Genomic DNA, 70,685 nt, shown 5'->3' with positions numbered 1-70,685 from the left:
AGCATGAACCCATGCCTGGAAGTAAGGCCCTGCTTTGCCGTGCAGAAGCGGAGGCGTGGTGCAGTTTCCAGGAGGCGGTGGCCTCTGCTCTGCATACCTTTAACGGCAGCACAGCTTTCTGGACACCTGGGAGGCTAGCCGGGGCACCCTGTTCCCGGCAGGAACACTGAGTATCCCCAGGTGCACCTGGGTCTGCTAAGCAACAGCCAGGCCCGTAGCCCTTTAGAGCCCCTCTGTGCACGCCGAGCGTAGGGAAACACACTGCCCTCTCTTTTGGAGCAGCTTGGTTTCCTCAGCACTCGCACACGTTCACGAACACCGTTCTGGCACATGCCACATGGCGCGAAGGTCTTACGCATTGCCCTAGTCGGAGCTGCGCTCAGAGTAACCCTCGTCTTCGCATTCCATCCAGGACCTCCTGACTGAAGTCGCCGTGCCTCCTAGAGGACGGCGGCTTGGGTTCTTACTGCAATTCAACTCCTCTTCCTTCTGTGTCAGTGCAGGCAGCCCCAGGCCCAGAGGAGCAGCTACGGCGTTCCTTGGTGGAGACAGTTCGCTGGATGCGGGACTCCCTACTTCGATGAGTTGATTCAGGGAAGGAAACACAGGGTAACCGGTGTCTCTTGGGACTCGTTAGAAACCACAGGGATGTACGCTGAGTGTGCCCATGAAAACGGGGCCTGCTGGAACTAGTCCTGCTTTCCCACTTTGAGGGCGGCATTCATGCCTGCCTTGAAGCTACATGACATTCCCGGCACCCGACAGTCCGGTGAGCCCTGGAAGAATGCTTCGGGGAAAATTATGAGTTTGCTCTCCCTAAACCAGGGGCTTCCGTGGCCGCGGTGGCGGTCCGCATGACAGGCTCTAGAGCTAAAGGGAACCTCAACATGAGAACTCGCTTCCAGGTTAGGCCCTGAGTAGCCGTGCAGAAAGGGAGCCATGCAGCTGTTTCCAGGAGTTCTTAGTCACTTACGTGCTTTATTTGAAAGGAAGTACACGTCCGGGGAATCCTAGGCCCCACGGGTGTGCCTCATTTTCCGTCCAAGGTCACTGAGTGCCTCCAGACAACTGTGGGCCAGCTGAGCAACGTCGAGGTCCAGGGGTTGAGACCTCGGAGGACCTCTGTGTGTGCCGCGTGCTGGGCAACAACACACTGCGCATTCCTCGAGGAGCGGTTCACCTCCAGAGCCCTCGAGCACCCTGAGGACAACATGGCTGGCGAGTACGAAGTGCCCAGGAAGACTCTGTCATGGCCCTTGTGTGAGCTGCCATGAGAGAACGCTGTGCATGGAACACTGCGAGGCCCGTCCTCGTACCTGAAGTCACTCTGCTCGAGGAGAAAGTCAGCATCTTAGCATGCTGTGTCGCTACCGACACACCCAGCATGAACCCATGCCTGGAAGTAAGGCCCTGCTTTGCCGTGCAGAAGCGGAGGCATGGTGCAGTTTCCAGGAGGCGGTGGCCTCTGCTCTGCATACCTTTAACGGCAGCACAGCTTTCTGGACACCTGGGAGGCTAGCCGGGGCACCCTGTTCCCGGCAGGAACACTGAATATCCCCAGGTGCACCTGGGTCTGCTAAGCAACAGCCAGGCCCGTAGCCCTTTAGAGCCCCTCTGTGCACGCCGAGCGTAGGGAAACACACTGCCCTCTCTTTTGGAGCAGCTTGGTTTCCTCAGCACTCGCACACGTTCACGAACACCGTTCTGGCACATGCCACATGGCGCGAAGGTCTTACGCATTGCCCTAGTCGGAGCTGCGCTCAGAGTAACCCTTGTCTTCGCATTCCATCCAGGACCTCCTGACTGAAGTCACCGTGCCTCCTAGAGGGCGGCGGCTTGGTTTCTTAGTGCAATTCAACTCCTCTTCCTTCTGTGTCAGTGCAGGCAGCCCCAGGCCCAGAGGAGCAGCTACGGCGTTCCTTGGTGGAGACAGTTCGCTGGATGCGGGACTCCCTACTTCGATGAGTTGATTCAGGGAAGGAAACACAGGGTAACCGGTGTCTCTTGGGACTCGTTAGAAACCACAGGGATGTACGCTGAGTGTGCCCATGAAAACAGGGCCTGCTGGAACTAGTCCTGCTTTCCCACTTTGAGGGCGGCATTCATGCCTGCCTTGAAGCTACATGACATTCCCGGCACCCGACAGTCCGGTGAGCCCTGGAAGAATGCTTCGGGGAAAATTATGAGTTTGCTCTCCCTAAACCAGGGGCTTCCGTGGCCGCGGTGGCGGTCCGCATGACAGGCTCTAGAGCTAAAGGGAACCTCAACATGAGAACTCGCTTCCAGGTTAGGCCCTGAGTAGCCGTGCAGAAAGGGAGCCATGCAGCTGTTTCCAGGAGTTCTTAGTCACTTACGTGCTTTATTTGAAAGGAAGTACACGTCTGGGGAATCCTAGGCCCCACGGGTGTGCCTCATTTTCACTCCAAGGTCACTGAGTGCCTCCAGACAACTGTGGGCCAGCTGAGCAACGTCGAGGTCCAGGGGTTGAGACCTCGGAGGACCTCTGTGTGTGCCGCGTGCTGGGCAACAACACACTGCGCATTCCTCGAGGAGCGGTTCACCTCCAGAGCCCTCGAGCACCCTGAGGACAACATGGCTGGTGAGTACGAAGTGCCCAGGAAGACTCTGTCATGGCCCTTGTGTGAGCTGCCATGAGAGAACGCTGTGCATGGAACTCTGCGAGGCCCGTCCTCGTACCTGAAGTCACTCTGCTCGAGGAGAAAGTCAGCATCTTAGCATGCTGTGTCGCTACCGACACACCCAGCATGAACCCATGCCTGGAAGTAAGGCCCTGCTTTGCCGTGCAGAAGCGGAGGCATGGTGCAGTTTCCAGGAGGCGGTGGCCTCTGCTCTGCATAACTTTAACGGCAGCACAGCTTTCTGGACACCTGGGAGGCTAGCCGGGGCACCCTGTTCCCGGCAGGAACACTGAGTATCCCCAGGTGCACCTGGGTCTGCTAAGCAACAGCCAGGCCCGTAGACCTTTAGAGCCCCTCTGTGCACGCCGAGCGTAGGGAAACACACTGCCCTCTCTTTTGGAGCAGCTTGGTTTCCTCAGCACTCGCACACGTTCACGAACACCGTTCTGGCACATGCCACATGGCGCGAAGGTCTTACGCATGGCCCTATTCGGAGCTGCGCTCAGAGTAACCCTCGTCTTCGCATTCCATCCAGGACCTCCTGACTGAAGTCACCGTGCCTCCTAGAGGACGGCGGCTTGGGTTCTTACTGCAATTCAACTCCTCTTCCTTCTGTGTCAGTGCAGGCAGCCCCAGGCCCAGAGGAGCAGCTACGGCGTTCCTTGGTGGAGACAGTTCGCTGGATGCGGGACTCCCTACTTCGATGAGTTGATTCAGGGAAGGAAACACAGGGTAACCAGTGTCTCTTGGGACTCGTTAGAAACCACAGGGATGTACGCTGAGTGTGCCCATGAAAACGGGGCCTGCTGGAACTAGTCCTGCTTTCCCACTTTGAGGGCGGCATTCATGCCTGCCTTGAAGCTACATGACATTCCCGGCACCCGACAGTCCGGCGAGCCCTGGAAGAATGCTTCGGGGAAAATTATGTTTGCTCTCCCTAAACCAGGGGCTTCCGTGGCCGCGGTGGCGGTCCGCATGACAGGCTCTAGAGCTAAAGGGAACCTCAACATGAGAACTCGCTTCCAGGTTAGGCCCTGAGTAGCCGTGCAGAAAGGGAGCCATGCAGCTGTTTCCAGGAGTTCTTAGTCACTTACGTGCTTTATTTTAAAGGAAGTACACGTCCGGGGAATCCTAGGCCCCACGGGTGTGCCTCATTTTCCCTCCAAGGTCACTGAGTGCCTCCAGACAACTGTGGGCCAGCTGAGCAACGTCGAGGTCCAGGGGTTGAGACCTCGGAGGACCTCTGTGTGTGCCGCGTGCTGGGCAACAACACACTGCGCATTCCTCGAGGAGCGGTTCACCTCCAGAGCCCTCGAGCACCCTGAGGACAACATGGCTGGTGAGTACGAAGTGCCCAGGAAGACTCTGTCATGGCCCTTGTGTGAGCTGCCATGAGAGAACGCTGTGCATGGAACACTGCGAGGCCCGTCCTCGTACCTGAAGTCACTCTGCTCGAGGAGAAAGTCAGCATCTTAGCATGCTGTGTCGCTACCGACACACCCAGCATGAACCCATGCCTGGAAGTAAGGCCCTGCTTTGCCGTGCAGAAGCGGAGGCGTGGTGCAGTTTCCAGGAGGCGGTGGCCTCTGCTCTGCATACCTTTAACGGCAGCACAGCTTTCTGGACACCTGGGAGGCTAGCCGGGGCACCCTGTTCCCGGCAGGAACACTGAGTATCCCCAGGTGCACCTGGGTCTGCTAAGCAACAGCCAGGCCCGTAGCCCTTTAGAGCCCCTCTGTGCACGCCGAGCGTAGGGAAACACACTGCCCTCTCTTTTGGAGCAGCTTGGTTTCCTCAGCACTCGCACACGTTCACGAACACCGTTCTGGCACATGCCACATGGCGCGAAGGTCTTACGCATTGCCCTAGTCGGAGCTGCGCTCAGAGTAACCCTCGTCTTCGCATTCCATCCAGGACCTCCTGACTGAAGTCACCGTGCCTCCTAGAGGACGGCGGCTTGGGTTCTTACTGCAATTCAACTCCTCTTCCTTCTGTGTCAGTGCAGGCAGCCCCAGGCCCAGGGGAGCAGCTACGGCGTTCGTTGGTGGAGACAGTTCGCTGGATGCCGGACTCCCTACTTCCATGTGTTGATTCAGGGAAGGAAACACAGGGTAACCGGTGTCTCTTGGGACTCGTTAGAAACCACAGGGATGTACGCTGAGTGTGCCCATGAAAACGGGGCCTGCTGGAACTAGTCCTGCTTTCCCACTTTGAGGGCGGCATTCATGCCTGCCTTGAAGCTACATGACATTCCCGGCACCCGACAGTCCGGTGAGCCCTGGAAGAATGCTTCGGGGAAAATTATGAGTTTGCTCTCCCTAAACCAGGGGCTTCCGTGGCCGCGGTGGTGGTCCGCATGACAGGCTCTAGAGCTAAAGGGAACCTCAACATGAGGACTCGCTTCCAGGTTAGGCCCTGAGTAGCCGTGCAGAAAGGGAGCCATGCAGCTGTTTCCAGGAGTTCTTAGTCACTTACGTGCTTTATTTGAAAGGAAGTACACGTCCGGGGAATCCTAGGCCCCACGGGTGTGCCTCATTTTCCCTCCAAGGTCACTGAGTGCCTCCAGACAACTGTGGGCCAGCTGAGCAACGTCGAGGTCCAGGGATTGAGACCTCGGAGTACCTCTGTGTGTGCCGCGTGCTGGGCAACAACACACTGCGCATTCCTCGAGGAGCGGTTCACCTCCAGAGCCCTCGAGCACCCTGAGGACAACATGGCTGGTGAGTACGAAGTGCCCAGGAAGACTCTGTCATGGCCCTTGTGTGAGCTGCCATGAGAGAACGCTGTGCATGGAACACTGTGAGGCCCGTCCTCGTACCTGAAGTCACTCTGCTCGAGGAGAAAGTCAGCATCTTAGCATGCTGTGTCGCTACCGACACACCCAGCATGAACCCATGCCTGGAAGTAAGGCCCTGCTTTGCCGTGCAGAAGCGGAGGCGTGGTGCAGTTTCCAGGAGGCGGTGGCCTCTGCTCTGCATACCTTTAACGGCAGCACAGCTTTCTGGACACCTGGGAGGCTAGCCGGGGCACCCTGTTCCCGGCAGGAACACTGAGTATCCCCAGGTGCACCTGGGTCTGCTAAGCAACAGCCAGGCCCGTAGCCCTTTAAAGCCCCTCTGTGCACGCCGAGCATAGGGAAACACACTGCCCTCTCTTTTGGAGCAGCTTGGTTTCCTCAGCACTCGCACACGTTCACGAACACCGTTCTGGCACATGCCACATGGCGCAAAGGTCTTACGCATTGCCCTATTCGGAGCTGCGCTCAGAGTAACCCTCGTCTTCGCATTCCATCCAGGACCTCCTGACTGAAATCACCGTGCCTCCTAGAGGACGGCGGCTTGGGTTCTTACTGCAATTCAAGTCCTCTTCCTTCTGTGTCAGTGCAGGCAGCCCCAGGCCCAGGGGAGCAGCTACGGCGTTCCTTGGTGGAGACAGTTCGCTGGATGCGGGACTCCCTACTTCGATGAGTTGATTCAGGGAAGGAAACACAGGGTAACCGGTGTCTCTTGGGACTCGTTAGAAACCACAGGGATGTACGCTGAGTGTGCCCATGAAAACGGGGCCTGCTGGAACTAGTCCTGCTTTCCCACTTTGAGGGCGGCATTCATGCCTGCCTTGAAGCTACATGACATTCCCGGCACCCGACAGTCCGGTGAGCCCTGGAAGAATGCTTCGGGGAAAATTATGAGTTTGCTCTCCCTAAACCAGGGGCTTCTGTGGCCGCGGTGGCGGTCCGCATGACAGGCTCTAGAGCTAAAGGGAACCTCAACATGAGGACTCGCTTCCAGGTTAGGCCCTGAGTAGCCGTGCAGAAAGGGAGCCATGCAGCTGTTTCCAGGAGTTCTTAGTCACTTACGTGCTTTATTTGAAAGGAAGTACACGTCCGGGGAATCCTAGGCCCCACGGGTGTGCCTCATTTTCCCTCCAAGGTCACTGAGTGCCTCCAGACAACTGTGGGCCAGCTGAGCAACGTCGAGGTCCAGGGGTTGAGACCTCGGAGGACCTCTGTGTGTGCCGCGTGCTGGGCAACAACACACTGCCCATTCCTCGAAGAGCGGTTCACCTCCAGAGCCCTCGAGCACCCTGAGGACAACATGGCTGGTGAGTACGAAGTGCCCAGGAAGACTCTGTCATGGCCCTTGTGTGAGCTGCCATGAGAGAACGCTGTGCATGGAACACTGCGAGGCCCGTCCTCGTACCTGAAGTCACTCTGCTCGAGGAGAAAGTCAGCATCTTAGCATGCTGTGTCGCTACCGACACACCCAGCATGAACCCATGCCTGGAAGTAAGGCCCTGCTTTGCCGTGCAGAAGCGGAGGCGTGGTGCAGTTTCCAGGAGGCGGTGGCCTCTGCTCTGCATACCTTTAACGGCAGCACAGCTTTCTGGACACCTGGGAGGCTAGCCGGGGCACCCTGTTCCCGGCAGGAACACTGAGTATCCCCAGGTGCACCTGGGTCTGCTAAGCAACAGCCAGGCCCGTAGCCCTTTAGAGCCCCTCTGTGCACGCCGAGCGTAGGGAAACACACTGCCCTCTCTTTTGGAGCAGCTTGGTTTCCTCAGCACTCGCACACGTTCACGAACACCGTTCTGGCACATGCCACATGGCGCGAAGGTCTTACGCATTGCCCTAGTCGGAGCTGCGCTCAGAGTAACCCTCGTCTTCGCATTCCATCCAGGACCTCCTGACTGAAGTCACCGTGCCTCCTAGAGGACGGCGGCTTGGGTTCTTACTGCAATTCAACTCCTCTTCCTTCTGTGTCAGTGCAGGCAGCCCCAGGCCCAGGGGAGCAGCTACGGCGTTCGTTGGTGGAGACAGTTCGCTGGATGCGGGACTCCCTACTTCGATGAGTTGATTCAGGGAAGGAAACACAGGGTAACCGGTGTCTCTTGGGACTCGTTAGAAACCACAGGGATGTACGCTGAGTGTGCCCATGAAAACGGGGCCTGCTGGAACTAGTCCTGCTTTCCCACTTTGAGGGCGGCATTCATGCCTGCCTTGAAGCTACATGACATTCCCGGCACCCGACAGTCCGGTGAGCCCTGGAAGAATGCTTCGGGGAAAATTATGAGTTTGCTCTCCCTAAACCAGGGGCTTCCGTGGCCGCGGTGGCGGTCCGCATGACAGGCTCTAGAGCTAAAGGGAACCTCAACATGAGGACTCGCTTCCAGGTTAGGCCCTGAGTAGCCGTGCAGAAAGGGAGCCATGCAGCTGTTTCCAGGAGTTCTTAGTCACTTACGTGCTTTATTTGAAAGGAAGTACACGTCCGGGGAATCCTAGGCCCCACGGGTGTGCCTCATTTTCCCTCCAAGGTCACTGAGTGCCTCCAGACAACTGTGGGCCAGCTGAGCAACGTCGAGGTCCAGGGGTTGAGACCTCGGAGGACCTCTGTGTGTGCCGCGTGCTGGGCAACAACACACTGCCCATTCCTCGAAGAGCGGTTCACCTCCAGAGCCCTCGAGCACCCTGAGGACAACATGGCTGGTGAGTACGAAGTGCCCAGGAAGACTCTGTCATGGCCCTTGTGTGAGCTGCCATGAGAGAACGCTGTGCATGGAACACTGCGAGGCCCGTCCTCGTACCTGAAGTCACTCTGCTCGAGGAGAAAGTCAGCATCTTAGCATGCTGTGTCGCTACCGACACACCCAGCATGAACCCATGCCTGGAAGTAAGGCCCTGCTTTGCCGTGCAGAAGCGGAGGCGTGGTGCAGTTTCCAGGAGGCGGTGGCCTCTGCTCTGCATACCTTTAACGGCAGCACAGCTTTCTGGACACCTGGGAGGCTAGCCGGGGCACCCTGTTCCCGGCAGGAACACTGAGTATCCCCAGGTGCACCTGGGTCTGCTAAGCAACAGCCAGGCCCGTAGCCCTTTAGAGCCCCTCTGTGCACGCCGAGCGTAGGGAAACACACTGCCCTCTCTTTTGGAGCAGCTTGGTTTCCTCAGCACTCGCACACGTTCACGAACACCGTTCTGGCACATGCCACATGGCGCGAAGGTCTTACGCATTGCCCTAGTCGGAGCTGCGCTCAGAGTAACCCTCGTCTTCGCATTCCATCCAGGACCTCCTGACTGAAGTCACCGTGCCTCCTAGAGGACGGCGGCTTGGGTTCTTACTGCAATTCAACTCCTCTTCCTTCTGTGTCAGTGCAGGCAGCCCCAGGCCCAGAGGAGCAGCTACGGCGTTCCTTGGTGGAGACAGTTCGCTGGATGCGGGACTCCCTACTTCGATGAGTTGATTCAGGGAAGGAAACACAGGGTAACCGGTGTCTCTTGGGACTCGTTAGAAACCACAGGGATGTACGCTGAGTGTGCCCATGAAAACGGGGCCTGCTGGAACTAGTCCTGCTTTCCCACTTTGAGGGCGGCATTCATGCCTGCCTTGAAGCTACATGACATTCCCGGCACCCGACAGTCCGGTGAGCCCTGGAAGAATGCTTCGGGGAAAATTATGAGTTTGCTCTCCCTAAACCAGGGGCTTCCGTGGCCGCGGTGGCGGTCCGCATGACAGGCTCTAGAGCTAAAGGGAACCTCAACATGAGAACTCGCTTCCAGGTTAGGCCCTGAGTAGCCGTGCAGAAAGGGAGCCATGCAGCTATTTCCAGGAGTTCTTAGTCACTTACGTGCTTTATTTGAAAGGAAGTACACGTCCGGGGAATCCTTGGCCCCACGGGTGTGCCTCATTTTCCGTCCAAGGTCACTGAGTGCCTCCAGACAACTGTGGGCCAGCTGAGCAACGTCGAGGTCCAGGGGTTGAGACCTCGGAGGACCTCTGTGTGTGCCGCGTGCTGGGCAACAACACACTGCACATTCCTCGAGGAGCGGTACACCTCCAGAGCCCTCGAGCACCCTGAGGACAACATGGCTGGCGAGTACGAAGTGCCCAGGAAGACTCTGTCATGGCCCTTTTGTGAGCTGCCATGAGAGAACGCTGTGCATGGAACACTGCGAGGCCCGTCCTCGTACCTGAAGTCACTCTGCTCGAGGAGAAAGTCAGCATCTTAGCATGCTGTGTCGCTACCGACACACCCAGCATGAACCCATGCCTGGAAGTAAGGCCCTGCTTTGCCGTGCAGAAGCGGAGGCGTGGTGCAGTTTCCAGGAGGCGGTGGCCTCTGCTCTGCATACCTTTAACGGCAGCACAGCTTTCTGGACACCTGGGAGGCTAGCCGGGGCACCCTGTTCCCGGCAGGAACACTGAGTATCCCCAGGTGCATCTGGGTCTGCTAAGCAACAGCCAGGCCCGTAGCCCTTTAGAGCCCCTCTGTGCATGCCGAGCATAGGGAAACACACTGCCCTCTCTTTTGGAGCAGCTTGGTTTCCTCAGCACTCGCACACGTTCACGAACACCGTTCTGGCACAAGCCACATGGCGCGAAGGTCTTACGCATTGCCCTATTCGGAGCTGCGCTCAGAGTAACCCTCGTCTTCGCATTCCATCCAGGACCTACTGACTGAAGTCACCGTGCCTCCTAGAGGACGGCGGCTTGGGTTTTTACTGCAATTCAACTCCTCTTCCTTCTGTGTCAGTGCAGGCAGCCCCAGGCCCAGGGGAGCAGCATCGGCGTTCGTTGGTGGAGACAGTTCGCTGGATGCGGGACTCCCTACTTCGATGAGTTGATTCAGGGAAGGAAACACAGGGTAACCGGTGTCTCTTGGGACTCGTTAGAAACCACAGGGATGTACGCTGAGTGTGCCCATGAAAACGGGGCCTGCTGGAACTAGTCCTGCTTTCCCACTTTGAGGGCGGCATTCATGCCTGCCTTGAAGCTACATGACATTCCCGGCACCCGACAGTCCGGTGAGCCCTGGAAGAATGCTTCGGAGAAAATTATGAGTTTGCTCTCCCTAAACCAGGGGCTTCCGTGGCCGCGGTGGCGGTCCGCATGACAGGCTCTAGAGCTAAAGGGAACCTCAACATGAGAACTCGCTTCCAGGTTAGGCCCTGAGTAGCCGTGCAGAAAGGGAGCCATGCAGCTGTTTCCAGGAGTTCTTAGTCACTTACGTGCTTTATTTTAAAGGAAGTACACGTCTGGGGAATCCTAGGCCCCACGGGTGTGCCTCATTTTCCCTCCAAGGTCACTGAGTGCCTCCAGACAACTGTGGGCCAGCTGAGCAACGTCGAGGTCCAGGGGTTGAGACCTCGGAGGACCTCTGTGTGTGCCGCGTGCTGGGCAACAACACACTGCGCATTCCTCGAGGAGCGGTTCACCTCCAGAGCCCTCGAGCACCCTGAGGACAACATGGCTGGTGAGTACGAAGTGCCCAGGAAGACTCTGTCACGGCCCTTGTGTGAGCTGCCATGAGAGAACGCTGTGCATGGAACACTGCGAGGCCCGTCCTCGTACCTGAAGTCACTCTGCTCGAGGAGAAAGTCAGCATCTTAGCATGCTGTGTCGCTACCGACACACCCAGCATGAACCCATGCCTGGAAGTAAGGCCCTGCTTTGCCGTGCAGAAGCGGAGGCGTGGTGCAGTTTCCAGGAGGCGGTGGCCTCTGCTCTGCATACCTTTAACGGCAGCACAGCTTTCTGGACACCTGGGAGGCTAGCCGGGGCACCCTGTTCCCGGCAGGAACACTGAGTATCCCCAGGTGCACCTGGGTCTGCTAAGCAACAGCCAGGCCCGTAGCCCTTTAGAGCCCCTCTGTGCACGCCGAGCATAGGGAAACACACTGCCCTCTCTTTTGGAGCAGCTTGGTTTCCTCAGCACTCGCACACGTTCACGAACACCGTTCTGGCACAAGCCACATGGCGCGAAGGTCTTACGCATTGCCCTATTCGGAGCTGCGCTCAGAGTAACCCTCGTCTTCGCATTCCATCCAGGACCTACTGACTGAAGTCACCGTGCCTCCTAGAGGACGGCGGCTTGGGTTCTTACTGCAATTCAACTCCTCTTCCTTCTGTGTCAGTGCAGGCAGCCCCAGGACCAGGGGAGCAGCTACGGCGTTCGTTGGTGGAGACAGTTCGCTGGATGCGGGACTCCCTACTTCGATGAGTTGATTCAGGGAAGGAAACACAGGGTAACCGGTGTCTCTTGGGACTCGTTAGAAACCACAGGGATGTACGCTGAGTGTGCCCATGAAAACGGGGCCTGCTGGAACTAGTCCTGCTTTCCCACTTTGAGGGCGGCATTCATGCCTGCCTTGAAGCTACATGACATTCCCGGCACCCGACAGTCCGGTGAGCCCTGGAAGAATGCTTCGGAGAAAATTATGAGTTTGCTCTCCCTAAACCAGGGGCTTCCGTGGCCGCGGTGGCGGTCCGCATGACAGGCTCTAGAGCTAAAGGGAACCTCAACATGAGAACTCGCTTCCAGGTTAGGCCCTGAGTAGCCGTGCAGAAAGGGAGCCATGCAGCTGTTTCCAGGAGTTTTTAGTCACTTACGTGCTTTATTTTAAAGGAAGTACACGTCTGGGGAATCCTAGGCCCCACGGGTGTGCCTCATTTTCCCTCCAAGGTCACTGAGTGCCTCCAGACAACTGTGGGCCAGCTGAGCAACGTCGAGGTCCAGGGGTTGAGACCTCGGAGGACCTCTGTGTGTGCCGCGTGCTGGGCAACAACACACTGCGCATTCCTCGAGGAGCGGTTCACCTCCAGAGCCCTCGAGCACCCTGAGGACAACATGGCTGGTGAGTACGAAGTGCCCAGGAAGACTCTGTCACGGCCCTTGTGTGAGCTGCCATGAGAGAACGCTGTGCATGGAACACTGCGAGGCCCGTCCTCGTACCTGAAGTCACTCTGCTCGAGGAGAAAGTCAGCATCTTAGCATGCTGTGTCGCTACCGACACACCCAGCATGAACCCATGCCTGGAAGTAAGGCCCTGCTTTGCCGTGCAGAAGCGGAGGCGTGGTGCAGTTTCCAGGAGGCGGTGGCCTCTGCTCTGCATACCTTTAACGGCAGCACAGCTTTCTGGACACCTGGGAGGCTAGCCGGGGCACCCTGTTCCCGGCAGGAACACTGAGTATCCCCAGGTGCACCTGGGTCTGCTAAGCAACAGCCAGGCCCGTAGCCCTTTAGAGCCCCTCTGTGCACGCCGAGCGTAGGGAAACACACTGCCCTCTCTTTTGGAGCAGCTTGGTTTCCTCAGCACTCGCACACGTTCACGAACACCGTTCTGGCACATGCCACATGGCGCGAAGGTCTTACGCATTGCCCTAGTCGGAGCTGCGCTCAGAGTAACCCTCGTCTTCGCATTCCATCCAGGACCTCCTGACTGAAGTCACCGTGCCTCCTAGAGGACGGCGGCTTGGGTTCTTACTGCAATTCAAGTCCTCTTCCTTCTGTGTCAGTGCAGGCAGCCCCAGGCCCAGAGGAGCAGCTACGGCGTTCCTTGGTGGAGACAGTTCGCTGGATGCGGGACTCCCTACTTCGATGAGTTGATTCAGGGAAGGAAACACAGGGTAACCGGTGTCTCTTGGGACTCGTTAGAAACCACAGGGATGTACGCTGAGTGTGCCCATGAAAACGGGGCCTGCTGGAACTAGTCCTGCTTTCCCACTTTGAGGGCGGCATTCATGCCTGCCTTGAAGCTACATGACATTCCCGGCACCCGACAGTCCGGTGAGCCCTGGAAGAATGCTTCGGGGAAAATTATGAGTTTGCTCTCCCTAAACCAGGGGCTTCCGTGGCCGCGGTGGCGGTCCGCATGACAGGCTCTAGAGCTAAAGGGAACCTCAACATGAGGACTCGCTTCCAGGTTAGGCTCTGAGTAGCCGTGCAGAAAGGGAGCCATGCAGCTGTTTCCAGGTGTTCTTAGTCACTTACGTGCTTTATTTGAAAGGAAGTACACGTCCGGGGAATCCTAGGCCCCACGGGTGTGCCTCATTTTCCCTCCAAGGTCACTGAGTGCCTCCAGACAACTGTGGGCCAGCTGAGCAACGTCGAGGTCCAGGGGTTGAGACCTCGGAGGACCTCTGTGTGTGCCGCGTGCTGGGCAACAACACACTGCGCATTCCTCGAGGAGCGGTTCACCTCCAGAGCCCTCGAGCACCCTGAGGACAACATGGCTGGTGAGTACGAAGTGCCCAGGAAGACTCTGTCATGGCCCTTGTGTGAGCTGCCATGAGAGAACGCTGTGCATGGAACACTGCGAGGCCCGTCCTCGTACCTGAAGTCACTCTGCTCGAGGAGAAAGTCAGCATCTTAGCATGCTGTGTCGCTACCGACACACCCAGCATGAACCCATGCCTGGAAGTAAGGCCCTGCTTTGCCGTGCAGAAGCGGAGGCGTGGTGCAGTTTCCAGGAGGTGGTGGCCTCTGCTCTGCATACCTTTAACGGCAGCACAGCTTTCTGGACACCTGGGAGGCTAGCCGGGGCACCCTGTTCCCGGCAGGAACACTGAGTATCCCCAGGTGCACCTGGGTCTGCTAAGCAACAGCCAGGCCCGTAGCCCTTTAGAGCCCCTCTGTGCACGCCGAGCGTAGGGAAACACACTGCCCTCTCTTTTGGAGCAGCTTGGTTTCCTCAGCACTCGCACACGTTCACGAACACCGTTCTGGCACATGCCACATGGCGCGAAGGTCTTACGCATTGCCCTATTCGGAGCTGCGCTCAGAGTAACCCTCGTCTTCGCATTCCATCCAGGACCTCCTGACTGAAGTCACCGTGCCTCCTAGAGGACGGCGGCTTGGGTTCTTACTGCAATTCAACTCCTCTTCCTTCTGTGTCAGTGCAGGCAGCCCCAGGCCCAGGGGAGCAGCTACGGCGTTCGTTGGTGGAGACAGTTCGCTGGATGCGGGACTCCCTACTTCGATGAGTTGATTCAGGGAAGGAAACACAGGGTAACCGGTGTCTCTTGGGACTCGTTAGAAACCACAGGGATGTACGCTGAGTGTGCCCATGAAAACGGGGCCTGCTGGAACTAGTCCTGCTTTCCCACTTTGAGGGCGGCATTCATGCCTGCCTTGAAGCTACATGACATTCCCGGCACCCGACAGTCCGGTGAGCCCTGGAAGAATGCTTCGGAGAAAATTATGAGTTTGCTCTCCCTAAACCAGGGGCTTCCGTGGCCGCGGTGGCGGTCCGCATGACAGGCTCTAGAGCTAAAGGGAACCTCAACATGAGAACTCACTTCCAGGTTAGGCCCTGAGTAGCCGTGCAGAAAGGGAGCCATGCAGCTGTTTCCAGGAGTTCTTAGTCACTTACGTGCTTTATTTGAAAGGAAGTACACGTCTGGGGAATCCTAGGCCCCACGGGTGTGCCTCATTTTCCCTCCAAGGTCACTGAGTGCCTCCAGACAACTGTGGGCCAGCTGAGCAACGTCGAGGTCCAGGGGTTGAGACCTCGGAGGACCTCTGTGTGTGCCGCGTGCTGGGCAACAACACACTGCGCATTCCTCGAGGAGCGGTTCACCTCCAGAGCCCTCGAGCACCCTGAGGACAACATGGCTGGTGAGTACGAAGTGCCCAGGAAGACTCTGTCATGGCCCTTGTGTGAGCTGCCATGAGAGAACGCTGTGCATGGAACACTGCGAGGCCCGTCCTCGTACCTGAAGTCACTCTGCTCGAGGAGAAAGTCAGCATCTTAGCATGCTGTGTCGCTACCGACACACCCAGCATGAACCCATGCCTGGAAGTAAGGCCCTGCTTTGCCGTGCAGAAGCGGAGGCGTGGTGCAGTTTCCAGGAGGCGGTGGCCTCTGCTCTGCATACCTTTAACGGCAGCACAGCTTTCTGGACACCTGGGAGGCTAGCCGGGGCACCCTGTTCCCGGCAGGAACACTGAGTATCCCCAGGTGCACCTGGGTCTGCTAAGCAACAGCCAGGCCCGTAGCCCTTTAGAGCCCCTCTGTGCACGCCGAGCGTAGGGAAACACACTGCCCTCTCTTTTGGAGCAGCTTGGTTTCCTCAGCACTCGCACACGTTCACGAACACCGTTCTGGCACATGCCACATGGCGCGAAGGTCTTACGCATTGCCCTATTCGGAGCTGCGCTCAGAGTAACCCTCGTCTTCGCATTCCATCCAGGACCTCCTGACTGAAGTCACCGTGCCTCCTAGAGGACGGCGGCTTGGGTTCTTACTGCAATTCAACTCCTCTTCCTTCTGTGTCAGTGCAGGCAGCCCCAGGCCCAGGGGAGCAGCTACGGCGTTCGTTGGTGGAGACAGTTCGCTGGATGCGGGACTCCCTACTTCGATGAGTTGATTCAGGGAAGGAAACACAGGGTAACCGGTGTCTCTTGGGACTCGTTAGAAACCACAGGGATGTACGCTGAGTGTGCCCATGAAAACGGGGCCTGCTGGAACTAGTCCTGCTTTCCCACTTTGAGGGCGGCATTCATGCCTGCCTTGAAGCTACATGACATTCCCGGCACCCGACAGTCCGGTGAGCCCTGGAAGAATGCTTCGGAGAAAATTATGAGTTTGCTCTCCCTAAACCAGGGGCTTCCGTGGCCGCGGTGGCGGTCTGCATGACAGGCTCTAGAGCTAAAGGGAACCTCAACATGAGAACTCGCTTCCAGGTTAGGCCCTGAGTAGCCGTGCAGAAAGGGAGCCATGCAGCTGTTTCCAGGAGTTCTTAGTCACTTACGTGCTTTATTTGAAAGGAAGTACACGTCTGGGGAATCCTAGGCCCCACGGGTGTGCCTCATTTTCCCTCCAAGGTCACTGAGTGCCTCCAGACAACTGTGGGCCAGCTGAGCAACGTCGAGGTCCAGGGGTTGAGACCTCGGAGGACCTCTGTGTGTGCCGCGTGCTGGGCAACAACACACTGCGCATTCCTCGAGGAGCGGTTCACCTCCAGAGCCCTCGAGCACCCTGAGGACAACATGGCTGGTGAGTACGAAGTGCCCAGGAAGACTCTGTCATGGCCCTTGTGTGAGCTGCCATGAGAGAACGCTGTGCATGGAACACTGCGAGGCCCGTCCTCGTACCTGAAGTCACTCTGCTCGAGGAGAAAGTCAGCATCTTAGCATGCTGTGTCGCTACCGACACACCCAGCATGAACCCATGCCTGGAAGTAAGGCCCTGCTTTGCCGTGCAGAAGCGGAGGCGTGGTGCAGTTTCCAGGAGGCGGTGGCCTCTGCTCTGCATACCTTTAATGGCAGCACAGCTTTCTGGACACCTGGGAGGCTAGCCGGGGCACCCTGTTCCCGGCAGGAACACTGAGTATCCCCAGGTGCACCTGGGTCTGCTAAGCAACAGCCAGGCCCGTAGCCCTTTAGAGCCCCTCTGTGCACGCCGAGCGTAGGGAAACACACTGCCCTCTCTTTTGGAGCAGCTTGGTTTCCTCAGCACTCGCACACGTTCACGAACACCGTTCTGGCACATGCCACATGGCGCGAAGGTCTTACGCATGGCCCTATTCGGAGCTGCGCTCTGAGTAACCCTCGTCTTCGCATTCCATCCAGGACCTCCTGACTGAAGTCACCGTGCCTCCTAGAGGACGGCGGCTTGGGTTCTTACTGCAATTCAACTCCTCTTCCTTCTGTGTCAGTGCAGGCAGCCCCAGGCCCAGAGGAGCAGCTACGGCGTTCCTTGGTGGAGACAGTTCGCTGGATGCGGGACTCCCTACTTCGATGAGTTGATTCAGGGAAGGAAACACAGGGTAACCGGTGTCTCTTGGGACTCGTTAGAAACCACAGGGATGTACGCTGTGTGTGCCCATGAAAACGGGGCCTGCTGGAACTAGTCCTGCTTTCCCATTCTGAGGGCGGCATTCATGCCTGCCTTGAAGCTACATGACATTCCCGGCACCCGACAGTCCGGTGAGCCCTGGAAGAATGCTTCGGGGAAAATTATGAGTTTGCTCTCCCTAAACCAGGGGCTTCCGTGGCCGCGGTGGCGGTCCGCATGACAGGCTCTAGAGCTAAAGGGAACCTCAACATGAGGACTCGCTTCCAGGTTAGGCCCTGAGTAGCCGTGCAGAAAGGGAGCCATGCAGCTGTTTCCAGGAGTTCTTAGTCACTTACGTGCTTTATTTGAAAGGAAGTACACGTCCGGGGAATCCTAGGCCCCTCGGGTGTGCCTCATTTTCCCTCCAAGGTCACTGAGTGCCTCCAGACAACTGTGGGCCAGCTGAGCAACGTCGAGGTCCAGGGGTTGAGACCTCGGAGGACCTCTGTGTGTGCCGCGTGCTGGGCAACAACACACTGCGCATTCCTCGAGGAGCGGTTCACCTCCAGAGCCCTCGAGCACCCTGAGGACAACATGGCTGGTGAGTACGAAGTGCCCAGGAAGACTCTGTCATGGCCCTTGTGTGAGCTGCCATGAGAGAACGCTGTGCATGGAACACTGCGAGGCCCGTCCTCGTACCTGAAGTCACTCTGCTCGAGGAGAAAGTCAGCATCTTAGCATGCTGTGTCGCTACCGACACACCCAGCATGAACCCATGCCTGGAAGTAAGGCCCTGCTTTGCCGTGCAGAAGCGGAGGCGTGGTGCAGTTTCCAGGAGGCGGTGGCCTCTGCTCTGCATACCTTTAACGGCAGCACAGCTTTCTGGACACCTGGGAGGCTAGCCGGGGCACCCTGTTCCCGGCAGGAACACTGAGTATCCCCAGGTGCACCTGGGTCTGCTAAGCAACAGCCAGGCCCGTAGCCCTTTAGAGCCCCTCTGTGCACGCCGAGCGTAGGGAAACACACTGCCCTCTCTTTTGGAGCAGCTTGGTTTCCTCAGCACTCGCACACGTTCACGAACACCGTTCTGGCACATGCCACATGGCGCGAAGGTCTTACGCATGGCCCTATTCGGAGCTGCGCTCAGAGTAACCCTCGTCTTCGCATTCCATCCAGGACCTCCTGACTGAAGTCACCGTGCCTCCTAGAGGACGGCGGCTTGGGTTCTGACTGCAATTCAACTCCTCTTCCTTCTGTGTCAGTGCAGGCAGCCCCAGGCCCAGAGGAGCAGCTACGGCGTTCCTTGGTGGAGACAGTTCGCTGGATGCGGGACTCCCTACTTCGATGAGTTGATTCAGGGAAGGAAACACAGGGTAACCGGTGTCTCTTGGGACTCGTTAGAAACCATAGGGATGTACGCTGAGTGTGCCCATGAAAACGGGGCCTGCTGGAACTAGTCCTGCTTTCCCATTTTGAGGGCGGCATTCATGCCTGCCTTGAAGCTACATGACATTCCCGGCACCCGACATTCCGGTGAGCCCTGGAAGAATGCTTCGGGGAAAATTATGAGTTTGCTCTCCCTAAACCAGGGGCTTCCATGGCCGCGGTGGCGGTCCGCATGACAGGCTCTAGAGCTAAAGGGAACCTCAACATGAGAACTCGCTTCCAGGTTAGGCCCTGAGTAGCCGTGCAGAAAGGGAGCCATGCAGCTGTTTCCAGGAGTTCTTAGTCACTTACGTGCTTTATTTGAAAGGAAGTACACGTCCGGGGAATCCTAGGCCCCACGGGTGTGCCTCATTTTCCCTCCAAGGTCACTGAGTGCCTCCAGACAACTGTGGGCCAGCTGAGCAACGTCGAGGTCCAGGGGTTGAGACCTCGGAGGACCTCTGTGTGTGCCGCGTGCTGGGCAACAACACACTGCGCATTCCTCGAGGAGCGGTTCACCTCCAGAGCCCTCGAGCACCCTGAGGACAACATGGCTGGTGAGTACGAAGTGCCCAGGAAGACTCTGTCATGGCCCTTGTGTGAGCTGCCATGAGAGAACGCTGTGCATGGAACACTGCGAGGCCCGTCCTCGTACCTGAAGTCACTCTGCTCGAGGAGAAAGTCAGCATCTTAGCATGCTGTGTCGCTACCGACACACCCAGCATGAACCCATGCCTGGAAGTAAGGCCCTGCTTTGCCGTGCAGAAGCGGAGGCGTGGTGCAGTTTCCAGGAGGCGGTGGCCTCTGCTCTGCATACCTTTAACGGCAGCACAGCTTTCTGGACACCTGGGAGGCTAGCCGGGGCACCCTGTTCCCGGCAGGAACACTGAGTATCCCCAGGTGCACCTGGGTCTGCTAAGCAACAGCCAGGCCCGTAGCCCTTTAGAGCCCCTCTGTGCACGCTGAGCGTAGGGAAACACACTGCCCTCTCTTTTGGAGCAGCTTGGTTTCCTCAGCACTCCCACACGTTCACGAACACCGTTCTGGCACATGCCACATGGCGCGAAGGTCTTACGCATTGCCCTATTCGGAGCTGCGCTCAGAGTAACCCTCGTCTTCGCATTCCATCCAGGACCTCCTGACTGAAGTCACCGTGCCTCCTAGAGGACGGCGGCTTGGGTTCTTACTGCAATTCAACTCCTCTTCCTTCTGTGTCAGTGCAGGCAGCCCCAGGCCCAGAGGAGCAGCTACGGCGTTCCTTGGTGGAGACAGTTCGCTGGATGCGGGACTCCCTACTTCGATGAGTTGATTCAGGGAAGGAAACACAGGGTAACCGGTGTCTCTTGGGACTCGTTAGAAACCACAGGGATGTACGCTGAGTGTGCCCATGAAAACGGGGCCTGCTGGAACTAGTCCTGCTTTCCCACTTTGAGGGCGGCATTCATGCCTGCCTTGAAGCTACATGACATTCCCGGCACCCGACAGTCCGGTGAGCCCTGGAAGAATGATTCGGGGAAAATTATGAGTTTGCTCTCCCTAAACCAGGGGCTTCCGTGGCCGCGGTGGCGGTCCGCATGACAGGCTCTAGAGCTAAAGGGAACCTCAACATGAGAACTCGCTTCCAGGTTAGGCCCTGAGTAGCCGTGCAGAAAGGGAGCCATGCAGCTGTTTCCAGGAGTTCTTAGTCACTTACATGCTTTATTTGAAAGGAAGTACACGTCCGGGGAATCCTAGGCCCCACGGGTGTGCCTCATTTTCCCTCCAAGATCACTGAGTGCCTCCAGACAACTGTGGGCCAGCTGAGCAACGTCGAGGTCCAGGGGTTGAGACCTCGGAGGACCTCTGTGTGTGCCGCGTGCTGGGCAACAACACACTGCGCATTCCTCGAGGAGCGGTTCACCTCCAGAGCCCTCGAGCACCCTGAGGACAACATGGCTGGCGAGTACGAAGTGCCCAGGAAGACTCTGTCATGGCCCTTGTGTGAGCTGCCATGAGAGAACGCTGTGCATGGAACACTGCGAGGCCCGTCCTCGTACCTGAAGTCACTCTGCTCGAGGAGAAAGTCAGCATCTTAGCATGCTGTGTCGCTACCGACACACCCAGCATGAACCCATGCCTGGAAGTAAGGCCCTGCTTTGCCGTGCAGAAGCGGAGGCGTGGTGCAGTTTCCAGGAGGCGGTGGCCTCTGCTCTGCATACCTTTAACGGCAGCACAGCTTTCTGGACACCTGGGAGGCTAGCCGGGGCACCCTGTTCCCGGCAGGAACACTGAGTATCCCCAGGTGCACCTGGGTCTGCTAAGCAACAGCCAGGCCCGTAGCCCTTTAGAGCCCCTCTGTGCACGCCGAGCGTAGGGAAACACACTGCCCTCTCTTTTGGAGCAGCTTGGTTTCCTCAGCACTCGCACACGTTCACGAACACCGTTCTGGCACATGCCACATGGCGCGAAGGTCTTACGCATTGCCCTAGTCGGAGCTGCGCTCAGAGTAACCCTCGTCTTCGCATTCCATCCAGGACCTCCTGACTGAAGTCACCGTGCCTCCTAGAGGACGGCGGCTTGGGTTCTTACTGCAATTCAACTCCTCTTCCTTCTGTGTCAGTGCAGGCAGCCCCAGGCCCAGAGGAGCAGCTACGGCGTTCCTTGGTGGAGACAGTTCGCTGGATGCGGGACTCCCTACTTCGATGAGTTGATTCAGGGAAGGAAACACAGGGTAACCGGTGTCTCTTGGGACTCGTTAGAAACCACAGGGATGTACGCTGAGTGTGCCCATGAAAACGGGGCCTGCTGGAACTAGTCCTGCTTTCCCATTTTGAGGGCGGCATTCATGCCTGCCTTGAAGCTACATGACATTCCCGGCACCCGACAGTCCGGTGAGCCCTGGAAGAATGCTTCGGGGAAAATTATGAGTTTGCTCTCCCTAAACCAGGGGCTTCCGTGGCCGCGGTGGCGGTCCGCATGACAGGCTCTAGAGCTAAAGGGAACCTCAACATGAGAACTCGCTTCCAGGTTAGGCCCTGAGTAGCCGTGCAGAAAGGGAGCCATGCAGCTGTTTCCAGGAGTTCTTAGTCACTTACGTGCTTTATTTGAAAGGAAGTACACGTCCGGGGAATCCTAGGCCCCACGGGTGTGCCTCATTTTCCCTCCAAGGTCACTGAGTGCCTCCAGACAACTGTGGGCCAGCTGAGCAACGTCGAGGTCCAGGGGTTGAGACCTCGGAGGACCTCTGTGTGTGCCGCGTGCTGGGCAACAACACACTGCGCATTCCTCGAGGAGCGGTTCACTTCCAGAGCCCTCGAGCACCCTGAGGACAACATGGCTGTCGAGTACGAAGTGCCCAGGAAGACTCTGTCATGGCCCTTGTGTGAGCTGCCATGAGAGAACGCTGTGCATGGAACACTGCGAGGCCCGTCCTCGTACCTGAAGTCACTCTGCTCGAGGAGAAAGTCAGCATCTTAGCATGCTGTGTCGCTACCGACACACCCAGCATGAACCCATGCCTGGAAGTAAGGCCCTGCTTTGCCGTGCAGAAGCGGAGGCGTGGTGCAGTTTCCAGGAGGCGGTGGCCTCTGCTCTGCATACCTTTAACGGCAGCACAGCTTTCTGGACACCTGGGAGGCTAGCCAGGGCACCCTGTTCCCGGCAGGAACACTGAGTATCCCCAGGTGCACCTGGGTCTGCTAAGCAACAGCCAGGCCCGTAGCCCTTTAGAGCCCCTCTGTGCACGCCGAGCGTAGGGAAACACACTGCCCTCTCTTTTGGAGCAGCTTGGTTTCCTCAGCACTCGCACACGTTCACGAACACCGTTCTGGCACATGCCACATGGCGCGAAGGTCTTACGCATTGCCCTAGTCGGAGCTGCGCTCAGAGTAACCCTCGTCTTCGCATTCCATCCAGGACCTCCTGACTGAAGTCACCGTGCCTCCTAGAGGACGGCGGCTTGGGTTCTTACTGCAATTCAACTCCTCTTCCTTCTGTGTCAGTGCAGGCAGCCCCAGGCCCAGAGGAGCAGCTACGGCGTTCCTTGGTGGAGACAGTTCGCTGGATGCGGGACTCCCTACTTCGATGAGTTGATTCAGGGAAGGAAACACAGGGTAACCAGTGTCTCTTGGGACTCGTTAGAAACCACAGGGATGTACGCTGAGTGTGCCCATGAAAACGGGGCCTGCTGGAACTAGTCCTGCTTTCCCACTTTGAGGGCGGCATTCATGCCTGCCTTGAAGCTACATGACATTCCCGGCACCCGACAGTCCGGTGAGCCCTGGAAGAATGCTTCGGGGAAAATTATGAGTTTGCTCTCCCTAAACCAGGGGCTTCCGTGGCCGCGGTGGCGGTCCGCATGACAGGCTCTAGAGCTAAAGGGAACCTCAACATGAGAACTCGCTTCCAGGTTAGGCCCTGAGTAGCCGTGCAGAAAGGGAGCCATGCAGCTGTTTCCAGGAGTTCTTAGTCACTTACGTGCTTTATTTGAAAGGAAGTACACGTCCGGGGAATCCTAGGCCCCACGGGTGTGCCTCATTTTCCCTCCAAGGTCACTGAGTGCCTCCAGACAACTGTGGGCCAGCTGAGCAACGTCGAGGTCCAGGGGTTGAGACCTCGGAGGACCTCTGTGTGTGCCGCGTGCTGGGCAACAACACACTGCGCATTCCTCGAGGAGCGGTTCACCTCCAGAGCCCTCGAGCACCCTGAGGACAACATGGCTGGTGAGTACGAAGTGCCCAGGAAGACTCTGTCATGGCCCTTGTGTGAGCTGCCATGAGAGAACGCTGTGCATGGAACACTGCGAGGCCCGTCCTCGTACCTGAAGTCACTCTGCTCGAGGAGAAAGTCAGCATCTTAGCATGCTGTGTCGCTACCGACACACCCAGCATGAACCCATGCCTGGAAGTAAGGCCCTGCTTTGCCGTGCAGAAGCGGAGGCGTGGTGCAGTTTCCAGGAGGCGGTGGCCTCTGCTCTGCATACCTTTAACGGCAGCACAGCTTTCTGGACACCTGGGAGGCTAGCCGGGGCACCCTGTTCCCGGCAGGAACACTGAGTATCCCCAGGTGCACCTGGGTCTGCTAAGCAACAGCCAGGCCCGTAGCCCTTTAGAGCCCCTCTGTGCACGCCGAGCGTAGGGAAACACACTGCCCTCTCTTTTGGAGCAGCTTGGTTTCCTCAGCACTCGCACACGTTCACGAACACCGTTCTGGCACATGCCACATGGCGCGAAGGTCTTACGCATTGCCCTATTCGGAGCTGCGCTCAGAGTAACCCTCGTCTTCGCATTCCATCCAGGACCTCCTGACTGAAGTCACCGTGCCTCCTAGAGGACGGCGGCTTGGGTTCTTACTGCAATTCAACTCCTCTTCCTTCTGTGTCAGTGCAGGCAGCCCCAGGCCCAGGGGAGCAGCTACGGCGTTCGTTGGTGGAGACAGTTCGCTGGATGCGGGACTCCCTACTTCGATGAGTTGATTCAGGGAAGGAAACACAGGGTAACCGGTGTCTCTTGGGACTCGTTAGAAACCACAGGGATGTACGCTGAGTGTGCCCATGAAAACGGGGCCTGCTGGAACTAGTCCTGCTTTCCCACTTTGAGGGCGGCATTCATGCCTGCCTTGAAGCTACATGACATTCCCGGCACCCGACAGTCCGGCGAGCCCTGGAAGAATGCTTCGGGGAAAATTATGAGTTTGCTCTCCCTAAACCAGGGGCTTCCGTGGCCACGGTGGCGGTCCGCATGACAGGCTCTAGAGCTAAAGGGAACCTCAACATGAGGACTCGCTTCCAGGTTAGGCCCTGAGTAGCCGTGCAGAAAGGGAGCCATGCAGCTGTTTCCAGGAGTTCTTAGTCACTTACGTGCTTTATTTGAAAGGAAGTACACGTCCGGGGAATCCTAGGCCCCACGGGTGTGCCTCATTTTCCCTCCAAGCTCACTGAGTGGCTCCAGACAACTGTGGGCCAGCTGAGCAACGTCGAGGTCCAGGGGTTGAGACCTCGGAGGACCTCTGTGTGTGCCGCGTGCTGGGCAACAACACACTGCGCATTCCTCGAGGAGCGGTTCACCTCCAGAGCCCTCGAGCACCCTGAGGACAACATGGCTGGTGAGTACGAAGTGCCCAGGAAGACTCTGTCATGGCCCTTGTGTGAGCTGCCATGAGAGAACGCTGTGCATGGAACACTGCGAGGCCCGTCCTCGTACCTGAAGTCACTCTGCTCGAGGAGAAAGTCAGCATCTTAGCATGCTGTGTCGCTACCGACACACCCAGCATGAACCCATGCCTGGAAGTAAGGCCCTGCTTTGCCGTGCAGAAGCGGAGGCGTGGTGCAGTTTCCAGGAGGCGGTGGCCTCTGCTCTGCATACCTTTAACGGCAGCACAGCTTTCTGGACACCTGGGAGGCTAGCCGGGGCACCCTGTTCCCGGCAGGAACACTGAGTATCCCCAGGTGCACCTGGGTCTGCTAAGCAACAGCCAGGCCCGTAGCCCTTTAGAGCCCCTCTGTGCACGCCGAGCGTAGGGAAACACACTGCCCTCTCTTTTGGAGCAGCTTGGTTTCCTCAGCACTCGCACACGTTCACGAACACCGTTCTGGCACATGCCACATGGCGCGAAGGTCTTACGCATTGCCCTAGTCGGAGCTGCGCTCAGAGTAACCCTCGTCTTCGCATTCCATCCAGGACCTCCTGACTGAAGTCACCGTGCCTCCTAGAGGACGGCGGCTTGGGTTCTTACTGCAATTCAACTCCTCTTCCTTCTGTGTCAGTGCAGGCAGCCCCAGGCCCAGAGGAGCAGCTACGGCGTTCCTTGGTGGAGACAGTTCGCTGGATGCGGGACTCCCTACTTCGATGAGTTGATTCAGGGAAGGAAACACAGGGTAACCAGTGTCTCTTGGGACTCGTTAGAAACCACAGGGATGTACGCTGAGTGTGCCCATGAAAACGGGGCCTGCTGGAACTAGTCCTGCTTTCCCACTTTGAGGGCGGCATTCATGCCTGCCTTGAAGCTACATGACATTCCCAGCACCCGACAGTCCGGTGAGCCCTGGAAGAATGCTTCGGGGAAAATTATGAGTTTGCTCTCCCTAAACCAGGGGCTTCCGTGGCCGCGGTGGCGGTCCGCATGACAGGCTCTAGAGCTAAAGGGAACCTCAACATGAGAACTCGCTTCCAGGTTAGGCCCTGAGTAGCCGTGCAGAAAGGGAGCCATGCAGCTGTTTCCAGGAGTTCTTAGTCACTTACGTGCTTTATTTGAAAGGAAGTACACGTCCGGGGAATCCTAGGCCCCACGGGTGTGCCTCATTTTCCCTCCAAGGTCACTGAGTGCCTCCAGACAACTGTGGGCCAGCTGAGCAACGTCGAGGTCCAGGGGTTGAGACCTCAGAGGACCTCTGTGTGTGCCGCGTGCTGGGCAACAACACACTGCGCATTCCTCGAGGAGCGGTTCACCTCCAGAGCCCTCGAGCACCCTGAGGACAACATGGCTGGTGAGTACGAAGTGCCCAGGAAGACTCTGTCATGGCCCTTGTGTGAGCTGCCATGAGAGAACGCTGTGCATGGAACACTGCGAGGCCCGTCCTCGTACCTGAAGTCACTCTGCTCGAGGAGAAAGTCAGCATCTTAGCATGCTGTGTCGCTACCGACACACCCAGCATGAACCCATGCCTGGAAGTAAGGCCCTGCTTTGCCGTGCAGAAGCGGAGGCGTGGTGCAGTTTCCAGGAGGCGGTGGCCTCTGCTCTGCATACCTTTAACGGCAGCACAGCTTTCTGGACACCTGGGAGGCTAGCCGGGGCACCCTGTTCCCGGCAGGAACACTGAGTATCCCCAGGTGCACCTGGGTCTGCTAAGCAACAGCCAGGCCCGTAGCCCTTTAGAGCCCCTCTGTGCACGCCGAGCGTAGGGAAACACACTGCCCTCTCTTTTGGAGCAGCTTGGTTTCCTCAGCACTCGCACACGTTCACGAACACCGTTCTGGCACATGCCACATGGCGCGAAGGTCTTACGCATTGCCCTAGTCGGAGCTGCGCTCAGAGTAACCCTCGTCTTCGCATTCCATCCAGGACCTCCTGACTGAAGTCACCGTGCCTCCTAGAGGACGGCGGCTTGGGTTCTTAGTGCAATTCAACTCCTCTTCCTTCTGTGTCAGTGCAGGCAGCCCCAGGCCCAGGGGAGCAGCTACGGCGTTCCTTGGTGGAGACAGTTCGCTGGATGCGGGACTCCCTACTTCGATGAGTTGATTCAGGGAAGGAAACACAGGGTAACCGGTGTCTCTTGGGACTCGTTAGAAACCACAGGGATGTACGCTGAGTGTGCCCATGAAAACGGGGCCTGCTGGAACTAGTCCTGCTTTCCCACTTTGAGGGCGGCATTCATGCCTGCCTTGAAGCTACATGACATTCCCGGCACCCGACAGTCCGGTGAGCCCTGGAAGAATGCTTCGGGGAAAATTATGAGTTTGCTCTCCCTAAACCAGGGGCTTCCGTGGCCGCGGTGGCGGTCCGCATGACAGGCTCTAGAGCTAAAGGGAACCTCAACATGAGAACTCGCTTCCAGGTTAGGCCCTGAGTAGCCGTGCAGAAAGGGAGCCATGCAGCTGTTTCCAGGAGTTCTTAGTCACTTACGTGCTTTATTTTAAAGGAAGTACACGTCCGGGGAATCCTAGGCCCCACGGGTGTGCCTCATTTTCCCTCCAAGCTCACTGAGTGCCTCCAGACAACTGTGGGCCAGCTGAGCAACGTCGAGGTCCAGGGGTTGAGACCTCGGAGGACCTCTGTGTGTGCCGCGTGCTGGGCAACAACACACTGCGCATTCCTCGAGGAGCGGTTCACCTCCAGAGCCCTCGAGCACCCTGAGGACAACATGGCTGGTGAGTACGAAGTGCCCAGGAAGACTCTGTCATGGCCCTTGTGTGAGCTGCCATGAGAGAACGCTGTGCATGGAACACTGCGAGGCCCGTCCTCGTACCTGAAGTCACTCTGCTCGAGGAGAAAGTCAGCATCTTAGCATGCTGTGTCGCTACCGACACACCCAGCATGAACCCATGCCTGGAAGTAAGGCCCTGCTTTGCCGTGCAGAAGCGGAGGCGTGGTGCAGTTTCCAGGAGGCGGTGGCCTCTGCTCTGCATACCTTTAACGGCAGCACAGCTTTCTGGACACCTGGGAGGCTAGCCGGGGCACCCTGTTCCCGGCAGGAACACTGAGTATCCCCAGGTGCACCTGGGTCTGCTAAGCAACAGCCAGGCCCGTAGCCCTTTAGAGCCCCTCTGTGCACGCCGAGCGTAGGGAAACACACTGCCCTCTCTTTTGGAGCAGCTTGGTTTCCTCAGCACTCGCACACGTTCACGAACACCGTTCTGGCACATGCCACATGGCGCGAAGGTCTTACGCATGGCCCTATTCGGAGCTGCGCTCAGAGTAACCCTCGTCTTCGCATTCCATCCAGGACCTCCTGACTGAAGTCACCGTGCCTCCTAGAGGACGGCGGCTTGGGTTCTTAGTGCAATTCAACTCCTCTTCCTTCTGTGTCAGTGCAGGCAGCCCCAGGCCCAGGGGAGCAGCTACGGCGTTCGTTGGTGGAGACAGTTCGCTGGATGCGGGACTCCCTACTTCGATGAGTTGATTCAGGGAAGGAAACACAGGGTAACCGGTGTCTCTTGGGACTCGTTAGAAACCACAGGGATGTACGCTGAGTGTGCCCATGAAAACGGGGCCTGCTGGAACTAGTCCTGCTTTCCCACTTTGAGGGCGGCATTCATGCCTGCCTTGAAGCTACATGACATTCCCGGCACCCGACAGTCCGGTGAGCCCTGGAAGAATGCTTCGGGGAAAATTATGAGTTTGCTCTCCCTAAACCAGGGGCTTCCGTGGCCGCGGTGGCAGTCCGCATGACAGGCTCTAGAGCTAAAAGGAACCTCAACATGAGGACTCGATTCCAGGTTAGGCCCTGAGTAGCCGTGCAGAAAGGGAGCCATGCAGCTGTTTCCAGGAGTTCTTAGTCACTTACGTGCTTTATTTGAAAGGAAGTACACGTCCGGGGAATCCTAGGCCCCACGGGTGTGCCTCATTTTCCCTCCAAGGTCACTGAGTGCCTCCAGACAACTGTGGGCCAGCTGAGCAACGTCGAGGTCCAGGGGTTGAGACCTCGGAGGACCTCTGTGTGTGCCGCGTGCTGGGCAACAACACACTGCGCATTCCTCGAGGAGCGGTTCACCTCCAGAGCCCTCGAGCACCCTGAGGACAACATGGCTGGCGAGTACGAAGTGCCCAGGAAGACTCTGTCATGGCCCTTGTGTGAGCTGCCATGAGAGAACGCTGTGCATGGAACACTGCGAGGCCCGTCCTCGTACCTGAAGTCACTCTGCTCGAGGAGAAAGTCAGCATCTTAGCATGCTGTGTCGCTACCGACACACCCAGCATGAACCCATGCCTGGAAGTAAGGCCCTGCTTTGCCGTGCAGAAGCGGAGGCGTGGTGCAGTTTCCAGGAGGCGGTGGCCTCTGCTCTGCATACCTTTAACGGCAGCACAGCTTTCTGGACACCTGGGAGGCTAGCCGGGGCACCCTGTTCCCGGCAGGAACACTGAGTATCCCCAGGTGCACCTGGGTCTGCTAAGCAACAGCCAGGCCCGTAGCCCTTTAGAGCCCCTCTGTGCACGCCGAGCGTAGGGAAACACACTGCCCTCTCTTTTGGAGCAGCTTGGTTTCCTCAGCACTCGCACACGTTCACGAACACCGTTCTGGCACATGCCACATGGCGCGAAGGTCTTACGCATTGCCCTAGTCGGAGCTGCGCTCAGAGTAACCCTCGTCTTCGCATTCCATCCAGGACCTCCTGACTGAAGTCACCGTGCCTCCTAGAGGACGGCGGCTTGGGTTCTTACTGCAATTCAACTCCTCTTCCTTCTGTGTCAGTGCAGGCAGCCCCAGGCCCAGAGGAGCAGCTACGGCGTTCCTTGGTGGAGACAGTTCGCTGGATGCGGGACTCCCTACTTCGATGAGTTGATTCAGGGAAGGAAACACAGGGTAACCGGTGTCTCTTGGGACTCGTTAGAAACCACAGGGATGTACGCTGAGTGTGCCCATGAAAACGGGGCCTGCTGGAACTAGTCCTGCTTTCCCATTTTGAGGGCGGCATTCATGCCTGCCTTGAAGCTACATGACATTCCCGGCACCCGACAGTCCGGTGAGCCCTGGAAGAATGCTTCGGGGAAAATTATGAGTTTGCTCTCCCTAAACCAGGGGCTTCCGTGGCCGCGGTGGCGGTCCGCATGACAGGCTCTAGAGCTAAAGGGAACCTCAACATGAGAACTCGCTTCCAGGTTAGGCCCTGAGTAGCCGTGCAGAAAGGGAGCCATGCAGCTGTTTCCAGGAGTTCTTAGTCACTTACGTGCTTTATTTGAAAGGAAGTACACGTCCGGGGAATCCTAGGCCCCACGGGTGTGCCTCATTTTCCCTCCAAGGTCACTGAGTGCCTCCAGACAACTGTGGGCCAGCTGAGCAACGTCGAGGTCCAGGGGTTGAGACCTCGGAGGACCTCTGTGTGTGCCGCGTGCTGGGCAACAACACACTGCGCATTCCTCGAGGAGCGGTTCACTTCCAGAGCCCTCGAGCACCCTGAGGACAACATGGCTGTCGAGTACGAAGTGCCCAGGAAGACTCTGTCATGGCCCTTGTGTGAGCTGCCATGAGAGAACGCTGTGCATGGAACACTGCGAGGCCCGTCCTCGTACCTGAAGTCACTCTGCTCGAGGAGAAAGTCAGCATCTTAGCATGCTGTGTCGCTACCGACACACCCAGCATGAACCCATGCCTGGAAGTAAGGCCCTGCTTTGCCGTGCAGAAGCGGAGGCGTGGTGCAGTTTCCAGGAGGCGGTGGCCTCTGCTCTGCATACCTTTAACGGCAGCACAGCTTTCTGGACACCTGGGAGGCTAGCCAGGGCACCCTGTTCCCGGCAGGAACACTGAGTATCCCCAGGTGCACCTGGGTCTGCTAAGCAACAGCCAGGCCCGTAGCCCTTTAGAGCCCCTCTGTGCACGCCGAGCGTAGGGAAACACACTGCCCTCTCTTTTGGAGCAGCTTGGTTTCCTCAGCACTCGCACACGTTCACGAACACCGTTCTGGCACATGCCACATGGCGCGAAGGTCTTACGCATTGCCCTAGTCGGAGCTGCGCTCAGAGTAACCCTCGTCTTCGCATTCCATCCAGGACCTCCTGACTGAAGTCACCGTGCCTCCTAGAGGACGGCGGCTTGGGTTCTTACTGCAATTCAACTCCTCTTCCTTCTGTGTCAGTGCAGGCAGCCCCAGGCCCAGAGGAGCAGCTACGGCGTTCCTTGGTGGAGACAGTTCGCTGGATGCGGGACTCCCTACTTCGATGAGTTGATTCAGGGAAGGAAACACAGGGTAACCGGTGTCTCTTGGGACTCGTTAGAAACCACAGGGATGTACGCTGAGTGTGCCCATGAAAACGGGGCCTGCTGGAACTAGTCCTGCTTTCCCATTTTGAGGGCGGCATTCATGCCTGCCTTGAAGCTACATGACATTCCCGGCACCCGACAGTCCGGTGAGCCCTGGAAGAATGCTTCGGGGAAAATTATGAGTTTGCTCTCCCTAAACCAGGGGCTTCCGTGGCCGCGGTGGCGGTCCGCATGACAGGCTCTAGAGCTAAAGGGAACCTCAACATGAGAACTCGCTTCCAGGTTAGGCCCTGAGTAGCCGTGCAGAAAGGGAGCCATGCAGCTGTTTCCAGGAGTTCTTAGTCACTTACGTGCTTTATTTGAAAGGAAGTACACGTCCGGGGAATCCTAGGCCCCACGGGTGTGCCTCATTTTCCCTCCAAGGTCACTGAGTGCCTCCAGACAACTGTGGGCCAGCTGAGCAACGTCGAGGTCCAGGGGTTGAGACCTCGGAGGACCTCTGTGTGTGCCGCGTGCTGGGCAACAACACACTGCGCATTCCTCGAGGAGCGGTTCACCTCCAGAGCCCTCGAGCACCCTGAGGACAACATGGCTGGTGAGTACGAAGTGCCCAGGAAGACTCTGTCATGGCCCTTGTGTGAGCTGCCATGAGAGAACGCTGTGCATGGAACACTGCGAGGCCCGTCCTCGTACCTGAAGTCACTCTGCTCGAGGAGAAAGTCAGCATCTTAGCATGCTGTGTCGCTACCGACACACCCAGCATGAACCCATGCCTGGAAGTAAGGCCCTGCTTTGCCGTGCAGAAGCGGAGGCGTGGTGCAGTTTCCAGGAGGCGGTGGCCTCTGCTCTGCATACCTTTAACGGCAGCACAGCTTTCTGGACACCTGGGAGGCTAGCCGGGGCACCCTGTTCCCGGCAGGAACACTGAGTATCCCCAGGTGCACCTGGGTCTGCTAAGCAACAGCCAGGCCCGTAGCCCTTTAGAGCCCCTCTGTGCACGCCGAGCGTAGGGAAACACACTGCCCTCTCTTTTGGAGCAGCTTGGTTTCCTCAGCACTCGCACACGTTCACGAACACCGTTCTGGCACATGCCACATGGCGCGAAGGTCTTACGCATTGCCCTATTCGGAGCTGCGCTCAGAGTAACCCTCGTCTTCGCATTCCATCCAGGACCTCCTGACTGAAGTCACCGTGCCTCCTAGAGGACGGCGGCTTGGGTTCTTACTGCAATTCAACTCCTCTTCCTTCTGTGTCAGTGCAGGCAGCCCCAGGCCCAGGGGAGCAGCTACGGCGTTCGTTGGTGGAGACAGTTCGCTGGATGCGGGACTCCCTACTTCGATGAGTTGATTCAGGGAAGGAAACACAGGGTAACCGGTGTCTCTTGGGACTCGTTAGAAACCACAGGGATGTACGCTGAGTGTGCCCATGAAAACGGGGCCTGCTGGAACTAGTCCTGCTTTCCCACTTTGAGGGCGGCATTCATGCCTGCCTTGAAGCTACATGACATTCCCGGCACCCGACAGTCCGGCGAGCCCTGGAAGAATGCTTCGGGGAAAATTATGAGTTTGCTCTCCCTAAACCAGGGGCTTCCGTGGCCACGGTGGCGGTCCGCATGACAGGCTCTAGAGCTAAAGGGAACCTCAACATGAGGACTCGCTTCCAGGTTAGGCCCTGAGTAGCCGTGCAGAAAGGGAGCCATGCAGCTGTTTCCAGGAGTTCTTAGTCACTTACGTGCTTTATTTGAAAGGAAGTACACGTCCGGGGAATCCTAGGCCCCACGGGTGTGCCTCATTTTCCCTCCAAGCTCACTGAGTGGCTCCAGACAACTGTGGGCCAGCTGAGCAACGTCGAGGTCCAGGGGTTGAGACCTCGGAGGACCTCTGTGTGTGCCGCGTGCTGGGCAACAACACACTGCGCATTCCTCGAGGAGCGGTTCACCTCCAGAGCCCTCGAGCACCCTGAGGACAACATGGCTGGCGAGTACGAAGTGCCCAGGAAGACTCTGTCATGGCCCTTGTGTGAGCTGCCATGAGAGAACGCTGTGCATGGAACACTGCGAGGCCCGTCCTCGTACCTGAAGTCACTCTGCTCGAGGAGAAAGTCAGCATCTTAGCATGCTGTGTCGCTACCGACACACCCAGCATGAACCCATGCCTGGAAGTAAGGCCCTGCTTTGCCGTGCAGAAGCGGAGGCGTGGTGCAGTTTCCAGGAGGCGGTGGCCTCTGCTCTGCATACCTTTAACGGCAGCACAGCTTTCTGGACACCTGGGAGGCTAGCCGGGGCACCCTGTTCCCGGCAGGAACACTGAGTATCCCCAGGTGCACCTGGGTCTGCTAAGCAACAGCCAGGCCCGTAGCCCTTTAGAGCCCCTCTGTGCACGCCGAGCGTAGGGAAACACACTGCCCTCTCTTTTGGAGCAGCTTGGTTTCCTCAGCACTCGCACACGTTCACGAACACCGTTCTGGCACATGCCACATGGCGCGAAGGTCTTACGCATTGCCCTAGTCGGAGCTGCGCTCAGAGTAACCCTCGTCTTCGCATTCCATCCAGGACCTCCTGACTGAAGTCACCGTGCCTCCTAGAGGACGGCGGCTTGGGTTCTTACTGCAATTCAACTCCTCTTCCTTCTGTGTCAGTGCAGGCAGCCCCAGGCCCAGAGGAGCAGCTACGGCGTTCCTTGGTGGAGACAGTTCGCTGGATGCGGGACTCCCTACTTCGATGAGTTGATTCAGGGAAGGAAACACAGGGTAACCAGTGTCTCTTGGGACTCGTTAGAAACCACAGGGATGTACGCTGAGTGTGCCCATGAAAACGGGGCCTGCTGGAACTAGTCCTGCTTTCCCACTTTGAGGGCGGCATTCATGCCTGCCTTGAAGCTACATGACATTCCCAGCACCCGACAGTCCGGTGAGCCCTGGAAGAATGCTTCGGGGAAAATTATGAGTTTGCTCTCCCTAAACCAGGGGCTTCCGTGGCCGCGGTGGCAGTCCGCATGACAGGCTCTAGAGCTAAAGGGAACCTCAACATGAGAACTCGCTTCCAGGTTAGGCCCTGAGTAGCCGTGCAGAAAGGGAGCCATGCAGCTGTTTCCAGGAGTTCTTAGTCACTTACGTGCTTTATTTGAAAGGAAGTACACGTCCGGGGAATCCTAGGCCCCACGGGTGTGCCTCATTTTCCCTCCAAGGTCACTGAGTGCCTCCAGACAACTGTGGGCCAGCTGAGCAACGTCGAGGTCCAGGGGTTGAGACCTCAGAGGACCTCTGTGTGTGCCGCGTGCTGGGCAACAACACACTGCGCATTCCTCGAGGAGCGGTTCACCTCCAGAGCCCTCGAGCACCCTGAGGACAACATGGCTGGTGAGTACGAAGTGCCCAGGAAGACTCTGTCATGGCCCTTGTGTGAGCTGCCATGAGAGAACGCTGTGCATGGAACACTGCGAGGCCCGTCCTCGTACCTGAAGTCACTCTGCTCGAGGAGAAAGTCAGCATCTTAGCATGCTGTGTCGCTACCGACACACCCAGCATGAACCCATGCCTGGAAGTAAGGCCCTGCTTTGCCGTGCAGAAGCGGAGGCGTGGTGCAGTTTCCAGGAGGCGGTGGCCTCTGCTCTGCATACCTTTAACGGCAGCACAGCTTTCTGGACACCTGGGAGGCTAGCCGGGGCACCCTGTTCCCGGCAGGAACACTGAGTATCCCCAGGTGCACCTGGGTCTGCTAAGCAACAGCCAGGCCCGTAGCCCTTTAGAGCCCCTCTGTGCACGCCGAGCGTAGGGAAACACACTGCCCTCTCTTTTGGAGCAGCTTGGTTTCCTCAGCACTCGCACACGTTCACGAACACCGTTCTGGCACATGCCACATGGCGCGAAGGTCTTACGCATTGCCCTATTCGGAGCTGCGCTCAGAGTAACCCTCGTCTTCGCATTCCATCCAGGACCTCCTGACTGAAGTCACCGTGCCTCCTAGAGGACGGCGGCTTGGGTTCTTACTGCAATTCAACTCCTCTTCCTTCTGTGTCAGTGCAGGCAGCCCCAGGCCCAGGGGAGCAGCTACGGCGTTCCTTGGTGGAGACAGTTCGCTGGATGCGGGACTCCCTACTTCGATGAGTTGATTCAGGGAAGGAAACACAGGGTAACCGGTGTCTCTTGGGACTCGTTAGAAACCACAGGGATGTACGCTGAGTGTGCCCATGAAAACGGGGCCTGCTGGAACTAGTCCTGCTTTCCCACTTTGAGGGCGGCATTCATGCCTGCCTTGAAGCTACATGACATTCCCGGCACCCGACAGTCCGGTGAGCCCTGGAAGAATGCTTCGGGGAAAATTATGAGTTTGCTCTCCCTAAACCAGGGGCTTCCGTGGCCGCGGTGGCGGTCCGCATGACAGGCTCTAGAGCTAAAGGGAACCTCAACATGAGAACTCGCTTCCAGGTTAGGCCCTGAGTAGCCGTGCAGAAAGGGAGCCATGCAGCTGTTTCCAGGAGTTCTTAGTCACTTACGTGCTTTATTTGAAAGGAAGTACACGTCCGGGGAATCCTAGGCCCCACGGGTGTGCCTCATTTTCCCTCCAAGGTCACTGAGTGCCTCCAGACAACTGTGGGCCAGCTGAGCAACGTCGAGGTCCAGGGGTTGAGACCTCGGAGGACCTCTGTGTGTGCCGCGTGCTGGGCAACAACACACTGCGCATTCCTCGAGGAGCGGTTCACCTCCAGAGCCCTCGAGCACCCTGAGGACAACATGGCTGGTGAGTACGAAGTGCCCAGGAAGACTCTGTCATGGCCCTTGTGTGAGCTGCCATGAGAGAACGCTGTGCATGGAACACTGCGAGGCCCGTCCTCGTACCTGAAGTCACTCTGCTCGAGGAGAAAGTCAGCATCTTAGCATGCTGTGTCGCTACCGACACACCCAGCATGAACCCATGCCTGGAAGTAAGGCCCTGCTTTGCCGTGCAGAAGCGGAGGCGTGGTGCAGTTTCCAGGAGGCGGTGGCCTCTGCTCTGCATACCTTTAACGGCAGCACAGCTTTCTGGACACCTGGGAGGCTAGCCGGGGCACCCTGTTCCCGGCAGGAACACTGAGTATCCCCAGGTGCACCTGGGTCTGCTAAGCAACAGCCAGGCCCGTAGCCCTTTAGAGCCCCTCTGTGCACGCCGAGCGTAGGGAAACACACTGCCCTCTCTTTTGGAGCAGCTTGGTTTCCTCAGCACTCGCACACGTTCACGAACACCGTTCTGGCACATGCCACATGGCGCGAAGGTCTTACGCATTGCCCTATTCGGAGCTGCGCTCAGAGTAACCCTCGTCTTCGCATTCCATCCAGGACCTCCTGACTGAAGTCACCGTGCCTCCTAGAGGACGGCGGCTTGGGTTCTTACTGCAATTCAACTCCTCTTCCTTCTGTGTCAGTGCAGGCAGCCCCAGGCCGAGGGGAGCAGCTACGGCGTTCGTTGGTGGAGACAGTTCGCTGGATGCGGGACTCCCTACTTCGATGAGTTGATTCAGGGAAGGAAACACAGGGTAACCGGTGTCTCTTGGGACCCGTTAGAAACCACAGGGATGTACGCTGAGTGTGCCCATGAAAACGGGGCCTGCTGGAACTAGTCCTGCTTTCCCACTTTGAGGGCGGCATTCATGCCTGCCTTGAAGCTACATGACATTCCCGGCACCCGACAGTCCGGTGAGCCCTGGAAGAATGCTTCGGGGAAAATTATGAGTTTGCTCTCCCTAAACCAGGGGCTTCCGTGGCCGCGGTGGCGGTCCGCATGACAGGCTCTAGAGCTAAAGGGAACCTCAACATGAGGACTCGCTTCCAGGTTAGGCCCTGAGTAGCCGTGCAGAAAGGGAGCCATGCAGCTGTTTCCAGGAGTTCTTAGTCACTTACGTGCTTTATTTGAAAGGAAGTACACGTCCGGGGAATCCTAGGCCCCACGGGTGTGCCTCATTTTCCCTCCAAGGTCACTGAGTGCCTCCAGACAACTGTGGGCCAGCTGAGCAACGTCGAGGTCCAGGGGTTGAGACCTCGGAGGACCTCTGTGTGTGCCGCGTGCTGGGCAACAACACACTGCGCATTCCTCGAGGAGCGGTTCACCTCCAGAGCCCTCGAGCACCCTGAGGACAACATGGCTGGTGAGTACGAAGTGCCCAGGAAGACTCTGTCATGGCCCTTGTGTGAGCTGCCATGAGAGAACGCTGTGCATGGAACACTGCGAGGCCCGTCCTCGTACCTGAAGTCACTCTGCTCGAGGAGAAAGTCAGCATCTTAGCATGCTGTGTCGCTACCGACACACCCAGCATGAACCCATGCCTGGAAGTAAGGCCCTGCTTTGCCGTGCAGAAGCGGAGGCGTGGTGCAGTTTCCAGGAGGCGGTGGCCTCTGCTCTGCATACCTTTAACGGCAGCACAGCTTTCTGGACACCTGGGAGGCTAGCCGGGGCACCCTGTTCCCGGCAGGAACACTGAGTATCCCCAGGTGCACCTGGGTCTGCTAAGCAACAGCCAGGCCCGTAGCCCTTTAGAGCCCCTCTGTGCACGCCGAGCGTAGGGAAACACACTGCCCTCTCTTTTGGAGCAGCTTGGTTTCCTCAGCACTCGCACACGTTCACGAACACCGTTCTGGCACATGCCACATGGCGCGAAGGTCTTACGCATTGCCCTATTCGGAGCTGCGCTCAGAGTAACCCTCGTCTTCGCATTCCATCCAGGACCTCCTGACTGAAGTCACCGTGCCTCCTAGAGGACGGCGGCTTGGGTTCTTACTGCAATTCACCTCCTCTTCCTTCTGTGTCAGTGCAGGCAGCCCCAGGCCCAGAGGAGCAGCTACGGCGTTCCTTGGTGGAGACAGTTCGCCGGATGCGGGACTCCCTACTTCGATGAGTTGATTCAGGGAAGGAAACACAGGGTAACCGGTGTCTCTTGGGACTCGTTAGAAACCACAGGGATGTACGCTGAGTGTGCCCATGAAAACGGGGCCTGCTGGAACTAGTCCTGCTTTCCCACTTTGAGGGCGGCATTCATGCCTGCCTTGAAGCTACATGACATTCCCGGCACCCGACAGTCCGGTGAGCCCTGGAAGAATGCTTCGGGGAAAATTATGGGTTTGCTCTCCCTAAACCAGGGGCTTCCGTGGCCGCGGTGGCGGTCCGCATGACAGGCTCTAGAGCTACAGGGAACCTCAACATGAGGACTCGCTTCCAGGTTAGGCCCTGAGTAGCCGTGCAGAAAGGGAGCCATGCAGCTGTTTCCAGGAGTTCTTAGTCACTTACGTGCTTTATTTGAAAGGAAGTACACGTCCGGGGAATCCTAGGCCCCACGGGTGTGCCTCATTTTCCCTCCAAGGTCACTGAGTGCCTCCAGACAACTGTGGGCCAGCTGAGCAACGTCGAGGTCCAGGGGTTGAGACCTCGGAGGACCTCTGTGTGTGCCGCGTGCTGGGCAACAACACACTGCGCATTCCTCGAGGAGCGGTTCACCTCCAGAGCCCTCGAGCATCCTGAGGACAACATGGCTGGTGAGTACGAAGTGCCCAGGAAGACTCTGTCATGGCCCTTGTGTGAGCTGCCATGAGAGAACGCTGTGCATGGAACACTGCGAGGCCCGTCCTCGTACCTGAAGTCACTCTGCTCGAGGAGAAAGTCAGCATCTTAGCATGCTGTGTCGCTACCGACACACCCAGCATGAACCCATGCCTGGAAGTAAGGCCCTGCTTTGCCGTGCAGAAGCGGAGGCGTGGTGCAGTTTCCAGGAGGCGGTGGCCTCTGCTCTGCATACCTTTAACGGCAGCACAGCTTTCTGGACACCTGGGAGGCTAGCCGGGGCACCCTGTTCCCGGCAGGAACACTGAGTATCCCCAGGTGCACCTGGGTCTGCTAAGCAACAGCCAGGCCCGTAGCCCTTTAGAGCCCCTCTGTGCACGCCGAGCGTAGGGAAACACACTGCCCTCTCTTTTGGAGCAGCTTGGTTTCCTCAGCACTCGCACACGTTCACGAACACCGTTCTGGCACATGCCACATGGCGCGAAGGTCTTACGCATTGCCCTATTCGGAGCTGCGCTCAGAGTAACCCTCGTCTTCGCATTCCATCCAGGACCTCCTGACTGAAGTCACCGTGCCTCCTAGAGGACGGCGGCTTGGGTTCTTACTGCAATTCAACTCCTCTTCCTTCTGTGTCAGTGCAGGCAGCCCCAGGCCCAGAGGAGCAGCTACGGCGTTCCTTGGTGGAGACAGTTCGCTGGATGCGGGACTCCCTACTTCGATGAGTTGATTCAGGGAAGGAAACACAGGGTAACCGGTGTCTCTTGGGACTCGTTAGAAACCACAGGGATGTACGCTGAGTGTGCCCATGAAAACGGGGCCTGCTGGAACTAGTCCTGCTTTCCCACTTTGAGGGCGGCATTCATGCCTGCCTTGAAGCTACATGACATTCCCGGCACCCGACAGTCCGGTGAGCCCTGGAAGAATGCTTCGGGGAAAATTATGAGTTTGCTCTCCCTAAACCAGGGGCTTCCGTGGCCGCGGTGGCGGTCCGCATGACAGGCTCTAGAGCTAAAGGGAACCTCAACATGAGAACTCGCTTCCAGGTTAGGCCCTGAGTAGCCGTGCAGAAAGGGAGCCATGCAGCTGTTTCCAGGAGTTCTTAGTCACTTACGTGCTTTATTTTAAAGGAAGTACACGTCCGGGGAATCCTAGGCCCCTCGGGTGTGCCTCATTTTCCCTCCAAGGTCACTGAGTGCCTCCAGACAACTGTGGGCCAGCTGAGCAACGTCGAGGTCCAGGGGTTGAGACCTCGGAGGACCTCTGTGTGTGCCGCGTGCTGGGCAACAACACACTGCGCATTCCTCGAGGAGCGGTTCACCTCCAGAGCCCTCGAGCACCCTGAGGACAACATGGCTGGTGAGTACGAAGTGCCCAGGAAGACTCTGTCATGGCCCTTGTGTGAGCTGCCATGAGAGAACGCTGTGCATGGAACACTGCGAGGCCCGTCCTCGTACCTGAAGTCACTCTGCTCGAGGAGAAAGTCAGCATCTTAGCATGCTGTGTCGCTACCGACACACCCAGCATGAACCCATGCCTGGAAGTAAGGCCCTGCTTTGCCGTGCAGAAGCGGAGGCGTGGTGCAGTTTCCAGGAGGCGGTGGCCTCTGCTCTGCATACCTTTAACGGCAGCACAGCTTTCTGGACACCTGGGAGGCTAGCCGGGGCACCCTGTTCCCGGCAGGAACACTGAGTATCCCCAGGTGCACCTGGGTCTGCTAAGCAACAGCCAGGCCCGTAGCCCTTTAGAGCCCCTCTGTGCACGCCGAGCGTAGGGAAACACACTGCCCTCTCTTTTGGAGCAGCTTGGTTTCCTCAGCACTCGCACACGTTCACGAACACCGTTCTGGCACATGCCACATGGCGCGAAGGTCTTACGCATTGCCCTATTCGGAGCTGCGCTCAGAGTAACCCTCGTCTTCGCATTCCATCCAGGACCTCCTGACTGAAGTCACCGTGCCTCCTAGAGGACGGCAGCTTGGGTTCTTACTGCAATTCAACTCCTCTTCCTTCTGTGTCAGTGCAGGCAGCCCCAGGCCCAGGGGAGCAGCTACGGCGTTCGTTGGTGGAGACAGTTCGCTGGATGTGGGACTCCCTACTTCGATGAGTTGACTCAGGGAAGGAAACACAGGGTAACCGGTGTCTCTTGGGACTCGTTAGAAACCACAGGGATGTACGCTGAGTGTGCCCATGAAAACGGGGCCTGCTGGAACTAGTCCTGCTTTCCCACTTTGAGGGCGGCATTCATGCCTGCCTTGAAGCTACATGACATTCCCGGCACCCGACAGTCCGGTGAGCCCTGGAAGAATGCTTCGGGGAAAATTATGAGTTTGCTCTCCCTAAACCAGGGGCTTCCGTGGCCGCGGTGGCGGTCCGCATGACAGGCTCTAGAGCTAAAGGGAACCTCAACATGAGAACTCGCTTCCAGGTTAGGCCCTGAGTAGCCGTGCAGAAAGGGAGCCATGCAGCTGTTTCCAGGAGTTCTTAGTCACTTACGTGCTTTATTTTAAAGGAAGTACACGTCTGGGGAATCCTAGGCCCCACGGGTGTGCCTCATTTTCCCTCCAAGGTCACTGAGTGCCTCCAGACAACTGTGGGCCAGCTGAGCAACGTCGAGGTCCAGGGGTTGAGACCTCGGAGGACCTCTGTGTGTGCCGCGTGCTGGGCAACAACACACTGCGCATTCCTCGAGGAGCGGTTCACCTCCAGAGCCCTCGAGCACCCTGAGGACAACATGGCTGGTGAGTACGAAGTGCCCAGGAAGACTCTGTCATGGCCCTTGTGTGAGCTGCCATGAGAGAACGCTGTGCATGGAACACTGCGAGGCCCGTCCTCGTACCTGAAGTCACTCTGCTCGAGGAGAAAGTCAGCATCTTAGCATGCTGTGTCGCTACCGACACACCCAGCATGAACCCATGCCTGGAAGTAAGGCCCTGCTTTGCCGTGCAGAAGCGGAGGCGTGGTGCAGTTTCCAGGAGGCGGTGGCCTCTGCTCTGCATACCTTTAACGGCAGCACAGCTTTCTGGACACCTGGGAGGCTAGCCGGGGCACCCTGTTCCCGGCAGGAACACTGAGTATCCCCAGGTGCACCTGGGTCTGCTAAGCAACAGCCAGGCCCGTAGCCCTTTAGAGCCCCTCTGTGCACGCCGAGCGTAGGGAAACACACTGCCCTCTCTTTTGGAGCAGCTTGGTTTCCTCAGCACTCGCACACGTTCACGAACACCGTTCTGGCACATGCCACATGGCGCGAAGGTCTTACGCATTGCCCTATTCGGAGCTGCGCTCAGAGTAACCCTCGTCTTCGCATTCCATCCAGGACCTCCTGACTGAAGTCACCGTGCCTCCTAGAGGATGGCGGCTTGGGTTCTTACTGCAATTCAACTCCTCTTCCTTCTGTGTCAGTGCAGGCAGCCCCAGGCCCAGAGGAGCAGCTACGGCGTTCCTTGGTGGAGACAGTTCGCTGGATGCGGGACTCCCTACTTCGATGAGTTGATTCAGGGAAGGAAACACAGGGTAACCGGTGTCTCTTGGGACTCGTTAGAAACCACAGGGATGTACGCTGAGTGTGCCCATGAAAACGGGGCCTGCTGGAACTAGTCCTGCTTTCCCACTTTGAGGGCGGCATTCATGCCTGCCTTGAAGCTACATGACATTCCCGGCACCCGACAGTCCGGTGAGCCCTGGAAGAATGCTTCGGGGAAAATTATGAGTTTGCTCTCCCTAAACCAGGGGCTTCCGTGGCCGCGGTGGCGGTCCGCATGACAGGCTCTAGAGCTAAAGGGAACCTCAACATGAGGACTCGCTTCCAGGTTAGGCCCTGAGTAGCCGTGCAGAAAGGGAGCCATGCAGCTGTTTCCAGGAGTTCTTAGTCACTTACGTGCTTTATTTGAAAGGAAGTACACGTCCGGGGAATCCTAGGCCCCACGGGTGTGCCTCATTTTCCCTCCAAGGTCACTGAGTGCCTCCAGACAACTGTGGGCCAGCTGAGCAACGTCGAGGTCCAGGGGTTGAGACCTCGGAGGACCTCTGTGTGTGCCGCGTGCTGGGCAACAACACACTGCGCATTCCTCGAGGAGCGGTTCACCTCCAGAGCCCTCGAGCACCCTGAGGACAACATGGCTGGTGAGTACGAAGTGCCCAGGAAGACTCTGTCATGGCCCTTGTGTGAGCTGCCATGAGAGAACGCTGTGCATGGAACACTGCGAGGCCCGTCCTCGTACCTGAAGTCACTCTGCTCGAGGAGAAAGTCAGCATCTTAGCATGCTGTGTCGCTACCGACACACCCAGCATGAACCCATGCCTGGAAGTAAGGCCCTGCTTTGCCGTGCAGAAGCGGAGGCGTGGTGCAGTTTCCAGGAGGCGGTGGCCTCTGCTCTGCATACCTTTAACGGCAGCACAGCTTTCTGGACACCTGGGAGGCTAGCCGGGGCACCCTGTTCCCGGCAGGAACACTGAGTATCCCCAGGTGCACCTGGGTCTGCTAAGCAACAGCCAGGCCCGTAGCCCTTTAGAGCCCCTCTGTGCACGCCGAGCGTAGGGAAACACACTGCCCTCTCTTTTGGAGCAGCTTGGTTTCCTCAGCACTCGCACACGTTCACGAACACCGTTCTGGCACATGCCACATGGCGCGAAGGTCTTACGCATTGCCCTATTCGGAGCTGCGCTCAGAGTAACCCTCGTCTTCGCATTCCATCCAGGACCTCCTGACTGAAATCACCGTGCCTCCTAGAGGACGGCGGCTTGGGTTCTTACTGAAATTCAAGTCCTCTTCCTTCTGTGTCAGTGCAGGCAGCCCCAGGCCCAGGGGAGCAGCTACGGCGTTCCTTGGTGGAGACAGTTCGCTGGATGCGGGACTCCCTACTTCGATGAGTTGATTCAGGGAAGGAAACACAGGGTAACCAGTGTCTCTTGGGACCCGTTAGAAACCACAGGGATGTACGCTGAGTGTGCCCATGAAAACGGGGCCTGCTGGAACTAGTCCTGCTTTCCCACTTTGAGGGCGGCATTCATGCCTGCCTTGAAGCTACATGACATTCCCGGCACCCGACAGTCCAGTGAGCCCTGGAAGAATGCTTCGGGGAAAATTATGAGTTTGCTCTCCCTAAACCAGGGGCTTCCGTGGCCGCGGTGGCGGTCCGCATGACAGGCTCTAGAGCTAAAGGGAACCTCAACATGAGGACTCGCTTCCAGGTTAGGCCCTGAGTAGCCGTGCAGAAAGGGAGCCATGCAGCTGTTTCCAGGAGTTCTTAGTCACTTACGTGCTTTATTTGAAAGGAAGTACACGTCCGGGGAATCCTAGGCCCCACGGGTGTGCCTCATTTTCCCTCCAAGGTCACTGAGTGCCTCCAGACAACTGTGGGCCAGCTGAGCAACGTCGAGGTCCAGGGGTTGAGACCTCGGAGGACCTCTGTGTGTGCCGCGTGCTGGGCAACAACACACTGCGCATTCCTCGAGGAGCGGTTCACCTCCAGAGCCCTCGAGCACCCTGAGGACAACATGGCTGGTGAGTACGAAGTGCCCAGGAAGACTCTGTCATGGCCCTTGTGTGAGCTGCCATGAGAGAACGCTGTGCATGGAACACTGCGAGGCCCGTCCTCGTACCTGAAGTCACTCTGCTCGAGGAGAAAGTCAGCATCTTAGCATGCTGTGTCGCTACCGACACACCCAGCATGAACCCATGCCTGGAAGTAAGGCCCTGCTTTGCCGTGCAGAAGCGGAGGCGTGGTGCAGTTTCCAGGAGGCGGTGGCCTCTGCTCTGCATACCTTTAACGGCAGCACAGCTTTCTGGACACCTGGGAGGCTAGCCGGGGCACCCTGTTCCCGGCAGGAACACTGAGTATCCCCAGGTGCACCTGGGTCTGCTAAGCAACAGCCAGGCCCGTAGCCCTTTAGAGCCCCTCTGTGCACGCCGAGCGTAGGGAAACACACTGCCCTCTCTTTTGGAGCAGCTTGGTTTCCTCAGCACTCGCACACGTTCACGAACACCGTTCTGGCACATGCCACATGGCGCGAAGGTCTTACGCATTGCCCTATTCGGAGCTGCGCTCAGAGTAACCCTCGTCTTCGCATTCCATCCAGGACCTCCTGACTGAAGTCACCGTGCCTCCTAGAGGACGGCAGCTTGGGTTCTTACTGCAATTCAACTCCTCTTCCTTCTGTGTCAGTGCAGGCAGCCCCAGGCCCAGGGGAGCAGCTACGGCGTTCGTTGGTGGAGACAGTTCGCTGGATGTGGGACTCCCTACTTCGATGAGTTGATTCAGGGAAGGAAACACAGGGTAACCGGTGTCTCTTGGGACTCGTTAGAAACCACAGGGATGTACGCTGAGTGTGCCCATGAAAACGGGGCCTGCTGGAACTAGTCCTGCTTTCCCATTTTGAGGGCGGCATTCATGCCTGCCTTGAAGCTACATGACATTCCCGGCACCCGACAGTCCGGTGAGCCCTGGAAGAATGCTTCGGGGAAAATTATGAGTTTGCTCTCCCTAAACCAGGGGCTTCCGTGGCCGCGGTGGCGGTCCGCATGACAGGCTCTAGAGCTAAAGGGAACCTCAACATGAGAACTCGCTTCCAGGTTAGGCCCTGAGTAGCCGTGCAGAAAGGGAGCCATGCAGCTGTTTCCAGGAGTTCTTAGTCACTTACGTGCTTTATTTTAAAGGAAGTACACGTCTGGGGAATCCTAGGCCCCACGGGTGTGCCTCATTTTCCCTCCAAGGTCACTGAGTGCCTCCAGACAACTGTGGGCCAGCTGAGCAACGTCGAGGTCCAGGGGTTGAGACCTCGGAGGACCTCTGTGTGTGCCGCGTGCTGGGCAACAACACACTGCGCATTCCTCGAGGAGCGGTTCACCTCCAGAGCCCTCGAGCACCCTGAGGACAACATGGCTGGTGAGTACGAAGTGCCCAGGAAGACTCTGTCATGGCCCTTGTGTGAGCTGCCATGAGAGAACGCTGTGCATGGAACACTGCGAGGCCCGTCCTCGTACCTGAAGTCACTCTGCTCGAGGAGAAAGTCAGCATCTTAGCATGCTGTGTCGCTACCGACACACCCAGCATGAACCCATGCCTGGAAGTAAGGCCCTGCTTTGCCGTGCAGAAGCGGAGGCGTGGTGCAGTTTCCAGGAGGCGGTGGCCTCTGCTCTGCATACCTTTAACGGCAGCACAGCTTTCTGGACACCTGGGAGGCTAGCCGGGGCACCCTGTTCCTGGCAGGAACACTGAGTATCCCCAGGTGCACCTGGGTCTGCTAAGCAACAGCCAGGCCCGTAGCCCTTTAGAGCCCCTCTGTGCACGCCGAGCGTAGGGAAACACACTGCCCTCTCTTTTGGAGCAGCTTGGTTTCCTCAGCACTCGCACACGTTCACGAACACCGTTCTGGCACATGCCACATGGCGCGAAGGTCTTACGCATTGCCCTATTCGGAGCTGCGCTCAGAGTAACCCTCGTCTTCGCATTCCATCCAGGACCTCCTGACTGAAATCACCGTGCCTCCTAGAGGACGGCGGCTTGGGTTCTTACTGAAATTCAAGTCCTCTTCCTTCTGTGTCAGTGCAGGCAGCCCCAGGCCCAGGGGAGCAGCTACGGCGTTCCTTGGTGGAGACAGTTCGCTGGATGCGGGACTCCCTACTTCGATGAGTTGATTCAGGGAAGGAAACACAGGGTAACCGGTGTCTCTTGGGACCCGTTAGAAACCACAGGGATGTACGCTGAGTGTGCCCATGAAAACGGGGCCTGCTGGAACTAGTCCTGCTTTCCCACTTTGAGGGCGGCATTCATGCCTGCCTTGAAGCTACATGACATTCCCGGCACCCGACAGTCCGGTGAGCCCTGGAAGAATGCTTCGGGGAAAATTATGAGTTTGCTCTCCCTAAACCAGGGGCTTCCGTGGCCGCGGTGGCGGTCCGCATGACAGGCTCTAGAGCTAAAGGGAACCTCAACATGAGGACTCGCTTCCAGGTTAGGCCCTGAGTAGCCGTGCAGAAAGGGAGCCATGCAGCTGTTTCCAGGAGTTCTTAGTCACTTACGTGCTTTATTTGAAAGGAAGTACACGTCCGGGGAATCCTAGGCCCCACGGGTGTGCCTCATTTTCCGTCCAAGGTCACTGAGTGCCTCCAGACAACTGTGGGCCAGCTGAGCAACGTCGAGGTCCAGGGGTTGAGACCTCGGAGGACCTCTGTGTGTGCCGCGTGCTGGGCAACAACACACTGTGCATTCCTCGAGGAGCGGTTCACCTCCAGAGCCCTCGAGCACCCTGAGGACAACATGGCTGGCGAGTACGAAGTGCCCAGGAAGACTCTGTCATGGCCCTTGTGTGAGCTGCCATGAGAGAACGCTGTGCATGGAACACTGCGAGGCCCGTCCTCGTACCTGAAGTCACTCTGCTCGAGGAGAAAGTCAGCATCTTAGCATGCTGTGTCGCTACCGACACACCCAGCATGAACCCATGCCTGGAAGTAAGGCCCTGCTTTGCCGTGCAGAAGCGGAGGCGTGGTGCAGTTTCCAGGAGGCGGTGGCCTCTGCTCTGCATACCTTTAACGGCAGCACAGCTTTCTGGACACCTGGGAGGCTAGCCGGGGCACCCTGTTCCCGGCAGGAACACTGAGTATCCCCAGGTGCACCTGGGTCTGCTAAGCAACAGCCAGGCCCGTAGCCCTTTAGAGCCCCTCTGTGCACGCCGAGCGTAGGGAAACACACTGCCCTCTCTTTTGGAGCAGCTTGGTTTCCTCAGCACTCGCACACGTTCACGAACACCGTTCTGGCACATGCCACATGGCGCGAAGGTCTTACGCATTGCCCTAGTCGGAGCTGCGCTCAGAGTAACCCTCGTCTTCGCATTCCATCCAGGACCTCCTGACTGAAGTCACCATGCCTCCTAGAGGACGGCGGCTTGGGTTCTTACTGCAATTCAAGTCCTCTTCCTTCTGTGTCAGTGCAGGCAGCCCCAGGCCCAGGGGTGCAGCTACGGCGTTCCTTGGTGGAGACAGTTCGCTGGATGCGGGACTCCCTACTTCGATGAGTTGATTCAGGGAAGGAAACACAGGGTAACCAGTGTCTCTTGGGACTCGTTAGAAACCACAGGGATGTACGCTGAGTGTGCCCATGAAAACGGGGCCTGCTGGAACTAGTCCTGCTTTCCCACTTTGAGGGCGGCATTCATGCCTGCCTTGAAGCTACATGACATTCCCGGCACCCGACAGTCCGGTGAGCCCTGGAAGAATGCTTCGGGGAAAATTATGAGTTTGCTCTCCCTAAACCAGGGGCTTCTGTGGCCGCGGTGGCGGTCCGCATGACAGGCTCTAGAGCTAAAGGGAACCTCAACATGAGAACTCGCTTCCAGGTTAGGCCCTGAGTAGCCGTGCAGAAAGGGAGCCATGCAGCTGTTTCCAGGAGTTCTTAGTCACTTACGTGCTTTATTTGAAAGGAAGTACACGTCCGGGGAATCCTAGGCCCCACGGGTGTGCCTCATTTTCCCTCCAAGGTCACTGAGTGCCTCCAGACAACTGTGGGCCAGCTGAGCAACGTCGAGGTCCAGGGGTTGAGACCTCGGAGGACCTCTGTGTGTGCCGCGTGCTGGGCAACAACACACTGCGCATTCCTCGAGGAGCGGTTCACCTCCAGAGCCCTCGAGCACCCTGAGGACAACATGGCTGGTGAGTACGAAGTGCCCAGGAAGACTCTGTCATGGCCCTTGTGTGAGCTGCCATGAGAGAACGCTGTGCATGGAACACTGCGAGGCCCGTCCTCGTACCTGAAGTCACTCTGCTCGAGGAGAAAGTCAGCATCTTAGCATGCTGTGTCGCTACCGACACACCCAGCATGAACCCATGCCTGGAAGTAAGGCCCTGCTTTGCCGTGCAGAAGCGGAGGCGTGGTGCAGTTTCCAGGAGGCGGTGGCCTCTGCTCTGCATACCTTTAACGGCAGCACAGCTTTCTGGACACCTGGGAGGCTAGCCGGGGCACCCTGTTCCCGGCAGGAACACTGAGTATCCCCAGGTGCACCTGGGTCTGCTAAGCAACAGCCAGGCCCGTAGCCCTTTAGAGCCCCTCTGTGCACGCCGAGCGTAGGGAAACACACTGCCCTCTCTTTTGGAGCAGCTTGGTTTCCTCAGCACTCGCACACGTTCACGAACACCGTTCTGGCACATGCCACATGGCGCGAAGGTCTTACGCATGGCCCTATTCGGAGCTGCGCTCAGAGTAACCCTCGTCTTCGCATTCCATCCAGGACCTCCTGACTGAAGTCACCGTGCCTCCTAGAGGACGGCGGCTTGGGTTCTTACTGCAATTCAACTCCTCTTCCTTCTGTGTCAGTGCAGGCAGCCCCAGGCCCAGAGGAGCAGCTACGGCGTTCCTTGGTGGAGACAGTTCGCTGGATGCGGGACTCCCTACTTCGATGAGTTGATTCAGGGAAGGAAACACAGGGTAACCGGTGTCTCTTGGGACTCGTTAGAAACCACAGGGATGTACGCTGAGTGTGCCCATGAAAACGGGGCCTGCTGGAACTAGTCCTGCTTTCCCACTTTGAGGGCGGCATTCATGCCTGCCTTGAAGCTACATGACATTCCCAGCACCCGACAGTCCGGTGAGCCCTGGAAGAATGCTTCGGGGAAAATTATGAGTTTGCTCTCCCTAAACCAGGGGCTTCCGTGGCCGCGGTGGCGGTCCGCATGACAGGCTCTAGAGCTAAAGGGAACCTCAACATGAGAACTCGCTTCCAGGTTAGGCCCTGAGTAGCCGTGCAGAAAGGGAGCCATGCAGCTGTTTCCAGGAGTTCTTAGTCACTTACGAGCTTTATTTTAAAGGAAGTACACGTCCGGGGAATCCTAGGCCCCACGGGTGTGCCTCATTTTCCCTCCAAGGTCACTGAGTGCCTCCAGACAACTGTGGGCCAGCTGAGCAACGTCGAGGTCCAGGGGTTGAGACCTCGGAGGACCTCTGTGTGTGCCGCGTGCTGGGCAACAACACACTGCGCATTCCTCGAGGAGCGGTTCACCTCCAGAGCCCTCGAGCACCCTGAGGACAACATGGCTGGTGAGTACGAAGTGCCCAGGAAGACTCTGTCATGGCCCTTGTGTGAGCTGCCATGAGAGAACGCTGTGCATGGAACACTGCGAGGCCCGTCCTCGTACCTGAAGTCACTCTGCTCGAGGAGAAAGTCAGCATCTTAGCATGCTGTGTCGCTACCGACACACCCAGCATGAACCCATGCCTGGAAGTAAGGCCCTGCTTTGCCGTGCAGAAGCGGAGGCGTGGTGCAGTTTCCAGGAGGCGGTGGCCTCTGCTCTGCATACCTTTAACGGCAGCACAGCTTTCTGGACACCTGGGAGGCTAGCCGGGGCACCCTGTTCCCGGCAGGAACACTGAGTATCCCCAGGTGCACCTGGGTCTGCTAAGCAACAGCCAGGCCCGTAGCCCTTTAGAGCCCCTCTGTGCACGCCGAGCGTAGGGAAACACACTGCCCTCTCTTTTGGAGCAGCTTGGTTTCCTCAGCACTCGCACACGTTCACGAACACCGTTCTGGCACATGCCACATGGCGCGAAGGTCTTACGCATTGCCCTAGTCGGAGCTGCGCTCAGAGTAACCCTCGTCTTCGCATTCCATCCAGGACCTCCTGACTGAAGTCACCGTGCCTCCTAGAGGACGGCGGCTTGGGTTCTTACTGCAATTCAACTCCTCTTCCTTCTGTGTCAGTGCAGGCAGCCCCAGGCCCAGAGGAGCAGCTACGGCGTTCCTTGGTGGAGACAGTTCGCTGGATGCGGGACTCCCTACTTCGATGAGTTGATTCAGGGAAGGAAACACAGGGTAACCGGTGTCTCTTGGGACTCGTTAGAAACCACAGGGATGTACGCTGAGTGTGCCCATGAAAACGGGGCCTGCTGGAACTAGTCCTGCTTTCCCATTTTGAGGGCGGCATTCATGCCTGCCTTGAAGCTACATGACATTCCCGGCACCCGACAGTCCGGTGAGCCCTGGAAGAATGCTTCGGGGAAAATTATGAGTTTGCTCTCCCTAAACCAGGGGCTTCCGTGGCCGCGGTGGCGGTCCGCATGACAGGCTCTAGAGCTAAAGGGAACCTCAACATGAGGACTCGCTTCCAGGTTAGGCCCTGAGTAGCCGTGCAGAAAGGGAGCCATGCAGCTGTTTCCAGGAGTTCTTAGTCACTTACGTGCTTTATTTTAAAGGAAGTACACGTCCGGGGAATCCTAGGCCCCACGGGTGTGCCTCATTTTCCCTCCAAGATCACTGAGTGCCTCCAGACAACTGTGGGCCAGCTGAGCAACGTCGAGGTCCAGGGGTTGAGACCTCGGAGGACCTCTGTGTGTGCCGCGTGCTGGGCAACAACACACTGCGCATTCCTCGAGGAGCGGTTCACCTCCAGAGCCCTCGAGCACCCTGAGGACAACATGGCTGGCGAGTACGAAGTGCCCAGGAAGACTCTGTCATGGCCCTTGTGTGAGCTGCCATGAGAGAACGCTGTGCATGGAACACTGCGAGGCCCGTCCTCATACCTGAAGTCACTCTGCTCGAGGAGAAAGTCAGCATCTTAGCATGCTGTGTCGCTACCGACACACCCAGCATGAACCCATGCCTGGAAGTAAGGCCCTGCTTTGCCGTGCAGAAGCGGAGGCGTGGTGCAGTTTCCAGGAGGCGGTGGCCTCTGCTCTGCATACCTTTAACGGCAGCACAGCTTTCTGGACACCTGGGAGGCTAGCCGGGGCACCCTGTTCCCGGCAGGAACACTGAGTATCCCCAGGTGCACCTGGGTCTGCTAAGCAACAGCCAGGCCCGTAGCCCTTTAGAGCCTCTCTGTGCACGCCGAGCGTAGGGAAACACACTGCCCTCTCTTTTGGAGCAGCTTGGTTTCCTCAGCACTCGCACACGTTCACGAACACCGTTCTGGCACATGCCACATGGCGCGAAGGTCTTACGCATGGCCCTATTCGGAGCTGCGCTCAGAGTAACCCTCGTCTTCGCATTCCATCCAGGACCTCCTGACTGAAGTCACCGTGCCTCCTAGAGGACGGCGGCTTGGGTTCTTACTGCAATTCAACTCCTCTTCCTTCTGTGTCAGTGCAGGCAGCCCCAGGCCCAGGGGAGCAGCATCGGCGTTCGTTGGTGGAGACAGTTCGCTGGATGCGGGACTCCCTACTTCGATGAGTTGATTCAGGGAAGGAAACACAGGGTAACCGGTGTCTCTTGGAACTCGTTAGAAACCACAGGGATGTACGCTGAGTGTGCCCATGAAAACGGGGCCTGCTGGAACTAGTCCTGCTTTCCCACTTTGAGGGCGGCATTCATGCCTGCCTTGAAGCTACATGACATTCCCGGCACCCGACAGTCCGGTGAGCCCTGGAAGAATGCTTCGGGGAAAATTATGAGTTTGCTCTCCCTAAACCAGGGGCTTCCGTGGCCGCGGTGGCGGTCCGCATGACAGGCTCTAGAGCTAAAGGGAACCTCAACATGAGAACTCGCTTCCAGGTTAGGCCCTGAGTAGCCGTGCAGAAAGGGAGCCATGCAGCTGTTTCCAGGAGTTCTTAGTCACTTACGTGCTTTATTTGAAAGGAAGTACACGTCTGGGGAATCCTAGGCCCCACGCGTGTGCCTCATTTTCCCTCCAAGGTCACTGAGTGCCTCCAGACAACTGTGGGCCAGCTGAGCAACGTCGAGGTCCAGGGGTTGAAACCTCGGAGGACCTCTGTGTGTGCCGCGTGCTGGGCAACAACACACTGCGCATTCCTCGAGGAGCGGTTCACCTCCAGAGCCCTCGAGCACCCTGAGGACAACATGGCTGGTGAGTACGAAGTGCCCAGGAAGACTCTGTCATGGCCCTTGTGTGAGCTGCCATGAGAGAACGCTGTGCATGGAACACTGCGAGGCCCGTCCTCGTACCTGAAGTCACTCTGCTCGAGGAGAAAGTCAGCATCTTAGCATGCTGTGTCGCTACCGACACACCCAGCATGAACCCATGCCTGGAAGTAAGGCCCTGCTTTGCCGTGCAGAAGCGGAGGCGTGGTGCAGTTTCCAGGAGGCGGTGGCCTCTGCTCTGCATACCTTTAACGGCAGCACAGCTTTCTGGACACCTGGGAGGCTAGCCGGGGCACCCTGTTCCCGGCAGGAACACTGAGTATCCCCAGGTGCACCTGGGTCTGCTAAGCAACAGCCAGGCCCGTAGCCCTTTAGAGCCCCTCTGTGCACGCCGAGTGTAGGGAAACACACTGCCCTCTCTTTTGGAGCAGCTTGGTTTCCTCAGCACTCGCACACGTTCACGAACACCGTTCTGGCACATGCCACATGGCGCGAAGGTCTTACGCATTGCCCTATTCGGAGCTGCGCTCAGAGTAACCCTCGTCTTCGCATTCCATCCAGGACCTCCTGACTGAAGTCACCGTGCCTCCTAGAGGACGGCGGCTTGGGTTCTTACTGCAATTCAACTCCTCTTCCTTCTGTGTCAGTGCAGGCAGCCCCAGGCCCAGGGGAGCAGCTACGGCGTTCCTTGGTGGAGACAGTTCGCTGGATGCGGGACTCCCTACTTCGATGAGTTGATTCAGGGAAGGAAACACAGGGTAACCGGTGTCTCTTGGGACTCGTTAGAAACCACAGGGATGTACGCTGAGTGTGCCCATGAAAACGGGGCCTGCTGGAACTAGTCCTGCTTTCCCACTTTGAGGGCGGCATTCATGCCTGCCTTGAAGCTACATGACATTCCCGGCACCCGACAGTCCGGTGAGCCCTGGAAGAATGCTTCGGGGAAAATTATGAGTTTGCTCTCCCTAAACCAGGGGCTTCCGTGGCCGCGGTGGCGGTCCGCATGACAGGCTCTAGAGCTAAAGGGAACCTCAACATGAGGACTCGCTTCCAGGTTAGGCCCTGAGTAGCCGTGCAGAAAGGGAGCCATGCAGCTGTTTCCAGGAGTTCTTAGTCACTTACGTGCTTTATTTGAAAGGAAGTACACGTCCGGGGAATCCTAGGCCCCACGGGTGTGCCTCATTTTCCGTCCAAGGTCACTGAGTGCCTCCAGACAACTGTGGGCCAGCTGAGCAACGTCGAGGTCCAGGGGTTGAGACCTCGGAGGACCTCTGTGTGTGCCACGTGCTGGGCAACAACACACTGCGCATTCCTCGAGGAGCGGTTCACCTCCAGAGCCCTCGAGCACCCTGAGGACAACATGGCTGGCGAGTACGAAGTGCCCAGGAAGACTCTGTCATGGCCCTTGTGTGAGCTGCCATGAGAGAACGCTGTGCATGGAACACTGCGAGGCCCGTCCTCGTACCTGAAGTCACTCTGCTCGAGGAGAAAGTCAGCATCTTAGCATGCTGTGTCGCTACCGACACACCCAGCATGAACCCATGCCTGGAAGTAAGGCCCTGCTTTGCCGTGCAGAAGCGGAGGCGTGGTGCAGTTTCCAGGAGGCGGTGGCCTCTGCTCTGCATACCTTTAACGGCAGCACAGCTTTCTGGACACCTGGGAGGCTAGCCGGGGCACCCTGTTCCCGGCAGGAACACTGAGTATCCCCAGGTGCACCTGGGTCTGCTAAGCAACAGCCAGGCCCGTAGCCCTTTAGAGCCCCTCTGTGCACGCCGAGCGTAGGGAAACACACTGCCCTCTCTTTTGGAGCAGCTTGGTTTCCTCAGCACTCGCACACGTTCACGAACACCGTTCTGGCACATGCCACATGGCGCGAAGGTCTTACGCATGGCCCTATTCGGAGCTGCGCTCAGAGTAACCCTCGTCTTCGCATTCCATCCAGGACCTCCTGACTGAAGTCACCGTGCCTCCTAGAGGACGGCGGCTTGGGTTCTTACTGCAATTCAACTCCTCTTCCTTCTGTGTCAGTGCAGGCAGCCCCAGGCCCAGGGGAGCAGCTACGGCGTTCCTTGGTGGAGACAGTTCGCTGGATGCGGGACTCCCTACTTCGATGAGTTGATTCAGGGAAGGAAACACAGGGTAACCGGTGTCTCTTGGGACTCGTTAGAAACCACAGGGATGTACGCTGAGTGTGCCCATGAAAACGGGGCCTGCTGGAACTAGTCCTGCTTTCCCACTTTGAGGGCGGCATTCATGCCTGCCTTGAAGCTACATGACATTCCCGGCACCCGACAGTCCGGTGAGCCCTGGAAGAATGCTTCGGGGAAAATTATGAGTTTGCTCTCCCTAAACCAGGGGCTTCCGTGGCCGCGGTGGCGGTCCGCATGACAGGCTCTAGAGCTAAAGGGAACCTCAACATGAGAACTCGCTTCCAGGTTAGGCCCTGAGTAGCCGTGCAGAAAGGGAGCCATGCAGCTGTTTCCAGGAGTTCTTAGTCACTTACGTGCTTTATTTTAAAGGAAGTACACGTCCGGGGAATCCTAGGCCCCACGGGTGTGCCTCATTTTCCCTCCAAGGTCACTGAGTGCCTCCAGACAACTGTGGGCCAGCTGAGCAACGTCGAGGTCCAGGGGTTGAGACCTCGGAGGACCTCTGTGTGTGCCGCGTGCTGGGCAACAACACACTGCGCATTCCTCGAGGAGCGGTTCACCTCCAGAGCCCTCGAGCACCCTGAGGACAACATGGCTGGCGAGTACGAAGTGCCCAGGAAGACTCTGTCATGGCCCTTGTGTGAGCTGCCATGAGAGAACGCTGTGCATGGAACACTGCGAGGCCCGTCCTCGTACCTGAAGTCACTCTGCTCGAGGAGAAAGTCAGCATCTTAGCATGCTGTGTCGCTACCGACACACCCAGCATGAACCCATGCCTGGAAGTAAGGCCCTGCTTTGCCGTGCAGAAGCGGAGGCGTGGTGCAGTTTCCAGGAGGCGGTGGCCTCTGCTCTGCATACCTTTAACGGCAGCACAGCTTTCTGGACACCTGGGAGGCTAGCCGGGGCACCCTGTTCCCGGCAGGAACACTGAGTATCCCCAGGTGCACCTGGGTCTGCTAAGCAACAGCCAGGCCCGTAGCCCTTTAGAGCCCCTCTGTGCACGCCGAGCGTAGGGAAACACACTGCCCTCTCTTTTGGAGCAGCTTGGTTTCCTCAGCACTCGCACACGTTCACGAACACCGTTCTGGCACATGCCACATGGCGCGAAGGTCTTACGCATGGCCCTATTCAGAGCTGCGCTCAGAGTAACCCTCGTCTTCGCATTCCATCCAGGACCTCCTGACTGAAGTCACCGTGCCTCCTAGAGGACGGCGGCTTGGGTTCTTACTGCAATTCAACTCCTCTTCCTTCTGTGTCAGTGCAGGCAGCCCCAGGCCCAGGGGAGCAGCTACGGCGTTCCTTGGTGGAGACAGTTCGCTGGATGCGGGACTCCCTACTTCGATGAGTTGATTCAGGGAAGGAAACACAGGGTAACCGGTGTCTCTTGGGACTCGTTAGAAACCACAGGGATGTACGCTGAGTGTGCCCATGAAAACGGGGCCTGCTGGAACTAGTCCTGCTTTCCCATTTTGAGGGCGGCATTCATGCCTGCCTTGAAGCTACATGACATTCCCGGCACCCGACAGTCCGGTGAGCCCTGGAAGAATGCTTCGGGGAAAATTATGAGTTTGCTCTCCCTAAACCAGGGGCTTCCGTGGCCGCGGTGGCGGTCCGCATGACAGGCTCTAGAGCTAAAGGGAACCTCAACATGAGAACTCGCTTCCAGGTTAGGCCCTGAGTAGCCGTGCAGAAAGGGAGCCATGCAGCTGTTTCCAGGAGTTCTTAGTCACTTACGTGCTTTATTTGAAAGGAAGTACACGTCCGGGGAATCCTAGGCCCCACGGGTGTGCCTCATTTTCCCTCCAAGGTCACTGAGTGCCTCCAGACAACTGTGGGCCAGCTGAGCAACGTCGAGGTCCAGGGGTTGAGACCTCGGAGGACCTCTGTGTGTGCCGCGTGCTGGGCAACAACACACTGCGCATTCCTCGAGGAGCGGTTCACCTCCAGAGTCCTCGAGCACCCTGAGGACAACATGGCTGGTGAGTACGAAGTGCCCAGGAAGACTCTGTCATGGCCCTTGTGTGAGCTGCCATGAGAGAACGCTGTGCATGGAACACTGCGAGGCCCGTCCTCGTACCTGAAGTCACTCTGCTCGAGGAGAAAGTCAGCATCTTAGCATGCTGTGTCGCTACCGACACACCCAGCATGAACCCATGCCTGGAAGTAAGGCCCTGCTTTGCCGTGCAGAAGCGGAGGCGTGGTGCAGTTTCCAGGAGGCGGTGGCCTCTGCTCTGCATACCTTTAACGGCAGCACAGCTTTCTGGACACCTGGGAGGCTAGCCGGGGCACCCTGTTCCCGGCAGGAACACTGAGTATCCCCAGGTGCACCTGGGTCTGCTAAGCAACAGCCAGGCCCGTAGCCCTTTAGAGCCCCTCTGTGCACGCCGAGCGTAGGGAAACACACTGCCCTCTCTTTTGGAGCAGCTTGGTTTCCTCAGCACTCGCACACGTTCACGAACACCGTTCTGGCACATGCCACATGGCGCGAAGGTCTTACGCATGGCCCTATTCGGAGCTGCGCTCAGAGTAACCCTCGTCTTCGCATTCCATCCAGGACCTCCTGACTGAAGTCACCGTGCCTCCTAGAGGACGGCGGCTTGGGTTCTTACTGCAATTCAACTCCTCTTCCTTCTGTGTCAGTGCAGGCAGCCCCAGGCCCAGAGGAGCAGCTACGGCGTTCCTTGGTGGAGACAGTTCGCTGGATGCGGGACTCCCTACTTCGATGAGTTGATTCAGGGAAGGAAACACAGGGTAACCGGTGTCTCTTGGGACTCGTTAGAAACCACAGGGATGTACGCTGAGTGTGCCCATGAAAACGGGGCCTGCTGGAACTAGTCCTGCTTTCCCACTTTGAGGGCGGCATTCATGCCTGCCTTGAAGCTACATGACATTCCCGGCACCCGACAGTCCGGTGAGCCCTGGAAGAATGCTTTGGGGAAAATTATGAGTTTGCTCTCCCTAAACCAGGGGCTTCCGTGGCCGCGGTGGCGGTCCGCATGACAGGCTCTAGAGCTAAAGGGAACCTCAACATGAGAACTCGCTTCCAGGTTAGGCCCTGAGTAGCCGTGCAGAAAGGGAGCCATGCAGCTGTTTCCAGGAGTTCTTAGTCACTTACGTGCTTTATTTTAAAGGAAGTACACGTCCGGGGAATCCTAGGCCCCACGGGTGTGCCTCATTTTCCCTCCAAGGTCACTGAGTGCCTCCAGACAACTGTGGGCCAGCTGAGCAACATCGAGGTCCAGGGGTTGAGACCTCGGAGGACCTCTGTGTGTGCCGCGTGCTGGGCAACAACACACTGCGCATTCCTCGAGGAGCGGTTCACCTCCAGAGCCCTCGAGCACCCTGAGGACAACATGGCTGGTGAGTACGAAGTGCCCAGGAAGACTCTGTCATGGCCCTTGTGTGAGCTGCCATGAGAGAACGCTGTGCATGGAACACTGCGAGGCCCGTCCTCGTACCTGAAGTCACTCTGCTCGAGGAGAAAGTCAGCATCTTAGCATGCTGTGTCGCTACCAACACACCCAGCATGAACCCATGCCTGGAAGTAAGGCCCTGCTTTGCCGTGCAGAAGCGGAGGCGTGGTGCAGTTTCCAGGAGGCGGTGGCCTCTGCTCTGCATACCTTTAACGGCAGCACAGCTTTCTGGACACCTGGGAGGCTAGCCGGGGCACCCTGTTCCCGGCAGGAACACTGAGTATCCCCAGGTGCACCTGGGTCTGCTAAGCAACAGCCAGGCCAGTAGCCCTTTAGAGCCCCTCTGTGCATGCCGAGCGTAGGGAAACACACTGCCCTCTCTTTTGGAGCAGCTTGGTTTCCTCAGTACTCGCACACGTTCACGAACACCGTTCTGGCACATGCCACATGGCGCGAAGGTCTTACGCATTGCCCTATTCGGAGCTGCGCTCAGAGTAACCCTCGTCTTCGCATTCCATCGAGGACCTCCTGACTGAAGTCACCGTGCCTCCTAGAGGACGGCGGCTTGGGTTCTTACGGCAATTCAACTCCTCTTCCTTCTGTGTCAGTGCAGGCAGCCCCAGGCCCAGAGGAGCAGCTACGGCGTTCCTTGGTGGAGACAGTTCGCTGGATGCGGGACTCCCTACTTCGATGAGTTGATTCAGGGAAGGAAACACAGGGTAACCGGTGTCTCTTGGGACTCGTTAGAAACCACAGGGATGTACGCTGAGTGTGCCCATGAAAACGGGGCCTGCTGGAACTAGTCCTGCTTTCCCATTTTGAGGGCGGCATTCATGCCTGCCTTGAAGCTACATGACATTCCCGGCACCCGACAGTCCGGTGAGCCCTGGAAGAATGCTTCGGGGAAAATTATGAGTTTGCTCTCCCTAAACCAGGGGCTTCCGTGGCCGCGGTGGCGGTCCGCATGACAGGCTCTAGAGCTAAAGGGAACCTCAACATGAGGACTCGCTTCCAGGTTAGGCCCTGAGTAGCCGTGCAGAAAGGGAGCCATGCAGCTGTTTCCAGGAGTTCTTAGTCACTTACGTGCTTTATTTTAAAGGAAGTACACGTCCGGGGAATCCTAGGCCCCACGGGTGTGCCTCATTTTCCCTCCAAGATCACTGAGTGCCTCCAGACAACTGTGGGCCAGCTGAGCAACGTCGAGATCCAGGGGTTGAGACCTCGGAGGACCTCTGTGTGTGCCGCGTGCTGGGCAACAACACACTGCGCATTCCTCGAGGAGCGGTTCACCTCCAGAGCCCTCGAGCACCCTGAGGACAACATGGCTGGCGAGTACGAAGTGCCCAGGAAGACTCTGTCATGGCCCTTGTGTGAGCTGCCATGAGAGAACGCTGTGCATGGAACACTGCGAGGCCCGTCCTCATACCTGAAGTCACTCTGCTCGAGGAGAAAGTCAGCATCTTAGCATGCTGTGTCGCTACCGACACACCCAGCATGAACCCATGCCTGGAAGTAAGGCCCTGCTTTGCCGTGCAGAAGCGGAGGCGTGGTGCAGTTTCCAGGAGGCGGTGGCCTCTGCTCTGCATACCTTTAACGGCAGCACAGCTTTCTGGACACCTGGGAGGCTAGCCGGGGCACCCTGTTCCCGGCAGGAACACTGAGTATCCCCAGGTGCACCTGGGTCTGCTAAGCAACAGCCAGGCCCGTAGCCCTTTAGAGCCCCTCTGTGCACGCCGAGCGTAGGGAAACACACTGCCCTCTCTTTTGGAGCAGCTTGGTTTCCTCAGCACTCGCACACGTTCACGAACACCGTTCTGGCACATGCCACATGGCGCGAAGGTCTTACGCATGGCCCTATTCGGAGCTGCGCTCAGAGTAACCCTCGTCTTCGCATTCCATCCAGGACCTCCTGACTGAAGTCACCGTGCCTCCTAGAGGACGGCGGCTTGGGTTCTTACTGCAATTCAACTCCTCTTCCTTCTGTGTCAGTGCAGGCAGCCCCAGGCCCAGGGGAGCAGCTACGGCGTTCCTTGGTGGAGACAGTTCGCTGGATGCGGGACTCCCTACTTCGATGAGTTGATTCAGGGAAGGAAACACAGGGTAACCGGTGTCTCTTGGGACTCGTTAGAAACCACAGGGATGTACGCTGAGTGTGCCCATGAAAACGGGGCCTGCTGGAACTAGTCCTGCTTTCCCACTTTGAGGGCGGCATTCATGCCTGCCTTGAAGCTACATGACATTCCCGGCACCCGACAGTCCGGTGAGCCCTGGAAGAATGCTTCGGGGAAAATTATGAGTTTGCTCTCCCTAAACCAGGGGCTTCCGTGGCCGCGGTGGTGGTCCGCATGACAGGCTCTAGAGCTAAAGGGAACCTCAACATGAGAACTCGCTTCCAGGTTAGGCCCTGAGTAGCCGTGCAGAAAGGGAGCCATGCAGCTGTTTCCAGGAGTTCTTAGTCACTTACGTGCTTTATTTGAAAGGAAGTACACGTCTGGGGAATCCTAGGCCCCACGCGTGTGCCTCATTTTCCCTCCAAGGTCACTGAGTGCCTCCAGACAACTGTGGGCCAGCTGAGCAACGTCGAGGTCCAGGGGTTGAGACCTCGGAGGACCTCTGTGTGTGCCGCGTGCTGGGCAACAACACACTGCGCATTCCTCGAGGAGCGGTTCACCTCCAGAGCCCTCGAGCACCCTGAGGACAACATGGCTGGTGAGTACGAAGTGCCCAGGAAGACTCTGTCATGGCCCTTGTGTGAGCTGCCATGAGAGAACGCTGTGCATGGAACACTGCGAGGCCCGTCCTCGTACCTGAAGTCACTCTGCTCGAGGAGAAAGTCAGCATCTTAGCATGCTGTGTCGCTACCGACACACCCAGCATGAACCCATGCCTGGAAGTAAGGCCCTGCTTTGCCGTGCAGAAGCGGAGGCGTGGTGCAGTTTCCAGGAGGCGGTGGCCTCTGCTCTGCATACCTTTAACGGCAGCACAGCTTTCTGGACACCTGGGAGGCTAGCCGGGGCACCCTGTTCCCGGCAGGAACACTGAGTATCCCCAGGTGCACCTGGGTCTGCTAAGCAACAGCCAGGCCCGTAGCCCTTTAGAGCCCCTCTGTGCACGCCGAGCGTAGGGAAACACACTGCCCTCTCTTTTGGAGCAGCTTGGTTTCCTCAGCACTCGCACACGTTCACGAACACCGTTCTGGCACATGCCACATGGCGCGAAGGTCTTACGCATTGCCCTAGTCGGAGCTGCGCTCAGAGTAACCCTCGTCTTCGCATTCCATCCAGGACCTCCTGACTGAAGTCACCGTGCCTCCTAGAGGACGGCGGCTTGGGTTCTTACTGCAATTCAACTCCTCTTCCTTCTGTGTCAGTGCAGGCAGCCCCAGGCCCAGGGGAGCAGCTACGGCGTTCCTTGGTGGAGACAGTTCGCTGGATGCGGTACTCCCTACTTCGATGAGTTGATTCAGGGAAGGAAACACAGGGTAACCGGTGTCTCTTGGGACTCGTTAGAAACCACAGGGATGTACGCTGAGTGTGCCCATGAAAACGGGGCCTGCTGGAACTAGTCCTGCTTTCCCACTTTGAGGGCGGCATTCATGCCTGCCTTGAAGCTACATGACATTCCCGGCACCCGACAGTCCGGTGAGCCCTGGAAGAATGCTTCGGGGAAAATTATGAGTTTGCTCTCCCTAAACCAGGGGCTTCCGTGGCCGCGGTGGCGGTCCGCATGACAGGCTCTAGAGCTAAAGGGAACCTCAACATGAGAACTCGCTTCCAGGTTAGGCCCTGAGTAGCCGTGCAGAAAGGGAGCCATGCAGCTGTTTCCAGGAGTTCTTAGTCACTTACGTGCTTTATTTGAAAGGAAGTACACGTCCGGGGAATCCTAGGCCCCACGGGTGTGCCTCATTTTCCCTCCAAGATCACTGAGTGCCTCCAGACAACTGTGGGCCAGCTGAGCAACGTCGAGGTCCAGGGGTTGAGACCTCGGAGGACCTCTGTGTGTGCCACGTGCTGGGCAACAACACACTGCGCATTCCTCGAGGAGCGGTTCACCTCCAGAGCCCTCGAGCACCCTGAGGACAACATGGCTGGCGAGTACGAAGTGCCCAGGAAGACTCTGTCATGGCCCTTGTGTGAGCTGCCATGAGAGAACGCTGTGCATGGAACACTGCGAGGCCCGTCCTCGTACCTGAAGTCACTCTGCTCGAGGAGAAAGTCAGCATCTTAGCATGCTGTGTCGCTACCGACACACCCAGCATGAACCCATGCCTGGAAGTAAGGCCCTGCTTTGCCGTGCAGAAGCGGAGGCGTGGTGCAGTTTCCAGGAGGCGGTGGCCTCTGCTCTGCATACCTTTAACGGCAGCACAGCTTTCTGGACACCTGGGAGGCTAGCCGGGGCACCCTGTTCCCGGCAGGAACACTGAGTATCCCCAGGTGCACCTGGGTCTGCTAAGCAACAGCCAGGCCCGTAGCCCTTTAGAGCCCCTCTGTGCACGCCGAGCGTAGGGAAACACACTGCCCTCTCTTTTGGAGCAGCTTGGTTTCCTCAGCACTCGCACACGTTCACGAACACTGTTCTGGCACATGCCACATGGCGCGAAGGTCTTACGCATTGCCCTATTCGGAGCTGCGCTCAGAGTAACCCTCGTCTTCGCATTCCATCCAGGACCTCCTGACTGAAGTCACCGTGCCTCCTAGAGGACGGCGGCTTGGGTTCTTACTGCAATTCAACTCCTCTTCCTTCTGTGTCAGTGCAGGCAGCCCCAGGCCCAGGGGAGCAGCTACGGTGTTCCTTGGTGGAGACAGTTTGCTGGATGCGGGACTCCCTACTTCGATGAGTTGATTCAGGGAAGGAAACACAGGGTAACCGGTGTCTCTTGGGACTCGTTAGAAACCACAGGGATGTACGCTGAGTGTGCCCATGAAAACGGGGCCTGCTGGAACTAGTCCTGCTTTCCCACTTTGAGGGCGGCATTCATGCCTGCCTTGAAGCTACATGACATTCCCGGCACCCGACAGTCCGGTGAGCCCTGGAAGAATGCTTCGGGGAAAATTATGAGTTTGCTCTCCCTAAACCAGGGGCTTCCGTGGCCGCGGTGGCGGTCCGCATGACAGGCTCTAGAGCTAAAGGGAACCTCAACATGAGAACTCGCTTCCAGGTTAGGACCTGAGTAGCCGTGCAGAAAGGGAGCCATGCAGCTGTTTCCAGGAGTTCTTAGTCACTTACGTGCTTTATTTTAAAGGAAGTACACGTCCGGGGAATCCTAGGCCCCACGGGTGTGCCTCATTTTCCCTCCAAGGTCACTGAGTGCCTCCAGACAACTGTGGGCCAGCTGAGCAACGTCGAGGTCCAGGGGTTGAGACCTCGGAGGACCTCTGTGTGTGCCGCGTGCTGGGCAACAACACACTGCGCATTCCTCGAGGAGCGGTTCACCTCCAGAGCCCTCGAGCACCCTGAGGACAACATGGCTGGCGAGTACGAAGTGCCCAGGTAGACTCTGTCATGGCCCTTGTGTGAGCTGCCATGAGAGAACGCTGTGCATGGAACACTGCGAGGCCCGTCCTCGTACCTGAAGTCACTCTGCTCGAGGAGAAAGTCAGCATCTTAGCATGCTGTGTCGCTACCGACACACCCAGCATGAACCCATGCCTGGAAGTAAGGCCCTGCTTTGCCGTGCAGAAGCGGAGGCGTGGTGCAGTTTCCAGGAGGCGGTGGCCTCTGCTCTGCATACCTTTAACGGCAGCACAGCTTTCTGGACACCTGGGAGGCTAGCCGGGGCACCCTGTTCCCGGCAGGAACACTGAGTATCCCCAGGTGCACCTGGGTCTGCTAAGCAACAGCCAGGCCCGTAGCCCTTTAGAGCCCCTCTGTGCACGCCGAGCGTAGGGAAACACACTGCCCTCTCTTTTGGAGCAGCTTGGTTTCCTCAGCACTCGCACACGTTCACGAACACCGTTCTGGCACATGCCACATGGCGCGAAGGTCTTACGCATTGCCCTATTCGGAGCTGCGCTCAGAGTAACCCTCGTCTTCGCATTCCATCCAGGACCTCCTGACTGAAGTCACCGTGCCTCCTAGAGGACGGCGGCTTGGGTTCTTACTGCAATTCAACTCCTCTTCCTTCTGTGTCAGTGCAGGCAGCCCCAGGCCCAGAGGAGCAGCTACGGCGTTCCTTGGTGGAGACAGTTCGCTGGATGCGGGACTCCCTACTTCGATGAGTTGATTCAGGGAAGGAAACACAGGGTAACCGGTGTCTCTTGGGACTCGTTAGAAACCACAGGGATGTACGCTGAGTGTGCCCATGAAAACGGGGCCTGCTGGAACTAGTCCTGCTTTCCCATTTTGAGGGCGGCATTCATGCCTGCCTTGAAGCTACATGACATTCCCGGCACCCGACAGTCCGGTGAGCCCTGGAAGAATGCTTCGGGGAAAATTATGAGTTTGCTCTCCCTAAACCAGGGGCTTCCGTGGCCGCGGTGGCGGTCCGCATGACAGGCTCTAGAGCTAAAGGGAACCTCAACATGAGAACTCGCTTCCAGGTTAGGCCCTGAGTAGCCGTGCAGAAAGGGAGCCATGCAGCTGTTTCCAGGAGTTCTTAGTCACTTACGTGCTTTATTTGAAAGGAAGTACACGTCCGGGGAATCCTAGGCCCCACGGGTGTGCCTCATTTTCCCTCCAAGGTCACTGAGTGCCTCCAGACAACTGTGGGCCAGCTGAGCAACGTCGAGGTCCAGGGGTTGAGACCTCGGAGGACCTCTGTGTGTGCCGCGTGCTGGGCAACAACACACTGCGCATTCCTCGAGGAGCGGTTCACCTCCAGAGCCCTCGAGCACCCTGAGGACAACATGGCTGGTGAGTACGAAGTGCCCAGGAAGACTCTGTCATGGCCCTTGTGTGAGCTGCCATGAGAGAACGCTGTGCATGGAACACTGCGAGGCCCGTCCTCGTACCTGAAGTCACTCTGCTCGAGGAGAAAGTCAGCATCTTAGCATGCTGTGTCGCTACCGACACACCCAGCATGAACCCATGCCTGGAAGTAAGGCCCTGCTTTGCCGTGCAGAAGTGGAGGCGTGGTGCAGTTTCCAGGAGGCGGTGGCCTCTGCTCTGCATAACTTTAACGGCAGCACAGCTTTCTGGACACCTGGGAGGCTAGCCGGGGCACCCTGTTCCCGGCAGGAACACTGAGTATCCCCAGGTGCACCTGGGTCTGCTAAGCAACAGCCAGGCCCGTAGCCCTTTAGAGCCCCTCTGTGCACGCCGAGCGTAGGGAAACACACTGCCCTCTCTTTTGGAGCAGCTTGGTTTCCTCAGCACTCGCACACGTTCACGAACACCGTTCTGGCACATGCCACATGGCGCGAAGGTCTTACGCATTGCCCTATTCGGAGCTGCGCTCAGAGTAACCCTCGTCTTCGCATTCCATCCAGGACCTCCTGACTGAAGTCACCGTGCCTCCTAGAGGACGGCGGCTTGGGTTCTTACTGCAATTCAACTCCTCTTCCTTCTGTGTCAGTGCAGGCAGCCCCAGGCCCAGAGGAGCAGCTACGGCGTTCCTTGGTGGAGACAGTTCGCTGGATGCGGGACTCCCTACTTCGATGAGTTGATTCAGGGAAGGAAACACAGGGTAACCGGTGTCTCTTGGGACTCGTTAGAAACCACAGGGATGTACGCTGAGTGTGCCCATGAAAACGGGGCTTGCTGGAACTAGTCCTGCTTTCCCATTTTGAGGGCGGCATTCATGCCTGCCTTGAAGCTACATGACATTCCCGGCACCCGACAGTCCGGTGAGCCCTGGAAGAATGCTTCGGGGAAAATTATGAGTTTGCTCTCCCTAAACCAGGGGCTTCCGTGGCCGCGGTGGCGGTCCGCATGACAGGCTCTAGAGCTAAAGGGAACCTCAACATGAGGACTCGCTTCCAGGTTAGGCCCTGAGTAGCCGTGCAGAAAGGGAGCCATGCAGCTGTTTCCAGGAGTTCTTAGTCACTTACGTGCTTTATTTGAAAGGAAGTACACGTCCGGGGAATCCTAGGCCCCACGGGTGTGCCTCATTTTCCCTCCAAGATCACTGAGTGCCTCCAGACAACTGTGGGCCAGCTGAGCAACGTCGAGGTCCAGGGGTTGAGACCTCGGAGGACCTCTGTGTGTGCCGCGTGCTGGGCAACAACACACTGCGCATTCCTCGAGGAGCGGTTCACCTCCAGAGCCCTCGAGCACCCTGAGGACAACATGGCTGGTGAGTACGAAGTGCCCAGGAAGACTCTGTCATGGCCCTTGTGTGAGCTGCCATGAGAGAACGCTGTGCATGGAACACTGCGAGGCCCGTCCTCGTACCTGAAGTCACTCTGCTCGAGGAGAAAGTCAGCATCTTAGCATGCTGTGTCGCTACCGACACACCCAGCATGAACCCATGCCTGGAAGTAAGGCCCTGCTTTGCCGTGCAGAAGCGGAGGCATGGTGCAGTTTCCAGGAGGCGGTGGCCTCTGCTCTGCATACCTTTAACGGCAGCACAGCTTTCTGGACACCTGGGAGGCTAGCCGGGGCACCCTGTTCCCGGCAGGAACACTGAGTATCCCCAGGTGCACCTGGGTCTGCTAAGCAACAGCCAGGCCCGTAGCCCTTTAGAGCCCCTCTGTGCACGCCGAGCGTAGGGAAACACACTGCCCTCTCTTTTGGAGCAGCTTGGTTTCCTCAGCACTCGCACACGTTCACGAACACCGTTCTGGCACATGCCACATGGCGCGAAGGTCTTACGCATTGCCCTAGTCGGAGCTGTGCTCAGAGTAACCCTCGTCTTCGCATTCCATCCAGGACCTCCTGACTGAAGTCACCGTGCCTCCTAGAGGACGGCGGCTTGGGTTCTTACTGCAATTCAACTCCTCTTCCTTCTGTGTCAGTGCAGGCAGCCCCAGGCCCAGGGGAGCAGCTACGGCGTTCCTTGGTGGAGACAGTTCGCTGGATGCGGGACTCCCTACTTCGATGAGTTGATTCAGGGAAGGAAACACAGGGTAACCGGTGTCTCTTGGGACTCGTTAGAAACCACAGGGATGTACGCTGAGTGTGCCCATGAAAACGGGGCCTGCTGGAACTAGTCCTGCTTTCCCACTTTGAGGGCGGCATTCATGCCTGCCTTGAAGCTACATGACATTCCCGGCACCCGACAGTCCGGTGAGCCCTGGAAGAATGCTTCGGGGAAAATTATGAGTTTGCTCTCCCTAAACCAGGGGCTTCCGTGGCCGCGGTGGCGGTCCGCATGACAGGCTCTAGAGCTAAAGGGAACCTCAACATGAGAACTCGCTTCCAGGTTAGGCCCTGAGTAGCCGTGCAGAAAGGGAGCCATGCAGCTGTTTCCAGGAGTTCTTAGTCACTTACGTGCTTTATTTGAAAGGAAGTACACGTCCGGGGATTCCTAGGCCCCTCGGGTGTGCCTCATTTTCCCTCCAAGGTCACTGAGTGCCTCCAGACAACTGTGGGCCAGCTGAGCAATGTCGAGGTCCAGGGGTTGAGACCTCGGAGGACCTCTGTGTGTGCCGCGTGCTGGGCAACAACACACTGCGCATTCATCGAGGAGCGGTTCACCTCCAGAGCCCTCGAGCACCCTGAGGACAACATGGCTGGCGAGTACGAAGTGCCCAGGAAGACTCTGTCATGGCCCTTGTGTGAGCTGCCATGAGAGAACGCTGTGCATGGAACACTGCGAGGCCCGTCCTCGTACCTGAAGTCACTCTGCTCGAGGAGAAAGTCAGCATCTTAGCATGCTGTGTCGCTACCGACACACCCAGCATGAACCCATGCCTGGAAGTAAGGCCCTGCTTTGCCGTGCAGAAGCGGAGGCGTGGTGCAGTTTCCAGGAGGCGGTGGCCTCTGCTCTGCATACCTTTAACGGCAGCACAGCTTTCTGGACACCTGGGAGGCTAGCCGGGGCACCCTGTTCCCGGCAGGAACACTGAGTATCCCCAGGTGCACCTGGGTCTGCTAAGCAACAGCCAGGCCCGTAGCCCTTTAGAGCCCCTCTGTGCACGCCGAGCGTAGGGAAACACACTGCCCTCTCTTTTGGAGCAGCTTGGTTTCCTCAGCACTCGCACACGTTCACGAACACCGTTCTGGCACATGCCACATGGCGCGAAGGTCTTACGCATTGCCCTAGTCGGAGCTGCGCTCAGAGTAACCCTCGTCTTCGCATTCCATCCAGGACCTCCTGACTGAAGTCACCGTGCCTCCTAGAGGACGGCGGCTTGGGTTCTTACTGCAATTCAACTCCTCTTCCTTCTGTGTCAGTGCAGGCAGCCCCAGGCCCAGGGGAGCAGCTACGGCGTTCCTTGGTGGAGACAGTTCGCTGGATGCGGGACTCCCTACTTCGATGAGTTGATTCAGGGAAGGAAACACAGGGTAACCGGTGTCTCTTGGGACTCGTTAGAAACCACAGGGATGTACGCTGAGTGTGCCCATGAAAACGGGGCCTGCTGGAACTAGTCCTGCTTTCCCATTTTGAGGGCGGCATTCATGCCTGCCTTAAAGCTACATGACACTCCCGGCACCCGACAGTCCGGTGAGCCCTGGAAGAATGCTTCGGGGAAAATTATGAGTTTGCTCTCCCTAAACCAGGGGCTTCCGTGGCCGCGGTGGCGGTCCGCATGACAGGCTCTAGAGCTAAAGGGAACCTCAACATGAGGACTCGCTTCCAGGTTAGGCCCTGAGTAGCCGTGCAGAAAGGGAGCCATGCAGCTGTTTCCAGGAGTTCTTAGTCACTTACGTGCTTTATTTTAAAGGAAGTACACGTCCGGGGAATCCTAGGCCCCACGGGTGTGCCTCATTTTCCCTCCAAGATCACTGAGTGCCTCCAGACAACTGTGGGCCAGCTGAGCAACGTCGAGGTCCAGGGGTTGAGACCTTGGAGGACCTCTGTGTGTGCCGCGTGCTGGGCAACAACACACTGCACATTCCTCGAGGAGCGGTTCACCTCCAGAGCCCTCGAGCACCCTGAGGACAACATGGCTGGTGAGTACGAAGTGCCCAGGAAGACTCTGTCATGGCCCTTGTGTGAGCTGCCATGAGAGAACGCTGTGCATGGAACACTGCGAGGCCCGTCCTCGTACCTGAAGTCACTCTGCTCGAGGAGAAAGTCAGCATCTTAGCATGCTGTGTCGCTACCGACACACCCAGCATGAACCCATGCCTGGAAGTAAGGCCCTGCTTTGCCGTGCAGAAGCGGAGGCGTGGTGCAGTTTCCAGGAGGCGGTGGCCTCTGCTCTGCATACCTTTAACGGCAGCACAGCTTTCTGGACACCTGGGAGGCTAGCCGGGGCACCCTGTTCCCGGCAGGAACACTGAGTATCCCCAGGTGCACCTGGGTCTGCTAAGCAACAGCCAGGCCCGTAGCCCTTTAGAGCCCCTCTGTGCACGCCGAGCGTAGGGAAACACACTGCCCTCTCTTTTGGAGCAGCTTGGTTTCCTCAGCACTCGCACACGTTCACGAACACCGTTCTGGCACATGCCACATGGCGCGAAGGTCTTACGCATTGCCCTATTCGGAGCTGCGCTCAGAGTAACCCTCGTCTTCGCATTCCATCCAGGACCTCCTGACTGAAGTCACCGTGCCTCCTAGAGGACGGCGGCTTGGGTTCTTACTGCAATTCAACTCCTCTTCCTTCTGTGTCAGTGCAGGCAGCCCCAGGCCCAGGGGAGCAGCTACGGCATTCCTTGGTGGAGACAGTTCGCTGGATGCGGGACTCCCTACTTCGATGAGTTGATTCAGGGAAGGAAACACAGGGTAACCGGTGTCTCTTGGGACTCGTTAGAAACCACAGGGATGTACGCTGAGTGTGCCCATGAAAACGGGGCCTGCTGGAACTAGTCCTGCTTTCCCACTTTGAGGGCGGCATTCATGCCTGCCTTGAAGCTACATGACATTCCTGGCACCCAACAGTCCGGTGAGCCCTGGAAGAATGCTTCGGGGAAAATTATGAGTTTGCTCTCCCTAAACCAGGGGCTTCCGTGGCCGCGGTGGCGGTCCGCATGACAGGCTCTAGAGCTAAAGGGAACCTCAACATGAGGACTCGCTTCCAGGTTAGGCCCTGAGTAGCCGTGCAGAAAGGGAGCCATGCAGCTGTTTCCAGGAGTTCTTAGTCACTTACGTGCTTTATTTGAAAGGAAGTACACGTCCGGGGAATCCTAGGCCCCACGGGTGTGCCTCATTTTCCCTCCAAGGTCACTGAGTGCCTCCAGACAACTGTGGGCCAGCTGAGCAACGTCGAGGTCCAGGGGTTGAGACCTCAGAGGACCTCTGTGTGTGCCGCGTGCTGGGCAACAACACACTGCGCATTCCTCGAGGAGCGGTTCACCTCCAGAGCCCTCGAGCACCCTGAGGACAACATGGCTGGTGAGTACGAAGTGCCCAGGAAGACTCTGTCATGGCCCTTGTGTGAGCTGCCATGAGAGAACGCTGTGCATGGAACACTGCGAGGCCCGTCCTCGTACCTGAAGTCACTCTGCTCGAGGAGAAAGTCAGCATCTTAGCATGCTGTGTCGCTACCGACACACCCAGCATGAACCCATGCCTGGAAGTAAGGCCCTGCTTTGCCGTGCAGAAGCGGAGGCGTGGTGCAGTTTCCAGGAGGCGGTGGCCTCTGCTCTGCATACCTTTAACGGCAGCACAGCTTTCTGGACACCTGGGAGGCTAGCCGGGGCACCCTGTTCCCGGCAGGAACACTGAGTATCCCCAGGTGCACCTGGGTCTGCTAAGCAACAGCCAGGCCCGTAGCCCTTTAGAGCCCCTCTGTGCACGCCGAGCATAGGGAA

The sequence above is a fragment of the Leucopleurus acutus genome, assembly GCF_964270905.1.
Source record: "Leucopleurus acutus genome assembly, chromosome: 9".
In the NCBI taxonomy this organism is placed as follows: domain Eukaryota; kingdom Metazoa; phylum Chordata; class Mammalia; order Artiodactyla; family Delphinidae; genus Leucopleurus; species Leucopleurus acutus.
The sequence above is the reverse complement of the archived record's forward strand: the minus strand, read 5'-3'. Positions refer to the sequence as shown.